This window comes from Hibiscus syriacus, unplaced genomic scaffold (genome assembly GCF_006381635.1).
Source record: "Hibiscus syriacus cultivar Baekdansim isolate YM2019G1 unplaced genomic scaffold, ASM638163v2 tig00111841_pilon, whole genome shotgun sequence".
NCBI lineage: Eukaryota > Viridiplantae > Streptophyta > Magnoliopsida > Malvales > Malvaceae > Hibiscus > Hibiscus syriacus.
Window position 1 is genome coordinate 2,643,408 of NW_024063196.1, and position 72,089 is coordinate 2,715,496.

Below are 72,089 nucleotides of genomic sequence, written 5' to 3' on the forward strand. Positions count from 1 at the left end.
AACAGAGGAAAAAGTGACATTTTGGTGGCTGAAACTTTATAAAATAGGAAGCCAACCTGAAGCCAACCCGTCAATTTTGACACTTGTCAAAGAGTTATAACTCTGAAAATATTAAAAAGCTATAAATTCTTTTGATATTCTGTGAACTCATGTTTATAATTTGATTTGATTGTGAGCCTGAATTAAGGGGCAATGTTTTATAATTTTTTTCATTCTTTGATCCCTAGAATAAGAGAAATGGGAAAAACATTTTCAAACAGGACATCTCAAATTTGAAAGGTCTTTGAAGCTAGCGAGGCTCATTTACCTCTATTGAAGAAAGAATAAACAATGTCAGAATAATGAAACACTCCATTCTTGAAAATAAATAGTCCGAGAGATCAGAAGGACAGAAGGATAAAACTTGTAACACTTTCTTGGGACATTTGTCAGTAACCCGTCAAAAAACATATGGTTGCCTTCATCCGAAAAGGGCACATGTCTCAGCTCATATCAAAATGCAAGATATTCTGTTAAAAGAATTGATCACTTCTTAAGTGTTTGGGGCATTTTGAAGGCTCGTACCAGTATAAGATAATGTTAGGGCACTATTGAAGATATGTTTCAACTAGAAGTATTAATGTAAGGCATTTTTGAAAGCCTATATCATCATGTGGAAAGATCAACTGAGCAAATAGTTCCAATGAGATAGAAAGGTATGAAGAATGAAAATGGTGAAACAATGACAGTGGATTTTACCATATATGATCATTTTGTCCATCAACAATTGCATTATTTTGGTGATTTCACATGCATGAATATTGGTGAGCCAAAACATCCCACTTTAATTTCCACTGAGTATTGGTATCCTTGTAATACCATACAAAAACTCTGAACACTATCAAAGAGTTTCTCTGGTTGAAATATGGGTAAAAGCCACAAGAAAAGATGAATGTGTTCTCAAATGTTTTACGAACCAGTAAATATGTTTTGAATCAATGTTGCGATCATGGGTTTCTTCCATTACCCAAGGATGAAGGTTGTCTTATACAATCCCAAGGTTAAAAATGAGAAATAGTGAAGATTTCTTTACACGGAAGGGGCGATAAAATTTTAATAGCAAGAAACTAGTGGAACCAACTAAGGTTGAATGATGGGATGTTGTTAAACCTCTCCACCATTTATGCATTCATGAAAACGTCATTTGCATAAAAATATGCATTACATTTAATTTCATTTGCATTTAAACACATGGTTTTGACAGATCTTCAAGTGAAAAGAGAAGATTCGTGATGTCAAAAGCCCGACGAGTTTAAAGGAATAATTCAAACCTTGAACACAGGGAATCGTGTTTAGAGAGGCCAAACCTGAAGAATAGAGAGGCTAAATTTATATAAGAAACATTACTTTGAAGTGAGGGCTATCAGATGTAGAAGAAAAAGCAAAGATTCTTGGGTACAAAGAAACATCTCAATTGATTAAAAGGACATGCACATGTGAGATTGGGGCAAATCAAACGAAGAGTCATTAACCAATTCAAAGTCCCAAGAAGGGAGAGGTTCAAATGACATTCGAGTCAAGGCAGATTCTCATATCTAGTGGCTGCGAGACAAGCTCCCACAAGAGAGATGGATTCTCAAACATTCTCTCAAATTCTAAATTTTTCGAGAATAACATTTTTAAATTTTCAAGCATACCCTAATGATTGATAACATTTGATTTTCAGGTTCGACCTTCAAAGCAAATCAATCTTAAGCCTTCACGAAAGAGTAGTGAAGTAAATCAATCTTAAGCCTTCATAGAAGAGTAGTGAAACAAATCATCTTAAGTCTTCACGGAAGAGTAGTGAAGATTATTCGAGTCCTATACTCCCTGAAAGAATAGGGAGTAGACACGTTTGTTGAGGATTGTTCGAGTCCTATACTCCCTAAAAGAATAGGGAGCAGACACATTTGCTAAAGATTGTTCGAGTCCTATACTCCCTGAAAAAATAGGGAGCATACATGTTTGCTGAATATTGTTCGAATCCTATACTCCCTGAAAGAATAGGGAGCGGATACGTTTGCTGAAGATTGTTCGAGTCATATACTCTCTGAAAGAATAGGGAGCGGAAATGTTTGCTGAAGATTGTTCGAGTCCTATACTCTCTGAAAGAATAGGGAGCGAATACGTTTGTTGAAGATTGTTCAAGTCCTAAACTCCCTGAAAGAATAGGGAGCGGACACGTTTGTTGAATATTGTTCGAGTCCTATACTCCCTAAAAGAATAGGAAGGGACCCGTTTTTCGAAGATTGTTCGAGTCCCATATTCCCTAAAAGAATAGGGAGCGAACACGTTTTCCGAAGATTTTTCAAGTCTCACAGAGTAGTAGTGGAACAGATTTCCCATGGAAAAACTGGTTGCCTTGGGATGAAAACTAGGGTCTTTAATCTTTTTCCTATTTTTGTTGTACAACAGTAGACAAAGAGGGGCAGCTGTAGACACCCATTTTATCTGGGATTTTTATTGTTTTCATTTTATTTTTATTATTATAATTATTAAATATTAATTTAATTTATTATTTTGTTATTTTGTAGGCTATTACAAATACCCAATTTGGGTTTAAATCCCAAGCTATGTTACAAGACGTATTATTCCCTGACCCAAACCAGTTGGAGGCCCATCTCAAGCCCAATGATCATCAGTATTTGTCCCGTTCGGGTAACCACCTTGGAGTGTACCTGGAATAAATGAAAAATATATTCTTTTAGCCACGTTAAGAGGCCAATATGCAAAAAAGAGAAAAATAGTAAAAGGGGTCAGTTTTATGAGCAATTAACAACCAGATAGATGGGGAAAGAGGTTCGGGGAATGGAGCAATATAACAAGGGATCTCCATTTTTTAAAAAATAACTACCATTGTAACTCCATCCCTTAAGGAAAGAAGAAATAGTTTTTTCGCTCTCCATCTGAATAGACAGGAGGAATGTAATCACTCTGAGGGGAATCCAAAGTAAAAAAAGAAATCGACAGAAACAAAATAAACAAATACTCATAAAGGGAATCTATAAACAGAAACTAGAGATAGCTATTTTCAGAGAAAAAATCTTTTCTCAAGCCAACTTCGAAACCGTCTTCCATTACCAAAAGAAAAATCAAAGAATCCAAAGAGAAAAAAGGGAAGCTTCGGGAAAACCTTATCTTGGGAAAAGCAAGTGGTGATTTCCTTCTCCAAAATTAAGTGAACCTTAGGCCTTCGAAGAACAAAGAAAAAAAAAAGACCATATATAGAGGAAAGGGGGAATTTCCTAATTACGAAAGAGAGAGCAATGTAACAACCATTTTCTTCGAAAGTAGTACAAATATATTGAGGTATTTTTCAATTTTTGATTTCCAGTGCCTTTGTGTGTGTTTAGAGGTTAAATACGAGTAAAGAAGAAATGGTTTTGGGGTTTAGTTACTTGGGTTATACGAAATTCAGTGGTGTTTAGTTGACTCATTCTCATTGTCGTTAGGGTTACATTGTCGTAAAAAAAGCTGGGTTTAGTCTTACTGAGTTGAATAATTTTGAAACAAAATAGAAAAGAGAGAGATCCATTTACCTTGTTGTGTTTGGGTCTTCACCGGAGTAGGGAGGTAGTTTAGGTGTCCCAGAAGTTTTGGGTGAACGGAGAGAAAGGGGCCACCGTTGAGCGGTGGCCAAAGAAGCTTTGAAAGTTTGTAGGTCTTGATCGAATATAAGAGTAAGGCTAGAGAGAAATTGGGGGGCTTGTAGGTCGACCTAGAAGTTTGTTTAGGCTTCTCATTCATGTTAGGTGGCCAAGGAAAGCAAGTGTGGCCACCATGGTGCTGTGGCCGGTCCGACAGCTCTGGTTTAGGTGACGTTGCAATCAGGAAGAGAAAAAGAGGCGGTTGTGTGTGTTTATTTGACTTTAGTTTAGGTTTATGTTAAAGTTATTTTTATATAAAAATTTTGGGTTAATTATCGTTTAGCCACTGAAACTTAGAGGTAAAATTAGGTTTTGATTCTTATACTTTTAGCGTTTATTTCACTTTAGTCACAAATAATGACTGTTTTGAATTTATCCCTTTAGATTTGTCCTGATTTTTTCATTTTCCAGATTTAGGTTTCAGTTATAGTTTTTGGGTTATTTAGCAAAGGGTCATTCGAGTTTCTGCTTTAATTAATTTTAGTCCATAATTTGAGATTTTCATGTTTTTAATTTCGTCTTCATATTTATGTGTTTTTTTATTTTAATCATTGTTTTAACTCTTGATTTATATGTTTAATTTTCATTTTATTTTAATTTAGTCCATTGTTAGGTTTGTTTTCTAAAATTAATTGTTTATATTTATTTCGCATGGTGCTATGTTTACATATGTATGGGTATGCGAATAATTCATAAATTTTTGCATGACATCCTTTTTGCACAATTTGTATGTATCCCATGTGCATAACTCGACATCGTTGCATAATTGGGATTAAGGGTAATACCCTTTTAATTTAATTTTTTTGAGTGGATTGTCTTAACTTATTAGAGATATGCTTTCGATGATTTTAAATTAAAAGTGTATCCAATCAGTGTCACTTTTAAAAATTTACATCACTTAAATTTTGGGAACGAAAGAAAAAGAAATGTTTGGTTATTTAAATTTTTCGAGAAAAGATTGTTAGAACTTATTTAAGATCTGATCTCGATGTTTTTTAATAATCGAATATTCTTTATCTTTCTAAAAAGGTTTGGTAATTTTAATTTAATTTGTTTTGGGTGCATTTGAATATTTTAATGAACTTTATTTAGATTGAAGTAAGAACCGATTGCCTCAAGGTGTGAGGTGTTTGTTTCTTCTCGATAGGAAATAATTAAATATTATTAGATTTCATTTTAAGTTTCATTTTTGTTGTTTTTTTGGATCAAAAGTCAAATTAAATTTGAACTTGTAAACTTCATTGCAAAGACATTAATTAATCGATTAGGTACCGATTTAGGGCGCTGTGAGGGTGTTAATCCTTCCCCACACGTAACCGATTCCCGAACTCATTTTCTGGTAACGTACCTTAATTTGTTGTTTTAATTTAAATTATTTTTATTTAAAATGACAAAATGTTTTGGGTGCCTAATCACACCCTAATCAAAGATTGGTGGCAACTCCTCGAATTGTATTTTTCTATCGTAAAGGAAATCCCAAATTTTTCGGAACGAGATGTTTTTTAAATCATATATTTTTTAATTAAAAATCAATCAAGAGAGATAATTAAAATATGTGTAGTTTTTAAAATCTCACTTTTTAAGAAAAAAATCGTTTCGATAGCTTTCTTGTCTCTGATCCGTCATCATCCACCGTTGGATCGAGCCCAAACGATCGTATCAAGGTTTCCTCGTCTCCGTGCTTTTTCCCACTGTCCAGATCAGTAATCTGACCCTCCAAACATCGGCGAGGAACCTCGATCGAAGATAAACCCCCTTTTTCCTCCATTTTTTCCTATCCCCCTTGCATGTTTCCCCACGTATTTATATGATGGATGAGGATTTAATTGTGTTTGGTGGCCACGGCAGTGGTAGTTTAATCATAGGAGTGAGGTGGCCATAAAGGTTCAATGGGTAGGGGTAAGGTGAGTTGGTAAGGATCTAGATTTTTCGGGGATCAGTTTAGATTTAGGTTATAAATAGTCTTTTTTATTTATTCAAATTTTTGGTTATTTACTGTGTTACTGAGGTGATGATAATGGAACGACATCAGAGTTAGCTGAACGACGACGGCTGGAGGCATCAACGTAAGTGGTGGCGGAGATACTATTAAGGAAGGTATCGGTACTATAATGGTACCGATGCCATTTTGACATTCTGGAAATTTATCTTGAAAATGGTATCGATACTATACCCTTGGTATTGATACTTCCAGTCGGTATCGATACCTTACTCAACTAGCACTGATACTACTCTTTAAATTCAATCTGATTTTTCCTTGAAGTATCGGTATTGTTCTTCCAATACCAATACCCCATGCCCATAATTGTCATTTCCATTTCAAATTTTAACCAAAACTTACTTAAATCTCCTACTTTGATCTCCTTTTATGCCTTTAAACTAACATTCCTTCCTTTAAAATAACTTTTCCCCATTTACTACTCCCTAACATACAAAATCTCACTAGAACGCTTACATCTAAAAATCATACCATGTTTTCAATCATACTCTTAATCCATTCTAAACTTTCTATATCCTTCAATAGCCCATTAATAAGTCAAATTTAGCCATATAACTCCAAAAACTACACCATATCAAAAATTGTTTCAAAACCCATTTTACAAATTCATTTCTAATTCACTCCTCTTATTGTTTTAATCCATTACAAGCTTTTCTTAAGCTTTTATAACACCCAAGCTATCAACACCAACCAAATAATTTAGAAACAATCATAGAAACTTGCCTTTACAATGGCTTCCACGGGCAAGGAGAAAGAATATAGAAAAGTTTCCAGACTTTTCCCCTTTTCCCACGTTTTATATAACCCATAAAGGTAAGATAAAAAGTATTTTTGTGAAAGGAGCATAGTGTCCTTCCACAATTTCAAATTTGATATCCACTTCTATACAAAAATTTCCACAATAAATCCAAGAACTTTAATCCATTAAACCACTAAATTTTACATTCTAACATTTTAGTCACTGACCCGATGATTTTGATGTTATAAAAATGACATTTTAAGGTTGGTAAGGAATTAATTCTGGGACATATTGATTCGTCTAATGGAATTTTCGTTGATAAAATCAAGACCGATATTATACACTCACTATCTTACCCCACAACTGTGAGGGAGGTTTATTCTTTTCTTGGTCATGCAGGTTTCTATCAAAGATTTTTTTAAGCTGGCGCAACCGTTGTGTGAGCTATTACAAAAAGATAGTATTTAACTTTAATCTTGAGTGCAAAGAATCATTCATGTACTTAAACAAAAGTTGATCACACACCAATCGTCAAAGAACAAAATTAGGAATATGATTTTGATCTTATGTGTGACGTATCAGATTCGAGCGTTGGAGTCATTCTTGGACAAAGAATTACATATTATCACCTACGCTTCATAAACTTTGGATTCGGTTAAGAGAAATTACTCCACAACATAAAAAGAATTACTTTCTATTGTATTTGCTTTAGATGAATTTAGATCTTATTTACTTGGAACTAAAGTGATTACTTTTTCTGACCACACAGCTTTAAAGTACTTGATGAGCAAAAAGTAGGTAAAGCCAAGGCTTATCCTATGGATCATTCTTTTCTAAGAGTTTAATTTGGAAATTAAAGACAATAAGGGATACAAGAACCTAGTTTTAGATCATTTGAGTCGTATTCCCCTTTTTATAATCGATCCGCCGCTTCAAGAAGAGTTCCTAGAGGAACATTAGATGTTGGCGCAGAATATGGTTCCATGGTTCACAGATATGGTAAATTATTTGGCCACATGTAAATTACCCTTAGACTTGCCTAGATATGAAATTAATGGACTAAAGTGGGAGTTCCGATATTATATTTGAGATGATTCTTATTTATGGAAGCATTGCTCGGATCAAGTAATTAGGCGATGTGTCTCTGAAGAAGAGGTAAAATATACTAAACTTTTGTCATTTTTATTCATGTGGTGGTCACTTTGGACTAAAGCAAATTGCCCATAAAATTTTGGAATGTGGTTTCTTTTGGCCTACTTTATTACGTGACATTTATTTATTTTGTAAATCATGTGAGAAGTTTCAATGTGCAGGGAATTTAAGCCGAAGGAATGAATTACCTCAAAATATGATTCACGCCTGTGAGATTTTGTGTGTGTGGGGAATCGATTACAAGTGTCCTTTTTACTTCTTCATTTGGAAATATTTTATATCATCCTTGCTATTGATTATGTTTCTAAATGGGTAAAAACTAAGGCTACCCGAAAAATGACGCTAGAACCATTGTTAATTTTTTTTGAAAAATTCTATCTTTTTCAGATTTAGCACACCATGAGCGATAATAAGCGATCCATGAACCCATTTTATCAACAAGGTAATTGACGTGCTCATGAAGAAGTTTAGAGTGACTCAAAGAATTGCCACTGCTTACCATCCACAGACCAACAGAGAAGCGAAAGTATCGAACAGTGAGATTAAAGATTAAAGCAATTCTTCAAAAAATTGTAAAGTCGGATCATAGAGATTGGAGTCTCAAGCTATCCAATGTATTATGGGCATATTGGACTGCTTATAAAGGTCCCATTAGAATGTCACTGTTTCAACTCATCTTCGATTGAATTGGATCATCGAGCCTATTGGGCAGTTAAACAATGCAATATGGACATGGCAGCGATCAGTGAGGTGAAAGTTAGACATTCAAGAATTGGAAGAAATCAGAAAAGGAATGCTTACGACAACATCGGTATATTTAAAGAAAAACTAAAAGAATATCATTACCGAAAGATTTCTTTTAAATCATTTGTTGTTGGGCAAAAGTTCTTTTATTTAATTCAAAAATTAAACTTTTTGCATGTTAGCTAAAGTTAAAGTGGCTCAGACCTTGTAAGGTGACTCAAATATTTCCACATGGTAGAGATTGAAGACAATATGATATATCGATTCAAAATAAACGATCAAAGATTGAAGCCTTATTACAATAATGCTCCGGTTGGATTAATTAAAGAAATTGAATTGGAGAGCCTGAAATCTAAGCGAATCAGGTCGTGAGCTAACAACATTAAACAATAGCGCTCATAGGAGGTAACCTATATTTTTAATTTAATCGTCTAGTTTAATTTGTTTTTTATTTTACTTTGTTTGGAAATTTTATTTCATTATTTTCAGCATTCTTAATTTTTAATTTTTAATTTTGTAGGTACCACATTATTCCTACTTGAATCAAGAATTGATCGAACCAAAAGCGAGAAAATGGAAAAAACTCATCCCAAGTGTGAGAAGAGTCATATGGTGGCAAACAATTTTCATGAGATGATATGCAAGGTGTACAAGGTCAGCTCGCTTCCATTGAGATCGATCTCGCTGAGATTCTACCCTACCTTCGCTTGGGCTCATCTCGACGTAGTCGCGGCCGTCACTAGATTAGGAATATTTTTTCCCTCTCTTTTGCTTTAAATTTGAATTACGTTTTGAGACAAAACAAATTAAGTGATGGGGAAGGATAGCATGCTGAATTTCACCTTGCTTGTTGGATGGTTGAATTTGAGTTATTTTGATTTTGATAAGTTGGAATTGTTTGTTGCCTATTCTTTAGTTTACTTGATTGTTTTAATTTTTTCGATGAATTTTTCATCTTGCTTTGAATTGAACATTGGATGCATGATGGTTAGTTGGCATAGCTAGTGATTTGTTCATGAAATTTTTGACATTTCATGGTTTATTGGTTGAATTGATGCTAGACTTGATACATTGAGCCTATTCTTGTGAGTTTTGAGCCTAATGAGTATACTCTTTTCATTCATTCTCTTTGTTTCTTTATGTGTGCCAAACTAGTTTTAGCATTCTAGAACTTGTGATGTAATACTTATCGAGACTACATGCATGAATTTAATGTTTTTAGTATGATAGAGGCATTAGGATTAAACTTTTTCTTTTTCAAAAAATAAATGGCTACCCTTGGTTTATTTTTCCCCTCAGATAGCCAAATTTGAGCCTTATAACCTTTCTTTGTTTTACCACAATATTAAACTGAAACCGTTTTTATTTTTACCCTCCCTCGTCACCCGTTTTCAAGTAAAGGGAAGGTTGTTCCTTCGAAAAAATATAGAAAAGAAAGGGAGAACCATTGTTCGAAAAAAGCAGAAATTATATTGTTTGAACAATACAGAAAAATATTGTGCAGATTCGAATAGTGAAACTTGGTTCAAACTGTGCAAAAAAAATATACGGTGCAATAGAAAAAAAAAAGCAGACTCGGTCAAACATAAAAAATGAAAAAAAGAAGAAAAGTTCAAAAAAAATAGAAAGAGTTTATCCTGAAACTTAAACCCATTTTTGGCATTTATCCTACCCATACCTTAGACACGTTACAACCATGTTTAAAGACCTCTTGACTTTTGCACCATATTCATTTTTAAGTAGTGGAGAATGGATTTAATTACAAGTTATGGTAATGCTTTAACTTGTTTTGGTTTGGTCGTTTCTTTGTCCTTAAACACTTTGAGCAGAATGAGTGAATCTTTTGTGAGAGTTTTGAACTTTGCATCATGAGATTAGTGAGTTATTGGAATGTCTTGTTTTGTTTTAACTTATTTCATAGCATTTTCACTTGCTTGATTGCTTTATAGTTTCAATTAATTGCATTGATTTTGGTTCATTGGGATGATTAAAGTATGATGTAAACTGGAGAATGGCAACTTATGATTTTGGCATGTTGATTGAGAAATGCTTGAGGACAAGCATTGGATAAATGAGGGGGAATTTGGCGAGTGTTTATTTTGTGCTATATTTTGTGTTTAAATACTCCTTGATTGTCCATTATTATTGGTGATTTGGGCATTTTTACATGATTTATGCGTAGAACATGACTTTTGGAAAATATGCTTAAAAGACAAGTTCTACACTTTTTTATTATTTTTTTCTAGAATCATGGGCGACCTAGTGGGCATGAAAGCACTGACGTAGAATCCAGTCAGCATCTTTTAGAAGGTCAAATTAGCATTTTTGTGGAAGTAGAAGACTCACCCACAAATTCGAATTTAAATTCGGGATTTATCTTTAGTTTTAGGACTTAATTTCAAGAATTATCTTTTAGGATTTTTAATATATTTTTAGGGTTTTTCAGAGACTATAAACCATCGGGGTAAGCTTGAAATGCATCATCTTTCATCTCTCGAATCCTTTTGTTTCTTCCTTAGTTTTATAAATTTATTTTTCTTTTACTTTAGCTCTTTTTCTTTATTTTTCTTTAAAGTTTTATTTTTAATGTTAAGTATGACTTCTGTCATGCTTAGCTAATTTTGTTTAAAGCCAAGGGCTAAAGCGATGACTCAATTCCAACATGATAATTGAAAAGAACTTAAACAACTTCGGATATCTCTCTCAGTTTCTTTGAGCTTATTTTCAAAATCAAAACAATTTCAAAACCAAAAATTAACGTTGGTCAAGATGTTGTTATGGTTAAATGTGTGGGAGGAATGATCGACTTATTGAAAGCACATTCGGCTTCTTGGGAACACACTTAGCAAAATTGTTTGCTAAGAGGAAATTGAGATCATAATCAATTATTATTGAAACGATAATCCGAGTCGGTCTTTTACGAACTTAAACGTTTTTTATCTACAACATTGTTGTTGATTAGGTCAATTTTCCAAAATCGATATCGAATGTTGCACTCGGGTATTTGGTATACAAAGCATAGTCACAAGGATTGGTCCTTGTAGACAAGTAATCGGCTTGAATCTCGAAGTAAAAAACCTTTTTCGATGATCGAGGAAGTTGGGTCAAAGCAAAATCCTAAGGGTGACTTTACCATATTAAATCTTTTTCTTTTTAACCTCCTTTATAATCTCTTATTTTCTTACTTTTTACTTTATTTTATATTACTCTTTTCATATACAAATCCCCACCTTAACTTAAATACTATTAAACTTACTTCTTGGCTCATAGATTAAACAAGAATAAATCAAGAAGTTTTCTTAGTTCTTGTGGGATCGACCTTACTTCTCTCTTACTACGTTTAATATCCTTTATTTATTATTTGAGAATAAGGAATTATTTTGACGCAAAAAAGTCTCGTGAAACCTTGATTAATGGATTTCGTTCATTTTTAGTAGTGGAGACTTGATTTGATTACAAGCTTATGGTAATGTCTTGATTAGTTCCGACTTGAGCGATTTTTCTTTTACCCAAAACACATTGAGTGATAATGAGTGCATCCTTGTGAGGTATTGAGTCTCGAAGCATTGAAGTTTAAGGATAATTGGGATGTCATGATTTGCTTAAATTTGTTCCTAGTCGTGCCTTTACTTGATTGTTTCTCGATTTCGAAAATTGTTATGACCTTGATTCATTTGGTTGTCTTAGATATATTGCGAGATGACGGATGGTAACTTGTGATTTTGATGTTTTGATTAAGGAATGCTTGAGGAAAAGCATTGAATAAGTGAGAGAGAATTTGATGAGTGATTTATTTAGCTATTATTTTGTTGTTATTTACTCCTTGATTAGTTTATACTACTGAGTTGGGTACTGTGATTCATTTTCTATGCAATACTTTATGTTCTAGAAACAACACTAAAAAGGCGAAGTTTTGCATATTTTATTATCTAGAGTTAAGGCTGGAGTAGTGGGCATGATTTAGAGCATGACAACGTCTGACATGGCGTCCAATCAGCAGCTTTCAAATTGTGGTCCAGTCATTCTAAAAGGACGAGCAAATGACTCATTTTAGTTTAAATTTGAATTAGGAATTATCACTTGTTTTTAGGATTTTATTTGACTATTTTCAAGAATTATCTTTAGTCATTTCTACTTCATTTTTAGGGTTTTAGAAATCTATAAATACCCTCTCAGAGTAAGCTTGAAACATATCTTGAATTTAGCTTTGTTCTTGTTTTCTTATTTTATAAAGTATTTCTTTTCTTTCATTTCGTTTTTACTTTTAAATTCTTATTTTCTTTCTTTAAAACATACTGGGTATGATTTCTATCATGCTTAGCTAATTTTTCAATAAGCCAAAGGCTGAAGCGATGACTCAATTCCGATCGTGAGAATTGAAAAGAACCTAATACCTTCGGGTTAAATTCTCAATTTTCTGCAAACTTGGATTGGCAATCAGAATTTCCTTTAAAATCAAAACACTTTCGTTTCAATAAGTGCACGTTGGCTTGGATGTTGTTCTGATAAAGTTGGGTGGAAGAATCAGCTAGTAGCAAGTTCGGCTTCCTGGGAACACATTTAGCGACGGCCCACTAAAGGAAATTGAGATTGGATTCGATTCTCATTAAGACAACATAGTCCGAGTCGGGTTTTTCCAACACTTAAAACTAAATTGGCACTAGCGTCGATAGTCGTGGTTAGCCTAAATAAGGAATGAAATTCAAAGATTGATTTTGGATTGTCAGTCTACTGGAGAGAAAAACAAGTTAAAAGGGTTGAACATTGTATATTGTAATCAACATTAATCCGAAGTAAAACCTTATTCGATGATCAATTGGAATTGAGGCAAAACGAAGCCTGAGATTGTTTACTCAAATTGAATTTTCTTCTTAATTTTACCTTCTTTAAATTTCTTAGATTTAATTCTTTTTTTACATTTATTTTCATTAAACTCTTTCAATCAAACCCCCATTTACTTATCATTTTTGCCCCAATCAAAATCAAAAGGCTTCTACATAAGAATTTCTAAGATCGATCATTCTTCTCTTTACTATGCTATTAAATTATTTCTTTTTGAGATTAAAGATAATTTTTTAATAGTACACGAAGCCTCAATACACGTAAATTTATATTTTATTAGCCTCTCAATGTTAAAACCAAGAACGAAATTAGCTGTTTCTAGTCTATTTTTGGGTCTCCTTTTGACGTGGTTGTTCAACCGATCTTTTTTTATTCTGCTCTCGTTACATAAGTTTTGAGTGGGGAAAAAAAGGAAAACTACTCGTGATTTTGTTTAATGATCTAAATTGATAATTAGGTAAATTTATTTGGAAACCTTTTAGAATATGATAACACATAATTTATAGACATGCGTAGTTACTTAAATTCGGGACTTGTACGAAATATTTTTTTACCATTAAAACCATTCAATGATATTATTTATTCAGAATCTTTATTAACCATCGACAACACACATATACAATGCAAACGCAATTGTTTAACACAAAAACTTTAGAAAAAAGAATACTTTCCTTAACCGCTAAAATCACTTATAGATTCAATGGATTTTATTTATATTTATGATATACGTCAAATTATTAGATTGTATTAATAGTTGGAGAAGAATAATCGGGAATATATTTTATTAATAGTTGTCATTGTTATGGAACTGAAATCATAAATTCTTACATGAACATTGAAAAGATTCAACAATGAAAAATTTATGGAGCAATATTCCATTGAACTTTTAGCCACTCGGATGATCGCCGCTGTTCTACACAGTTCCCTGAGGGTCAGAAACTGAGGCCACCTCGGTTTGAAGGGTGGGTTTGTTATTCTTGGATTCCTGAATCTCACCGTAGAAGTAAGAGAAGAAGCCCCAAAGTGAGAGAGCAAGTGCCACTCCCTTCTTCGAGAGGAAACTTTCCTTGTAGAAAATGACTGCCAAAATCTCAGTTACGGGTAGTAGAACAGCAATTATAATTCCCGATAACAAAGACGACGCGCAAAAGATTACTCCTATGGCTCCCAAGAAGAAACACTGCCATATTATTGCACTACAAATCACTATCACGTAAAAAATTGTTTCCCCTAGCTCGTATTCTCTTGCTTCCCTTGGAATTACCTGCAAAATATCTAGTCAATTTTACTTTCTAAATAGGTACTTCTCTGCACCTTAGAATTCAATTAATAGCTTTTAGTCTTGATATATTCACACAAAAAATGCCTTTAACATTCGGAGGCATTTTGGTTCATGTTCTTTCTCTCTTCTGTGTATGAAACTTTTAGTAGACAAACGATTTGTTTAATTAGTTTACGGTGAATACGAGGTATAAACTTTTTTTAAAGACTCTCTCACTTGACAATGAAACACTTGTACATCTTTGCAGACGTCGTACTCAAACTTGAGATTTCAAAGGATAATAATAATTCCTTACCCATTGAGGTCGTTTGGTTTATGCTAGTCAATAAACAATGAACGCTCTAAAATATGGATGTTGTTTAACTTAAAATAAAACTTTGGGATCGATATACTAAAAAAAAAAGAAGAGAACTAAAGTAATTATTTAATCAAACATTATGAATCATTTTATCTCAAAAATCAAACATTTGAACCATAATATTAAAAAAATAAAAATAACTATTTAATCAACTTCAATATATATTGAACTATATAATTTTGTTTTATGGAAATGGGATGTGCTTAAACTGGCAAGAGTTAATGATAGAAAGAGAAGAAAAAGTAACCTTGAAATCATCGTTAAGCAGCATGCCAATGGTGCAAACAACAGCAGCAAACAAACACATCACCATTTGAATCTCCATCACAAGCGCGTAGCTGATTTCTTGTTTTGCTTTCTTTTACGTTAACTCCACCAGAGGCAGAATAAAGCCATACAAGGCGAAGCTCCGATGATTATTATGAACCCGAAACGTATTCCCTGTTCGATTCATTCGCGGGACGGTCTCCGCTCGTATGCATAGCTAGAACACCGGCTCCGATCGTTAACATAAACACGGCGTTTATGGAATAAGGAGTGAACTTTTGCTTCACCAAAACAAAACAAAGCCCGCTGTGAAAGCCAACTGCGACGCAATTATTAAAGATGAAGTCGAAAACGAAAGACGAGCGACCCCATAGGCATAGAGGTAGTCGTCAAGGCCGGTGAGGATTCCAATGACGGCGGAAGCAAGGAACAAGTGCGGTTTCATAGAGAAAAACTTGTTTTGGGAACTGGGTTGGGTCCTAGAACGGTAAAAGTAAGCACAAGAGATTGGGAGGAGGATGACGGGCCAAGCACCGGTCTCGATTCAGCTCGAGAACCAGACTCGTTTGCCACCATGGATGAAGTAGAGGCGAATCATAAGTGGACCTGCACAGTTACCTATAGAAAGCATGATACAGTTTATTATTAGCGGAGCTTTTTTCATCGTCCTAGTGTTTGATTGAGGTTCCTTCCCGACGTCCATAGATTAATTACATAGAAAAAAATGGGACTTCTCTTTTGTGTGTGTCTAGACTTCATTCTATTGTTATAGTACTATGAAAGCTGGTTTGTCTACAAGTGTGTGACAAAAGCAAAGCTAAATTATTTAATTTTCCATGGGATTCAATTATGATAGTTATTAAATATACTAGTCTTATATTTTTTTTCTTCACCAGCAAACAACGATAATTCTATCATTAACTATTTTTAATTATTTGTTCAAATATTATTTAAAATATATTCAAGAACGGAGTTATGATACAAAGAGAAAAAATATAATAAAAAATAAAATCAAAATAAATTAAAATTAAGAAGTTTAAGTATATATTTGTTCATATATATATTTCAATAATAAAAAAATTAAGATAGTGACCCATGACAAAGCATAATTTTGTCCATAGATACATTGTGTTTTATTAAATATATTCATAGAAAAAAGTTTACTTATTTAATTTAATAGTTATTAAATATATTCATAGAAAAAAAGTTTTGGAATGTTTAATTTAATAGTTATTAATTGATATTTTTAAGATTTTTCTTCATTGTGAATGACTTTTTTTTAACAATTCAAGAGGGGAGTGAAATTTTGTTCCAACCGGATATAAATGAATATGAAAAACTTTTAACCACATACTTGATCGTTGATTAGAGGTGAACGAGTAAATGAAAGACTATATAAGAATATCGAAAACAGCAGTTCATATTTCACCAACAAATAGTAAAGGATACTATAATGGCTATCAATATTTCATGATAAGTAGTCTTCCGTTTTTCAATAGCATTACAATATTTCAAAGGGCATGGATTCATCATCCACAGCAGCATATATAGGATACAGTAATACACAACTAACCAAGGGCATATTCAAATGATTCTAGTGTACAGTGCTGCAATGAATTGGTGCCTTCATCATTTAGTTATGCAACTTTTGTAGATTATCAAACACCATGCTACTCACTTGCATTTGCAATCCCCACCATGTTGAGCATGTGTCTGTCCTCCTTGAACCTTTCTAACACTGTGCCCTTAACGACATCCGCTTTTTCTTGTTCCACTCCTTTTCTAACAATTCCCCAGCATTCTATAACTTCTGGGTATATTTTGTTGGTCTTAGAAAGGCAAGGGCTATTGAAAGTGGTACAGGAAAAAGTATGCCCTTCATCAAAGCTTGCCGAGATGAACAAGCCAAAGTGATTTATGCGTCCTCCAAAACCAATGCCGTTCGGGATTGTCTCTGAACTGAAGTTTGCAGCACACTGCAAATGCTTATTGTTAGAAACATAAACAGCTTAACTCATATATGCATAAGAAGTGTGCAGATTTCCACTCAAAATTTGGAGAAGTAGATAAAAAGGGAGATATGAAACAACTACATCAAAAAGTAGGAATGGAGTTGGATAAACCACCCCAAGGCCCAGCATTAAGAATTATTTGCATCTTAGTCGTCATTAAAACCCACTTTAATCCCAGCTTTTAGAAGAATCAATATTGGACAACCCCAAGCTATGATTACAGATAATTCCAATCCGTTCTCAAGTTATGAAAACTATTAAAATAAATTCTGCAAAATTCAAAGTGTGCTGCACGATGTCATAACTGTTCAGGAAACAGTCTAGATTTAGATTCTCTAGATATTTTTTACTAGATTCACTAGAGTTTATTCCAACAATGACAGGCCTACTAGCAAGAGCCAAAATATAAGTACCGGAATCGGAGGCAAAGGATTCAAACATACTTGGTTTCAGCTTGAAATGAAAGAGAAAACAAACCTAGAAGAAAATGATATAAGAGCCAAGTAAAACATACCCATCGCAAATTATTGTTTGCTCCAGTTGGCCTAAAAATAGATGCCACTGGGTAGAGCTGAAATAGAAAAGACTTCATGTCCCCACAGAAATCGCTATGCCTCTCCCAAGGCTGAGAAGCAAAACCTCCAAATATGTAACCTTCTCTATCCTTGGTGATCAGGACAGTTCGCCCATCATCATTTCTGCAGTTCAATTGAGTAATTAGGCAACCTATTAAAAAGATGATCCCAACAACCAAGAAAATGAAATAAAATTAGAACGTACTAGGAATCTATATTTTCTTCAGGGAGACAAAGGAAAAGAAAAGAAAATAAAACAGAGAAAGACCAAAACAATTGTTAAACAATTCATCATCTGATGCAGAGAAATTTTCCATTTTCTCTATTTCACATGATGGACCACTAAAAAAGAAGCCTCAGAAACAAACCTTGCGGTCAGAAAGATGAGATCAATTGGCAGATTCTAGTAAAAAGCCCATAATTCATCATAGACAAGAAAGGTATTAGATGCGTCACAAGAGATGAGAGGGATTTAAGTGCTTGTTAGTTTCTTTTAGGTCTCCCTAATAGATGTACCACCAAATTTCTCAGCATCCACAATGAGCTCTTACTGTTCCATGTATAATATGCTAAAGACCAGAGTGCATCAACTACATGGTTTACAGAGTTCTTGATCAAAGCAGCTTCAAATTAAACTAGATAAAGAAGCAAGGATAAATACCCGAAGTTATTAAAGCTAGGCCTGTAAACGAACCAAGCGAACATGAACGAGGGTATGTTCATGTTTGTTCGTTTAACTTTAACCGAACAAATGAACGAACACGAACAAAAAATTTATTGTTCGTGTTCGTTCGTTAAGGAATGTAGCTTGTTCGTGTTCGTTCATTTAAATGATAAACGAACACAAATGAACAAACATAAACGAACGGATGTAAACGAACACAAATGAACAAACATAAACGAACGGATGTAAACGAACATAAACGAACACAAATGAACAAACGTAAACGAACACAAATGAACAAACATAAACGAACGGATGTAAACGAACATAAACGAACGTAAACGAACACAATAAATGAACATAAATGAACGTAAACGAACATAAACGAAAATAGATTTTTTTTCTTTCCTAACAATTTTAGGATTATATTTTATTTAATTGTTTTGAGCTTTTTTTATTTGTATTTAAAATTAATTGAATTTTAAAATATTTATAGGTATCGGATTAAAATTTATTGGGCTCTAATATTTTAAATGGGTCTAGAGTGATTGGGCTAAACATAAATGAACGCACATAAACGAACGAACATAAATGAACGCACATAAACGAACGAACATAAATGAACAAACATATTACCGAACGTTCACGAACGTAAATGAAAGAACGAGCCCTCTGTTCATGTTCGTTCATTTAATTAAACAATCACAAAATATTGTTCATGTTTGTTAGTTTAATAAATAAATGAACATAAACGAATTTCCCGCCGAACGGTTCGCTGAACGTTCAGTTCATTTACAGGCCTAATAAAAGCAATAGAGGCCATACAGCCCGTACCATAATTTTTAGCATGTTACACAAGATTGAGTATTTGAGTTTAATGATTGGAAGTATTCCAGAGAAATGAGGAAAATACAGTCATAATTGATTCAAAAAGAATCAGATATGACCAATTTCATATTTTCAAAACAGAATACTAAAATTATCCATAGGTCTTCCAAAACGGTCTAAAATATCAATCGATCATTATTTAGAAAAGCAACAAATACAAATAATCAGATAATTAATTTCTTACGACTTGAACTCCAATGGGAACAACAATTTATGGGGTCTGAATAGAGATAAGATGGAAGCAAAAAGGGAGCAGGGTACTTACAATATGTTCCCCAAGAATGTGTTAAAACTTAAGCCATTTAATGAACTATGATACAAGAGTTTCCATTCCTCCATCTCTTCATGAGATAGAGCCCCTCCTATATGCCAAGCATATTCATCTCTCAATAATAGTATATTGGGATCAATATTCTCCAAATGCAACAATTTAGGAATCTGAGATCCTGGTCTCCCTACACAGAAAAGTAACATTAAAACTGGACCTAAGATACTAATTTCAATCAAAATCATAGGATACAGAATATGATTTGGCATAATTTCCATCTGGAAATGTATCCAGTTAATCTATAATCTAGCTTAATCGAAGTTAAGCCTTCACAAATTAGTATAACACAAACAAAAATAAGTTTTTTCCAAAATGAATAAGGCTTTAATCAGAGTTAAGCTGGAGGGGGCATAAAATCAAATCACATTGAGATAACTACATAATTTTGTTAAGCTAATCACAAGCATGTTTGAACAATGTCGCACAGATACAGATTCTAAATTATATAATATATACATATCTATTCATACTTTTAAGAAATTATGTCTCCAATGATGCTACTAGAATGATAAAGATTACAAAAGAAAAGGGCACATATCAGAGAAGAAGCATGGAGAACCTGGATCTGGTGGCACTAGTAAGTTTGAAAGGAATTTCTTCACAGATGGTACAAGAGTACACCAGCATCTGAAATCCTCAAAGGACATACTTTTATCATTACGTTCCCCATTATCCTTTGAGAATGTCGCAGCATTCAGAAATGTCTCCACCATGTAGCAGCTTGAACTTGATTCTGGTTGAGAACCTTTCAGGTGGAATATATGATCAAACATCGTGACTAGGCCAGATTCTAAGTCAGACCTGTCATTGAGAAGGAGCCACATAAGTTAGAAGGTCTTGATATGACAGAGATAGCTAGAAATTCAAGAAGCTTCCAATAATTAGATGATAAGAGTAATTTCTAACTTGAAAATTTGTTCCTTCATTAGGTTTCATGTATTGGGATATAAATGTCGACAGAAACAATTTTGATAGTCAGCAACAAGTGAGTCAGTGAAGAAAAGGAAACATTACCAAAGACAATCATCAATTCATCATTTTACCTTGTCAAAATTTCATCATCTGTGACATCCAACAATCGATAAATAAACTCCTCAATCTCATCATTTGTCCCTTTCACATAAGTCCCCTACAAAAATTGAAACATAAAACCAATAGGCCTGCAAGCTCAATTCAAAACACCAACTAACATAGGTTCCCTTAGCTGTTGCACTTGTTAATTACCTTCTGACACTAGTTTTCTACTTCAAAAGTTACTAAAACTCTTGTAGCATTTGATTGAGAATAAACAAATAGTAAAAAGGTAACAAACACTAACATACGGTGACCATTCCACATTGAAGCAAAACCATGAATTTTTTCATGCACAAAATCTTGATTTTTAACTTCAATCATTCAAGAATACTAGGATGTTTTTCCTTTTTACTTGCTCCCCATAAGTAAAAACATATAATAATAAAGTAACAACCAAGTGAAGCTATATATAACCAACCACATTTGTTTCTTAATCATTTGCTCAGCAGTGATAAATAACCAACAATAAAATTTTCAATCTATGCGACTTCGAGTTTAGGTGGGTGTGGAATACGGTATACTAGAAGGTAATTACTTTAGTGATCACGAGATCTTCATAGGTAAGTCTATCGTCTTTGCGCCCCTGGGTGGCTAAATCGAACATTCTGTCTCCAAGAGGACCTTTTAACCCGAAGTAAGCCTACATCCAAACTAGTACTTTCGTTAAGGGGAAAAATTCCCAAGAAAATCGAAGCAAGCATTCATAACTAAAAATGGGTAAAACCCGAAGAAGAGCACCTGAAAAACAGAAGAAGAAACATATTGACCATTGGTCTGAGACTGGGCAGCTAGGGAAGTGAAGAGTGATTTGAGATCCTCTAATTCCTTCGGTGCAAAAGCTCTAAAACATAAATCTTTTGGTTAGTTCAATCATACCGACAAATCAAAAGTAATTCTTTGAATTAAAAAAAAAAAGACCAAACATTACAGAAGAGATTGTTAGGAGAAAGAACAACCTTGAAGCTGAATTGAAACGAGGATTTGGTGGAGGTGACTGGCTGTTCCCCATTCTTCTTTTTCCGGTTTTGTTCGTTTGTTTCCGTTTTCCTATACTTTTTTTTCTTGCTCCTCGATGGGACGAGCTTAGTCTCCACGGTTCCCCCCCCCCCCCCTCATAGGCCACCCTCTATTTTTATTTAGGTCAGCAGGGCATCCGTTTTTTTATTTTAAAAAATACAACAAAAGTTGTAGTGATTCACGAATTCGTCAGAGTTTTTGGATGAGTAGATTTTATTTGGGTCATTTATTTATTTTAATTAAAGTGATTCATCATTTTAACGTGATGAGATTATTAAAAACTTAACTAAAAATTATAAAAATAGTTTTAATACTAAAAATGGAAAAAATAAAAAATTCCATGAAAAAAAAAAAAATAGTAGTTGGTTAACGGACAATAACAACAGTCACTATGAAACTCGTCACATCGAATTGATAAATTCTTTCGGATTAATTTTTTTAAAAAATAATTAATTAAAAAGTAAAGTAATTATTTTATTTAGAAACTACTTTTATAATCTAATATGTACATAATATAATTTATTATATTTCGAAGTTCTTGACGATATTAAGGAGCGGTCGAATGATAATGGGATGGGACTCGTCGAGTATGTCAAAGTCGTTAGCCTTAATCGTCTTTGTCTTCATTTTCATCTTGGTTTGGTTTTCAAAAGGAGCGTAGTTAACGCACTCTGATATCTACCCTCGAAATACGATGATGGACTTATGGTATTTAAAGTAAAGTAATTATTTTATTTAGAAACTACTTTTATAATCTAATATGTACATAATATAATTTATTTATATTTTCGAAGTTCTTGACGATATTAAGGAGCGGTCGAATGATAATGGGTGGGACTCGTCGAGTATGTCAAAGTCGTTAGCCTTAATCGTCTTTGTCTTCATTTTCATCTTGGTTTGGTTGTTCAAAAGGAGGCGTAGTTAACGCACTCTGATATCTACCCTCGAAATACGATGATGGACTTATGGTATTTGACGTTATCATTGTCATTATTAAATCGAATTGGCTACCTTGTTGATTATATTTAATATGATCACATTCACTCTCACCCGCATGTTTTGCCGAAGATGCTTGAGTGTGTTGCATTGCATCCCAAAAAATTCAACCCAAGTGGTTAAGCCTCGATTGCAGTATGATATGCATTACAGAAACAAAACTAGCCTGATATGCATAATTGTAATCTTCAAACAGATGTTATAACAAAAGAAGAAGAATATGTCACCCTCTTGTTAAATTAAAACAAAACAAAATAAATTGGGGCTACAAAGATTTTAACCTAAGCCTCTTAAAAGACTAGGTATGTACCCAATCAGTGAGCTAAAATCAATACTTGACCCAAAATAAATAATATAATATATATATTTTATATCTCAGTGTATAAACTCTTAACTTAAATTCATAATAATTTTATATATTAACTTTAAGAAATATATTTCTTATTCACTTATTAAATATATATTTTATTATTAACTTATTTTAAAAATATTTTTTATTTTAATTTAAAAATATAAATTTTATTCTTATATGAAATTTTAAAAATATAGTTTATTAGTATTTTAACTTTTAAAATAAATATTTTATCTTAATTTACTAAATATAATTATACTATTATTTTAAATTATTAAATATATTTTATTCTTATTTTAACTTTAAAATATCTTAACATAAAATATATATTTTTAAAATAAAATAAAAATATTTTATTTTAAATTAAATTAAGCTAATAATAAAATATATTTAATAAGTTAATATAAAAAATATTTTTAAAGTTAATATATATAAAATATTATGAATTTAAGTGAAGTATTTATAAGATACAAAATATATACATCATGTTGTTTATTTTAAATCCAGCATTGGCCTTGGCTCAATGGTTAATACTCCAATCGAATAGTAACACGTGGCATGATACATGATACTAGTGACACATAATATCATTCATTTGGAGGATTAAATTTATTTAATTTATTAAAAATAAGATTAAATTGAGAGAATATGTAAATATTATGGACCAAATGTGTGATTATACCAACATATTTAACGATAGCTAACTCGTTGACCACATCTTAATTAAATAAAAATAAAAGTGTCCATATATTATGTTTTTGAAATCGAAAAGTGGACAAAACAAAAACATAAATGATCAATCATGTAGTTAACCCTTTATATTAACAAGTGATTGCAATGATAAAAGAAAATGTTATTCAGTCTCGATTTTGAACAATTGTGTTTGTAAGATGTATGTGTTTTTAATGATAAAATTATATTTTAATGATGCCTATTAACACTGTCATTGCTTTCAAGAACATGCTCAACAACATAATATTTCAAATATTAACTCCACTACATAATGTAAATTAAGAGTCAATCCATAAAATATAACTTAAATAATTTTGGGATCAGATTTTATCATATCCTAGTCAATAGGTTAAGGTCAAGCTCAGACGTCCACCAATTATTTAACGAAAAAGACGAATTTGTAACATATGAATATTAATGTGGCAATTTTATAACTTTTAATAGTCGATGACTCAACAAAACAACACCATATAGTCGATGGATCATTTTATAACTTCTAATAGTTAGAAACTCAACAAAATAATATCCTATAATAGAGGATCATTTGTGTATTTTACCCAAGAAAATAATAGTTAAGTGACCAAAATAGAAACAAAGTAATAAATGGATGGCTAAGTAAACAATTACCCTATAATTAATGGGATTTGGTAATTAATTTGATATATAATTTTTTATGGTAATTAAAAAATCTAGGGAAAATAAAGTATGGCCAGCCTGAAAGTATTCAACTAAGAAGCAGAGAGCCCGTTTTCTGCCTAGACAAAGAATTCAACGGCGATGGCCACGCACTTTTACAGTTTTTCTCCGATTGCAGCAAAACGCATCACTAAATCAATCCATAACAAGTCCATTTTTTCGCCTAATCCCCGTATCTCATCCCCAGACATCGTAATAACTTCGCATAATCATCATCTTCTCCTCGAGCTTCAATCTCACCAGCCGCTATTTCAGTTGCAGTAGATGGAGACACTACCTCCACCAAACCTTCCAAGTCTTTACCTTTTAGAGTGGGTCATGGGTTCGACCTTCATCGGTTGGAGCCTGGCTACCCTTTGATCATTGGTGGGATTAATATTCCTCATGATAGAGGCTGTGAGGCTCATTCTGATGGTATTTTCTCATCTATTCTTTCCCCTTTTACTTGATTTCTACACTTTGATTTTGATGCTAACTATATGGGGGATTGATATGTTGCAGGCGATGTGTTGCTTCATTGTGTTGTGGATGCAATCTTGGGAGCTTTAGGCCTTCCTGATATAGGGCAGATATTTCCAGACAATGACCCTAAGTGGAAAGGGGCTGCGTCCTCTGTATTCATCAAAGAAGCTGTGAATATTTCTTTGATTTTTGATTCTAGGTAATTTTGAGTTATTCCTCTTATTTATCTATTTTTGTGGGTCTTAATTTTCAGTGGATTCTCCTTTAGCTGGTTGTGTGGTTCACTGCTGGTTACCTTTAAATCACAGGGAATAAATAGCTGATTCATTGGTCATTGTCATATTATAAAATTTGTGTATTTCGTCTGGATTCTGGACTTTAGCTTAGATGGATGTGTAAAATTGGGATTCTGATCCTAGATTAGAACTTCAGTATGGGGAAAAAATAACGAATTTTTGAATAGAAAGTAATAGAAAAGGCAGTGCTAAGCTGAATATGGAATTATTTAGTTTTGGTGCATGGTTAAGCAAGAACATAATGCCTCTTAAAGTTGTAGGTTCTACTAATGTACTTTGATGCAACACTCAAGTATTAAGATTTTATGAAGCATATCCTTTTAACCCTTGTTAATGTGATAGAAAGAATCGAAGAAACTCCTTGTGTCGGTTGGACTGCATACTCGGTATTTGTACTCAGAACCATTTATGGCACTGCTTGTTAATCTCTTAAGGGTCACTAGTTAATTCAATCTGCTTAGAAACAAAAAATTGAGTCTCTGACAAGCGTGGTTTTACTCGTCAAAATAAAATAAACTTCTTCAAAAGTAAAATAAATAAGTGAAAAGTATAACAGTGGAAGGGGGTCGATACACAGGGAAATACTAGAATCTCTGATGCGATTTATGTTGATTTCGTCAAGGAAGTTGTAACAAATCAAAATAAAGAAAAGGGGGTGTGAAGCAAACTAAGTAAAATCAAATAATTAATTGAATAAAGTAATGAATCAGAAGAAAGTAATAAATAATTTGGGGAAAATTACGATGAGAGAAACTGCCTCGAGCTAGCTTTGTTTCGATTCCTTCGATCATAGAAATGTATTTTTGCTCTGAGATTCATGTCGGTTACAGTCTGTAAGGCCCAACCCATTGTAACTTGCCCTTCTCTTGTGTAACCGATTTTTCCCAAGTCTATCTTTAAAAGACGATTTTTGAGTGGATTAACCATATCAATTACCGTTAAAACATTCAAATTAAAAACTGGAAAGTCTCGACTCGGATGTTGTCTCGTTGAGAAATGATTTCGATCTTGTTTTCCCTTAGCGGACCTGCAGCTAAGCGTGTTCACAGGAAGTCGAAGTGCCACAGACCGATCCTTCCTCACAACGGTATTTTCAAACAATGTTCGGACCAACGTTGACTTTTTGATTCGAAAATGTTTAAAAATTATGAACAAGGCCAATTGCCAAACTCTTTTATCCAGAAAACGAGAATGTATCCCGAAGGGATTTAAGTGCTTTGTTCGATTCTCATGAATAAAATCGATTCATTACTAGCTCTTGGCACGAGGAAATTAGCTAAGCATGATATTGATCATCATACTTAACATGGATTTGTAAAATAAAATAACTTGGAAATGAAAGAAAGTGAAAAGAAAATGGAACTTTAATTAAAATAAAAATGCCAAAAAAATAAACAAAGTAAAAACAAGAGATGTTCAACCTCTTACCCATGAAGGGTATTTATAGGCTTCTTAAATATAAAAATAACAAGATAATAAAAAGAAGATAAATCAAAATAATTCAAATGTTTTTAAGTTATAAAATTGAAAACTAAAATACTAGAAAATCTCCTTGGATAATGCTGACTGGGCGGCTTTCAAAATCTTCGTGCTGGCTGGACCTTCTAGAAACTCTCACGTCAGACTCGCATCGTGCACATGCCTCCAGTCGCGACCAGAAAACAACAAAAATTTGCAGAACGCACCCTTTTACTTTCAATTACAGTAAACAGGGTCATCTGCATAGAAAATAAGTCAAATGCAACCAAATCAGTAGTGAAAAGTTTATAAAGCAAGAGAATTGGCAAGCAAAAAGTGTCAATTGCAAGCACTCATTAAATTCCCCCTCACTTGTCTCATACTTGCCCTCAAGTATGCTCAGATTAAACTAGTTAAAAACTTTAATTTTCTCCCAATCCGTTTCTTACCTAAGCAAATCATGGAAATCAAGCCCACGATAATCACACAAATAAAACACCAATCAAGTGAATAAACATAAGTAAGAATAAATCAAACAACCATTCAACTTTCTATCATTCATCAATCAAATATTCAGTCTAACTTAATTCCTCACCAAGAATTACTCAAATCACTCAATTGTGTTTCAAGTGCAGAGATTACGCTCAAAGTCGGAATTAAATAAGGATTTTCATAGGCTTGTGACACAATCAATTCTCCACTACTTAGAAAAAAATAGGATGCAAGATCATTATGTCTTTAGAAGAGATGTAATGGGGCTTAGGTAAAGGTGGGGAAAAGGCCAAAAAATGAAGGTTTAAAAAGAAAGACAAAGAATTTCCTACAATATCTCTAAGTCCACAAGTGAAACAAAATGAATGAAGCAAAAGAAATGTATACACCAAAACAAAAAATCAAATGAACAAACAGTTTTTTCATTTTTTTCCCTTCTTTTTTCGTTTTTTTATTTTTTTTCGTGGAACAAAGGTGCAAACAAAGTTCAATTCTTTGTCCTGTCAAGGGTGAAGAAATAAAAAGGGTTTGTAGTTTTTTAATGAAGGTGAAAACAAGGAAATGAGCATAGACTTCAACTTGGTTCACTAGTGGAAAGAAAAAGGGGTAGGTTTTTTTTTCTTGGGTAAAAATAGGGGCAAATCTTAATGCCTAAGTCATATCAAGCAACCTATTTCAATTGTAATATCAAAATGCATCATGCTACAAGTTCTAGATTTCCAAAATTTAATTCGACACACTCAAGAAAGAAAGAGAGCACAAAAGTGAGATAAACATGCTAAAGGCTCAAAATCTCACAAAGTATGTTAATGAATCAAGCTAGGTGAAAATTTTAACCAACAAAATCAAGGATGTTGCAAAAGCCATTAAATTAACATCCTACTCATACCATTCAACTATCAAGGGTGTCAAGATTCAAGGCAATTTCATGAGCTCAAATAACTACAATCATGCTTGAAATAGTCGACGGAAAAAGAAGATTTGCAATCAAGTAATCAACTAATTCAATCAAAGATTCAATCAAACAAATAAAAGACAAGTAGGCGGAATCCGATGCAACCATTACCCCCCTCACTTAATCATATTGTCCCAATACGAAATAAATCAAAATTAAAATATAAAGAGAAAGGGTAAAGGAAACTCCCCATGATTAATTGCTGCTCGGAATGGTATTGATAGGAAAGTGCAGCGTCAGGATGTCTTGAAAAATGGTCTGTCTAAAAGTCCTCTCGAGATTATGGTCGTCTGCGGTAGAAAGCATTGAGAAAGAAGAAACAACCTAGTTCCTCGGGTGAGAAGAAAATTGTCGTCATTGAGAGGAAGATGATGATGCCACTGTTGGCATTGAATGAAAGGACAGTGAAGGTGTCCGAGGTGGAGACAGACGACGGTCGTGACTTGGTTCGGCGATGTATGGGTGGTGCCACCTATTTGCAGAGGCGGGTAGCGGCAATGCATGTTTTGTTTCTGAGCGGTAAATATCAACGACTATGGAGCTGTGAAGGGAAGAAGAAGATGAATAAATAAAATTTTAAGAGATGGGGGTTTAGGTCACGTGTGAAAGAATGAAATAAAGTTGGTTGGGATTTGATGAGGTTTTAAAAAAATTTAAAAGAAAAGAATAAAAGTGGGGTCATGGGATTTGAAAAAGAAAACACTACAGTAAAACATTTTTGTAGATTTTTTTTTGCATAACGGTGTTTTTAAGCGCCGCTAAAAATGTTTACGGCGATATGAAAAATGTCGTTATAAGCACCGTGGAAAGTAGCGCCGCTAAAGTCGCGGCTTTTGATAACAAAAATGTCGCAATAGTGATTAGATTTAGCGACGTTTGTCCCAAAAACGCCGCAAAATATCTATGTATATAGCGGCGCTTTCTATAAACGCCGCAAAAGGTTAAGATATTAGCCGTAATAGGTATGGTATATAGCGACATTTTTTTGATACAAACGCCGCCAAAAGTGTGTTATATAGCGGCGTTTGTATCTAAAAAGCGCCGAAAATATTTGATATATAGTGGCGTTTTTTGGATACAAATGTCGCAAAATATCTAAACATTTTTTGGCGTTTTATTAAAAAAAACGCCGGTATTGTTTGGTTATTTAGCGGGGGTTTTAACAAACCACTATTGAACACATAATTGTTAATAATTTATTTATTTTCTTCGATTACCCCAAATCTATTTTTCCAACCTGTTCCATTATCCAACAAACATGACATGAACAACACTAAACTCTATTTCCATAACAATCAACATCAAATCCATTATAATAAATAAAAGTTTACATTAATGTAATAGTAGTGCAGTTAAACATTGTATGATAACAGTAACGATCAGCATCAAACATATTCTTTTGACATCTAAATCTATAATTATCAGGTAACCACCGACGATGTTCCATATAAGAGAACTTGTTTCCATTAAACAACCACTTCGAACATGTTTGTGCAACACAACAAGGACAAGCATAACGACCTTTGGTACTCCAACCAGATAAATTAGCATACGCAGGAAAATCATTAATTGTCCATGATAAAGCCGCGCGTAAATTAAAGTTCTCATTCTTCAACACATCATATGTTTTGACCCCTTCTCACAACTTTTTCAACTCTGCAATTAGCGGCTGCATATAAATATCAATATCATTTTCGGGGCCTTTCTCGCCAGGGATTATCATGGATAAGATGAAAGATGATTGTTTCATGCAAATCCACGGAGGTAAATTGTATATAACAAGTATAACAGGCTAAGTACTATACGAAGTACTCATGATTTTGAATGGATTAAACCCATCAGTTGCAAGACTGAACCTCACATTTTGAGGATCTCTCGCAAAACTTGGATACTTTTTGTCAAATGACTTCCAAACGAAAGAACCCGCAGGATGCCGTAATAATCCATCATCGGTTCTGCTATCATGATGCCACCTCATAGACTCAACAGTCTTGGAGGACATAAACAATCTTTGCAGCCTACGTATGAGAGGAAAATATAGCAGAATATTGATCGGTTTCTTTCTTGATCGTGCTTGACCTTCATCCTCAGTAACATTTTATGCATCCCTAGTCATCCATCGAGATTTTCCGCATACATAACAAGACTCTGATTTTTTCGATCACCCCAATACAACATACAATCATTCGGACAACTATGAATTTTGTTATATCCAAGACCCAAATCTTTTATTATTTTCTTCATATCTTTGCATGATTGAGGGATTTTTGCAAAAGAAAACACTTCTCCTAGTAACTCCAACAATTGCGTAAAAGAGTTATCAGTCCACCCTCCCAAACATTTTAAGTGGAAAAGACGAATGCAGAAAGAACGCTTTGAAAAATTTGATCCCTCATAAAGTTGTTCATTCATTTCACTAAGCAAATTGTAAAACTTTGCCGCTTTTCCATTTGGCTCTTCATCACATCCAATTCTTCCCATATCAATGAAATCATTAACATCATTGTCACAATTATTTTCTGCAACAGACTGCTGATGTTGTGCATATTAAATTCATCTCGTAACATCCCTCACATGTCATATTCTCTAACAATTGGATGGTGAGAAGGAGCGAGATAAGTCGAATAACTCGTGGAAGCAGATCTATCTAATATGAACTCTCCATGAAATATTCCATTTTCTATACCCCGAACAAATCCAAAAACAACTAGATGCTCGTACACAACTTCATGAATGTGCCATTTCGATATTCGACGCTTACCCTTGAGAAATTCATCCAACTCTTATCCATTTCGTATTTCTGAAATGTCAATTTAAAATGTTAAATGCTAATATTTTGATAAAGTTAGAACCTAAACATAAGCATTAAACTATCAGATTTAGTGCATAATAATATTTGCATATATACAACTGCATACTATGGAACTAAATACTTTTACATATGTTTCATCGAAAGCTAGCATTTAGATCTAAACAAACTCATGTTTCATTCTTAAAGAGAGACACAAGAAGAACTTAGAACGAAATAAGTTATAAGAGTCGAAACCCCAAACTTAACAACAAAGACTCTAAAATTTAGTAGAACTAAACACTCAAGTTAGGAAACATATGAAAATCGATTACTTGATCCAAGTTCCAAATCCTGAATAAAGAAGGAAAAACAATATGTTTCTTCTAACATTATGTCAAGCATGATTAGCCAACAAAATGAATCAACCTAACTTGTACTAATAACAACCTAACTTGGAAACTATGCAATCCGAACAACCTAACTTTGATATGCAACCTAGCAAAATATACCCCTTCCCACAACTTTAGGTCGCCAGTTTTGAAACTACACCCCTGGGCTTCCAAACCGAGCAACCTAACATGTACTAATAACAACCTAACTTGGAAACTATGCAACCCGAGCAACCTAACTTTGATATTCGACCTAGCAAAAAATATTCATTTTTCCCAACAAAAAGGTCAATGCTAAACAAACTCATTCTATAGGATTTGTTTCTTAGACATAAAAGCCATTTATCATAGGCATATATATGAGATGAAACGAGCTTTTTTCCTCTGTTATGTTATTGGGGTTATTTTGACGCATTTAATGCTTTTAAGGGTAGATATCAAGTCAACCTTTTACAGTCATAAGCTTATGTCAACGACCATTACTCAAATAGTATCTTAACAATATGATTAAAAGTATAATGACCAAAAAATTTTAAAATTGGAGAAAAATAATTAAGGGTATATTTGGACATGATAGGTTGTAAGAATATGTACTTACTAGAGCAGTAATTACTGAGTGCAAAACCTAAATCCTCATTTTCTTAGTTTGTATAGTTTCTCAAATTCTATTATTAGTCCTTCTATAATGTGAATATTTCATATTTAGTCCTTATATATTAATTTCATTAATTTTTATCCCTATACTTTTTTAACTTTAAATTTCAATCATTACCCAAATGATATATTACCAATATGAATAAAATTATGAGGACTAAAAAATTTAGTAGAAAAATAATTAAGGGTGTATTTGGACACGATAGGTTGTGAGGATGTGTACTTACTAGAACATTAATTATCGTGTCTTGTAGGAATTCTAATTCCATAAACTTGTTCGTTTAGCAAACCGTAATTACGTATAATTCAATAGACCAACAAGGCCACAAATTAAAAATGAATTTAAAAAGTTTGAATGTAATTATAATTAATTATCACATAGTTTCATTTATTCTCAATCAACCCCTATAAGAAATGATGAGTTAAATCGAGTTACTAAAATTACACTCAATTCAGCTGAACCCACTAGTTCCAATGATTACCGAGGCATGCCACACAAATATAATTGTACATGCAATTACGTCTAAACCCAATTAACTGATGGCTTCGCAAACACATCCTAAATCAACAACTTACATGTAGCATAGTAACTAATAATAGAATTTGACTTATGTTAAGTAAAACTATAATGAAATGACTAAATATGCAACTTACGCATAGTGCAGGGGAAGCTTAATCTGAGTCGAAACAAATCAAAGAGGAAGCTTCTAGCATAAGTTGTCAGTCTCTATATTGTTTATTATGATTTGAAGTGTTTATAATGCGAAATTTCTCAATCAAACTTAATCTCTATATTTTAGTTGTCTCAGTATAAATCTAAACAATTCTTCTTGTTTTTGATTAATTTGAGCCTAAACAAATCAAAAGGGAAGCTTTTTCTGCAATTATCTTTGGAAAAAATAAGCATGATTTTCTCTAATTTTAAGACAATTAACAAAAGTAGCAAAAATTCATTGTTCTCACTAGTGTATGCAGTGTTATTACTGTGCTAAATTGCCACCAAATTCCATCAATAATGTTATTAAAAAAAATAAAAATATCGACAATAACAGACAAAGGGCGGAAAACCAATAAAGAACAAAAATGGATAAAATGTTAAATCGGCGAAGAGATTACAAGGGAAGCTTATGCATATTTTGAGATGTAAAATGAAATAGATGACATAGCTTCTCACGAAAATCACGAGAACAATCACATTTTCAGAAACTACAGAAAACCCAAAACAACCGGGAAGGGGGTATTACAGTAGAAGATATTGTGTAAGTTTCATTGATACGATCGACACATATCTCTGTAGGACTCGCCGGTGATGGCGCGACGTTGGGATCGACGGCGTGAATACTGGACGCTGGGACCGATTTGCGTGAGGGAGAGCGGATGAACTGATGGAGGGTTTAGGAAGAGAATAAGGCTTGGGATCAATCTGGAAATTTAGGGATTTTATAGAAATTTGCGGCGTTTGTCATACAAACGCCTCTATAGTTGTACTCTATAGGCGTTTGCTAAAAAACGCCACTACTGTCAAATTCGCGGCGTTTGTTTTTAAAAATGCCACTAACGTATGCCTATTTAGCAGCGTTTTCAAAAAAATGCCGCTAAAGTTCTATTATATTGCGGCGTTTGTTTAAAAAACACCACTATAGATTAAATATATTGCGGCGTTTGTATAAAAAAACGCTGCTAAAGTACTATTCTATATCAGGTTTGTTGTAAAGCCACTATAGATTAACCATATTGCGTCGTTTACATAAAAACGCCGCTAAAGCATTATCCTTGTAACGTCATTTGTTGGAAAAACGCCACTATGGATGAACCTATTGCGGTGGTTTTTGATACAAATGCCGCAAAAAGTCAGGCCTATGGCGGCGTTTTTGGATACAAACACCGCTAATTACCTTTATTATATAAGATTAATTGATTTTAAATATTTCATTTCTGCTCTACATAAACTTAATTTACTATCATAGAGCTTTATGTAATTAACAACAACCATACATTTTAATTAAGACACGTTATGCATACAAATACTTAACAACAAAATACATTAAAATTTAGGAACATTAAAGTTATGCATAAACAGTCTTCACCATATTGTTCACTAGAATTTAGTCTTCAATACTCCTTCGTGGGGAAATGACGTAAGAAAACTGTTTTCCTTGTTTGACGACGCATCATTAAGTTTTTCCTCCGTGTAAACTCTATATGGACAAACTCTTCATCCATTTCACCAAATAAATCCCCTACATCCGGTTCACCAAGAAGACTCCTTTGCGCTTCAGTGCTTCACTTGAAACACTATGTATAGCTATTGTTTTCCTATTCGAAAGCATTTATTTTTTTCAAATTTGTTACCTTTCTGGGTTTTCCCCATTTTCAGAATACCAACAAAAAGAAAAATGAAAATGTTCAGTAGTGAGAGAAGGGATCAAACCGTGCAATTGTGTTATAGTTCGTCGGTGAGAGGGTCGATTTGGTCGTTGGGACAAACAAAAGACCATGTCGCTTGGAATCGTCTGAGGGCAATGTTTTACCAGAGAAGAAGATATTAGGGAATAAGAGTTTCAATGATTTTACGGAGGCAGGAGAAAAGGGTGGAACATATATTTAATCCTTTGGCGGTGTTTTTTAAAAAAGCCACTATAGCAAATGCTTTTGCGGCGTTTGTATAACAAGCGCCACTATTGATGAACGCTATTGTGGCGTTTTTCTAAAAACAACGCTAAGATATTCTTTATTGCGGCGTTTGTTGGAAAAACGGCACAATAAACAACACTATTGCGGCGTTTGTGCTAAAAATGGCGCTAATTACTACTCTATACCGGCGTTTTTAAAAACACGCCACTATAGCACATGTTCTTGCGGCTTTTGTATAACAAACGCCACTATTTATGAACGCTATTGTGGCGTTTGTCTAAAATAACGCTAAAGTATTCTTTATTGCGGCGTTTGTTGGCAAAATGCCACAATAAACAACCCTATTACGACATTTGTGCTAAAAAACTCTAACTTACTCCTCTATAACGGCGTTTGTGAAAGAAACGCCGCTATATGTTTAAATTTTGTAGCGTTTGCTCTCCAAACGCTGCTAAAAACGCCGCTAGACACAGTTTTGCTGTGGTCGGTCAAGTTTACGAGAGTTAGAGAAATGTTTGAGTTTAGGCGGCAGTGGGATAAAACAAAATGGGTAACAGTAAGGTGCGCCACACCTCCAAAATGCCTGCTAACATGCATCATTCTTAATGAAACGGTGCACCTTGATTTGGAGAAAAATTTCACGCCTGCTACTCGAGAATTTGGCCGAAAATTCGTTTCTGGAATTTTTCGCTTTCGACTCCATTTTAATTCCGAAAAAATGCCCCGAGTACTTGAAAATTAAAACAAAACAAAAACAATAAATAAAATTAAGAACAAAATTTAAATTGCAAAGAAATTAACGAAATAAAATAACTTGCCTCTCATAAGCACCTCGACGACCTAATTCAGACTACAGGGTTCCTACGCCTTTGCCAGTGAAGCAATTTTCTACAAGTCCTTCTACGATCGATAAGCTCCTTCAATATTTCCTTGTAGTTTCGAACAATCTTATAAGCATTTCTTCAAGTTTTTTTTTTTGGAAACTTTCCCGAAACAGTAGTCGACAATGCATTTTCGCCTAAATTTGAGTTCTTGAAATGTTTCGTCAATTGTTTCGACTCAACTTTTGGTACCTGCAAAATCGAAGGGAGAAGTTTAGTTCTAGAAAGTGTTGGGCAAAAATTAGAGATAGATGAAACATCTAATAGATCAATTATGTCGATGAAATTTGAGCTTGCCACCATATCCGGATACTTCATGGCCTTGTATACATCAAACTTAACAACTTATCATTCGAACTCCATGGTCAAGATGTCGCTGCTGATATCAATTTTGGTGTGCACCGTGGACAAAAAAGGTCGCCCAAGTACGATCTCGGATCCAACATTATTGCGATCATTTTCCATATCGATTATGCAAAAATTAGCAGGGAAAATAAGATCATTTACCTTCACTAGAACGTTTTTCAAAACTTCTTCAGGGTATATTATTGACCGATCGGCTAGCTGGATGTGACCCTCGTTTCCCGCTTGAAATCTTGTTGTAGACGGTCAACGGCATGACATTGATGGATGCGCCTAAGTCACACATAGCCCTCTTGATTCCAACGTTTCCAGGCGATTCTGAAAGATAGCTGAGACGTTCTTGCCAAGATTCACTTTTTCGTTTTTGGTTAATCGCCTTCGATTTGTGCACAAATCTTTCAAGAATTTCGCATATTTAGGCTCTTTCCAAATCACATCAAGAAGCGAAATATTGATTTCCACTCTCCTGAAATATTAAGAATCTCTTTCTCCTCTTCTTTCTTATCACGCCGTGTAAGCCTACCAGGAAAGGAGGCGGAGTTTCGTAAGTAGATGAAAAAGAAGAACAAGGAACGTTTTTACCTGAGATAGGTGGAGTCAAAGATTTTTCTTCTTGATTATTTGATGATGCGTTATCTTCCTTCTTGTCGGATTGCAAGCACTCATCAGTCTCTAGCTTCAAGCACTCATCAGTCTCTAACTTCAAGCATTTAGTACTTTGTCTTAGATACATCCGCAAAGTAAATTGATAGAGTTCTTCTGTGTTGAGTGGTCGAGAAGTGAATATGAATCTGCTGCATTAGAGCTATCCTCTGATGTTTTGATTATGGTCTGGATGGTGACTTCCCAACCACAATGCAATGAACTTTGGTACTTTATTTGATACAATGACCTAATAGGAATGAATCTTTCTTCAGAACAGCTTCGTTTGTTTTTTTGTTGAAAATGAGATTTAGGTTTTCATATTGGACTTTAATCAATAATATTGTAAGTGCATGTACATGTGATGAAGGAAACTTCATCGATCCTTATATTCAACTAGCATGTGAAAGTGATTCTACACGTGGATACATCTTGCAAACATGGACTTTTTATTTAAAAAAAAGGATGCTTTTAAGTCTACCAGGTATGATATTCTTTTACTGCAGATGTATGTATAAACTCTGCTGCTTTATTTCATAGCAACTCACCAACCACAATTCAATGTCTGTTTCTTCGAACAGCCTAATTTTTTTGTGGTTGGAAACCGCGTCAACCTTTATTCTCAACTGAACTATAGATATTCATATTTTTAATACTGGAGAATCCTTTCTGAACCTGAATTTTCATGTATACTGCATCATTCAAAGAAAAGACTGAATGAATGAAATGCTCCCCTATTGCCTCCCACACAACCCAACTATTTTAGAACAAATTTGAAGGACTTGGCTGTTAGGTGTTCTAAAAGTTTTACTTTGGTAGGACAAGCGTAAGGAATAATATTAACAATTTCACAATTCAAAACAAACTATAAAGTAGGGGAATATGACATCTATGATTGCGAACAACCCGTTTACTTGTGGTCTGTGTAAGAGATATTTATTCCCTTTCTTCTGAATTCAGCTTGTAGAAATTTGTACTAAATAACTGAATCTCTCTATCATTTAAAGAACTCTGTGATGAAGTTTGTGCATATCAAGTTTTGTTTTTCCGTCATATGGATTATGTAACATGGTCAGGTTTGCCATTTGATCCCATCATTGTTTTTATCTTGTACTCTAGGAATATATACTTGACTTATCTGTTACAGACTACTTAGATTAATCATGTTCATGCTGTGCAACATGGTTTCATTTCAGGTGAGACTCATGCATGAGGTTGTTTATGAGATTGGGAACTTAGATGCCACTTTAATCCTTCAAAGACCAAAACGGAGCCCACACAAGGAGGCTATCAAAGCACTTATCTGAGCTGCTAGGAGCTGACACTTCTGTTGTCAATCTCAAGGCCAAGACTCATGAAAGAGTTGACAGCCTTGGAGAAAATCGGAGTATTGCGGCACATACTGTGGTCCTACCGATGAGGAAGTAAAATATAAGTCAGACATTGCTCTCAAGGCTGAAACTGTATACACAACGAGTATTATTAATTTGATGTATTTACTAAATATTAACCAAGTGTTCAAATAATAGTTAAAATTATAAATATAAATATCAAACTTATTTAGACATAGAACTAAATCGTGCATGGTATGAAAATATGAACTAATTTTTATAAGCATACAGTCATTCTATGTTATCCAATCGTCGGATATGTTCATTTGTACTTTTCAATCAAGGCGTAACAGAGCACGAATCACATCCACTAGTGTAATGCCCTTTGATGACCCTTAATACGATCAAAATAGTTGAACCACTTCCAAGTAATATGTCTACGCCATAACTTTTATACATTCTGAACTCCATGCATATAGTAAAACATCATATACAACCTGCAACTCTGCCATGAACATCGAGTATGAACCTTAGACAACTGTGACAAATATATTGCGTAGGTCGTCTTTCAATCACTGTAAAACTTCAATTTCCCTACTCTATAAATTTCTTTATAGACAAACCTAAAAGATTTATGACCTACTTTAAGGTACATTGAGATTAAAGTGGGGAAGAAGATGGCATCGATCCCCATCTTAAAAACAGATAGTCAGTGGGTCATCATTGCATTTCCATAGTCGTAAGACAAGATTTAGTCTCCAAAGAATTTATAAAATTATCTTAATAATGTAAAGAAAGTATTGTTATCCCTAGAGATTTTAGATTCAATTAACTATTACATATGCGAGTGTGTATGTGATGTCAATTGTTGAGAAATTTTTTAAATAATATTATAATCATATTATAAAAAAATAGCCCTCAAAAGTTTTTTCCTTCTGTGTGACCCATCATTGCATTTTATCCTTTTACTTCCCAAGTAAAAGTTTTAATTTGTCAGGATTCTACTTACCGCTTTAGTTTAGGCATGTCTCCTCAGCACCTGACCATTGCTAGTCTTCTTTTGAGAGCTAAGGGTTCAACGTATGCCATCCACACTTCTTTTTATATATTAAACTTTTAGATGTGATGCTTTCCCAAGTCTTGCCTTAACTATGGCTTGTTTATTGTGAATTTTATGATGTTTTTTTTTCCGACAAAGACAGCCCATAAAACCTATCAACATAGTTAGAGGAGAGAATTATTCGATTATAAATTATTTAAATAATTTGATCAGAATCCATTGAGAGATCTCAATGATAAAATAAAGCATTATCCTTAGAGGTACTAGATTCAAGCAATTGTGTTTGTAGGATGTATGTTTAATTTTTTTTATAAAAAACCGTTAGTTTTATTAAAAATAGAAAATATCCAGAATTACAATAAAGATTTACAAGCTAAACGTAAATTAAACTATAATTAGGACATTTTCCTATAATTATTGATACAAAAACTAGTCAACTAGATCACACAAGGACCAAAGAAAGAAAAAGTAAAAAAAAAACTAACCAAAATGCTTGAACAAAATAAAGATATGAACAAATCTGACTGTATCGGCAAACGAACCACAGAAGGGGATAAAACTATTGAAAGACCACCGACAAATAACAAATCAGAGTCGAGTGACATGAGAAAATATCCACGAATGCAAAACACGTATCAAAATCAATCGTGGCGATGTCAAATCCAACCCTGAGAAAAATAAAATAAACAAAAATAACGATCAAACAACCGAAAATTATCAAAAGACAGATAAAAGGGTGCCACAAAGACATAGATAAACATGTCACAATGACATAATTATTCTTATTAAAAAACTAAAAGAGAAAAGACAACCAACTGTTGACAACCAATGTCAAAACCGGTTCCGTCGCCGCCTAAATAAAATTAAAGAAAAAAGTTGATTTAATCTATAGAAAATAACACAAATTATAAAGAAAAAAAAGGGAGAAAAAGGAGAGAGAGCGACTAGGTTTTCAGAATATGTGTTCATTCTTAGTTAGTTAAAAAAAATTGAACATATATTATTTTATAATAATTAATCACCGCATACTAACAAAATAATAATAATAATTTAATCAATCTAATTGATTAAATCGATCAAACCAATTAAAAAGTGAGATGCACTACCAAATAAATAAATAACTCAAGACGTTTTAAACATACATTGGGGACATGCAGTTCATCAATTCAACATCTCAGCTTCTCCTTGATATAGGGAAATTTTGTAATGTCTCATTTCACTCGTTCATATGGTTATGTCACATGCAACTTTTTATTAAAAACTCAACTATCTTTTTTTTCATTATTCATTAAGGATTTTTTAATCATTTAACCTAATTATATATTATATCTCAAATTTAAAATATCAATTCTAGGGGGGTGACCATACAAGTGTCATAACATTTTCCTCGGGTTCCGTTAGACTTAAAAATAATTTGGGGGAGGCGATGAAATGTAATTTTGAAAACAATTTGATTTTGGATTCATCACCAGCCTTTAAGTTAGGTAGGTCGGAAACCTTAGAAGAAGAAAAATGATATGCGCTTTACCAAAAAATTCATTTTTAAGAGTTCGAGAGTCGATTACGTGTGGGGAAGAGTGAACACCCTCACAACGCCCAAATTTTGATATCTAAACGATTATACGGTGTTTAAATATTGGGAATTACAAACTCGAAAATATATTTAAATTACGATCATTCTATTCATTTGACTTTATTAAAATATGTTCATTTAAAAAAACTAAAACAATGATGCCAGTGGGTCAAAAAGATTAAAGAGCCCAAAATATACTTTTATAGAATAAGGCTATTTAAAAATTTAAAATTTTTTCTTATAAGAGAAAATACATCATTTTGTACGAACAATCTTGAAAATGCAATTCCTTTATAGTTAAGAGATTTTTTCATGGATTCCCCTCACAAAATAATGCTTCTTTAATTTTATAGTTTAAAAAATAATATTATATTAAATTATAAAAATGTTCGGATAAAGAATACCCTTTTGTATGAAAAATTCTCGAGAATGCACTTCTTTTGTAGTTAGGAGACTTTCCTATAGATTCCCCTCACAAAAAATATTATTTCACATTTTTTCACAAAAATAAAATAAAATAAAATGAACGAAGGTGAAAAATAATAAAAATAAATAAACGTAAAATAAAGAAAATTATCAAATACAAAAAAAAAAACATTTGTACAAAAAATCCTCAAAAAGATACCTACCCTTGTAGTTGGGAGATGTCTTCGTAGATTTCTCTCACAATGAAATTCCTCATTTTCCTATATTAGAAAACAAATGATGATTTATAAAAAAACAAGGTGAAAGTAATAATACCAATGTGCATATAAATAAGGGACTAACATGCAAGTTTTCTAAATCAACCATCCAGATTAAAAATACCATACAAGTAAGAGGGTAAATAAAAATTATACCTAAAAGCAACAATGTACAAAGAAATTACTGAATTACAAGATTTACAAATATTATAACCAGAGTCCAATATCAACGCAAATTGCATAACATGTAGAATAATGACTTAAATGAAAACATTGAAAGATAAGTGCTTAAAGTAGAATATCACAAAAGTTGCATTAATGGCTAAAACAAATTGATACAAACTACCAGGGGCCTAAAGTGCGATTAGCCCATGCTAAAAAAACACGCTGAACACCCCCAAAAAATGATGTCGTTTCGTGTGTGGGTTATAAGACCCAATTCAACTCGAAAATCCCCAATAGCTCTCATATTTTCTTAACCCTAAAAAATAACTCTCTCTCACTCTCCCTCTCCCTCTTTGCTTTCTCTCTTCGTATCCCCGCCGCCAAGGAATGGAGTACCAAGGCTCTACTGCCACTATATTGGTGGCCACAGGGAGCCAACACACCTTAAGGACCCCGGCTCTCCCTCCTCCTCTAAAAAAATCGAACCTTCAAAAGCTCCCAACACCTAAAGACCTAGTAAACTTTACCTCCGATCATGGTTCTCTTGGTCTCCGATGAAGTCGAACGCCTTGCTAACAGGTAAACCTGCCTCACTTTCCCCTTTTGTTTTCTTTTTTTTAGTTGTCTCTGCCCTCTGTGTTTTTTTTTTCCGTTCTTCTCACCGAATGCCCCTTTTATCTCTTCTCTGTCTTCCTTTTAATAGTCATTGCCCCCGAATTTTATGACTGCCCTTTAGGCAGATGTGATGAGATAAGAATAGATCATGGTCTTTTGATTTGGGGTTGGTAAAATCTTGATTTTTTAGGGATTTAGGTATGGGTTCTGACTTTGGTTGATTTTGTTGATTGTTGGAGTTAATTTGGTGCACTATTCGGCAGGTTGATGACGATGGCGGCTCGAGATGCTGTCGGTAAAGCCCATGCACCGGTTGGAGGAGTGTGTGCATCTCACGCGCTGGTGGACGATCCATATTCTACTTATCAGCGGTGGCTGGATGATAATGTTTAGGGTTTAAAACCCTAATTGGTTTGGGTTGCATCCTAGGCCGGTTTGGTTCAGACCTTGGGTCAAATCTTAGGCCTCCTGTTGGGCTTGGACCGGGTTCCAGTTGGGTTGCTAAGTGGGCTTTGATGTAATTTGGGTTTGGGGCTTGCTTGTAATCTGGTTTGGGCTTCATTTGGCCTGCAAAAATGTATAATAATAATAATAATAATAATAATAATAATAATAATAATAATAGTAATTAATAATATTTGTAAGACTAGGACAAAAACGAGTGTCTACATCAAGGATTGAGAAATAAGACTAAGAACATGCACCAAAGAAGAAGAAAATACATGAGTTGATGAGAGGATTGAAGGTATTTTTTTCTTAATATAAAAATAAGTGCTTAAACTATCTTAAAAATTGATTTTTGATGTTTAAGTAATTGTTTTATTAAAAATAAGTGTCTAATGTTTTTTCCCTTATACTTTTAGGTGTCTACTGTTAAAAATATATTTATAGACACATGTCACGTTCATATTTTAAAAAAATATTTTATTTTTAAAAAAATAAAAAAAAATATAAATATAACATGTGTTAGTTAACGGGTTTTTAATAGTAGGTGCCTAAAAGTGTAATATAAAAAACATTAGACACCCATTTATAACAAAAAAAAATCTTTAAGATCGATTTTTGATATAATTTAGAACTTATTTTTGTATTAAGCCTTTCTTTTATGAATTGCCACAATTCTAATATGTTTAATTTACAGATTAATTATGTCGAATAGTATAAAATTATGAGAAGAATAAATTTATTATATTTAAAACAATTTCGTGTTAGTTGATCTAAGTACAACTAAAAAGACCCATTATATATAGAATATTTTGGAATAATTATAAAGTAGTAACATATAATCTTTCTTAACTATTAACAATACATAAACACACATACAGACATAAATGTTTGTACTTACGACTTTAAGAGGAAAAAAACACTTCATTGATCGTCGAGATCATTCAGTGAGTTGATTATATATTATTCAAACAAAATAACTTATGGTAGAGACATTACACCATGAGTTAATTACTTAACCAACCATGCTTTAAAAGGCATATTTTCTCTATGTTAATCGGTTCTTAAAATCCCCCATTGGTAGGCCCATTTATGGCCACACCCATTGCTCCTCCTTAAAGCTAAGTTAAATCATTTCCCACTTTTCCCTCCTTCTAAAGGTCTTTTTTTTATATAAATGATTCGTATATTATTTTCAAAGCTTGGCTTGCAAATGCAATTTCCTTTCATTAATATTTTCACATCAAATGTGGGTGAGATGATTTGCATCAATCAACAGCCCCTTTCCCTTATATCGTTTAATTCATGTCAATATTTATTATATTAGTAATGTTTATCCCTCTACGTATACATAAAATAAGATTAAAAAAACGTTTTCCAGACCATAACCAACCATATATATATTGATAGTGTACATTGCACTCTGTCCCTTGATTGAGTATAATACACATTTACATAATTAATTAACCCTATTGTACGAATTTATCTAGCGACTTCAGTGGTTGAAAGAAATGTTGTTCTTTTAAATATCTCGAATTTGAGTAATTACATCTACATGTGTGTATTGTCAATAACTAATAGATATTAAGAGCAAGACATGTAATTATTCCACGATTAAAAAAGTTAACCCTATTGTACGCTAGTTATATTTTTTTGACACTAGCTATATTTGTTATTTGATGTGTTTTTGGATGATCAAATAAACTAAGAACAAGGTCATTTTAACGTATTAGAAGCTTTCTCTGTGCCCTAGTTTAACACACTGAAAGTAGAAAAGAGTTAGCTTATAATACTCAAATTAGACATGATTCGTTTGTAACCTACTGATAAAATTAGCTAGTTGTTTTGTTACAATGGCAAACATGAAACCAAGAGGTAACTCATAAATCAACACTAAAAAATCTAAATATGTTAACAAGATTAACTTAAATTGTTACATTTGTATGAATTCGAATCAGAATAAAACAATTGACCTACAAAAATTAATATTTTCAAAATTTTTAGGATCTTATAGGAAAATGAAAACGAAAATGTCACCTATTTTGTGAAACCAAGTGATTAATATATTAAGTTGTGACTTTTGGTCTGGACTGATATTATATGTATATTTACATATATATCATGAGTTGGAATTCATGAATTACGTGATGCAACCGTCATCGAGATTAGTAAAACTAACAATAAAAAAATTAGAATATTAATACAAATAATAAAGAATTAGAAAAGAGGTCATGTCTTGAACAGTTGATATATGTAATAAGTAAGTATGAAGAAAAATAAAAATGAAGGGATTTCATTTTCATCGCTTCTCCAAATTGTCTCCTAACTGAAGAAATTGAGTCTTTTAATACAATCATTCCCTTCTGTTATAAACTTTGTATTTCCACGTCGCTTTGCTTTGTTCTTCATAAACGGTCTTTATTTGGACGTTTCTCTTAATCCTTTGTATTTGTTCTTAATTACTTTGTTTAGCCGTAATTAAGTTTAATTATAAATATACACACAAGTTAATCAATCATCCCCTAAAGAAAGGGAGAATGAATCTCAGTGAATCGTAAACTCTAAATTAAATTATCAAAAGAAAATACAATTAAAAAAATTTAGGATGCGAAATTACACAACTCTGGTGGAATTATATTATCCAAATAAAATAAAATAAAATATTTAAATTATATAAGAATTTAAATTTTTTAAATGGTACGAGGTTCACTAAATCTCTTGAGCCATTAGTGCGTCAAGTTGGAAAAAAGAAGCAATTTAGAACATTTCTCAAGATTTGGAAAACGTGTTTGTTTATTTATTTGTTGTTGAACCGTATGTATTTCTCTTATATTTTCTTCACCTTGAAACATAGACGATCATATTATTATGTTATGATAGATGAATTTATAAAACTTTAAGTTTTATGAATTTATAAAATTTTAAATACAAAAAAAAATTATTAATAAAAAGATACATAAAACATATAAAATTTGACATTTTCAGAAAAGACACTATGTTAGTTAATTCCTCTCTATCCATCCCTTCCCTAAGTGGTGACCATCATCAAATCCTATGTATGTTATAATAATATTCTGCTAACATGCCATGCATCCATTGGTCGTCAAATCACATTGATTCTTCAGTGGTAAGAAGGGTTTGGTCCTGAAAGGTTGTAAAAACAACCGGCAAAAGATTTTGAAAGAACTGAATGGATGAAGGGTACGTGAAACATGGGTTACGTAATACTACAACTCTACGTAGAAAATGGCTACTCATTCGTCTCTCTCCCTCTCTTTGTGTGAAAATAAGCCGATGAAATGTCTTTATAGGGTTAGATGAAAAATAAAAGGGGGTCCCCTCTCCTTTGAAAATGGCTTCTCTCTTACTTTTATTTCGGGGGTGAGAAACAGCCTCAGCCTCCACCTCTTGCAATCCCCAAGAAAATTATAGTTTCTTTGGATCAAAAAAATGGATCATTAGTTTGTAAATAACATCATTTTGATATCTCTATAGAGTGTACAGATCAACAAAAGAAGAAAGGATATTTATCATCCGAATCAAACATGGGTCACCATTCTTGCTGCAATCAACAGAAGGTTAAGAGAGGGCTTTGGTCTCCTGAGGAAGATGAAAAGCTCATTCAATACATCACCACTCATGGATATGGGTGTTGGAGTGAAGTCCCTGGGAAAGCTGGTCTCCATCTTTTTTATCATCACTTCTTTTTACGCTTAATTAGTTTCCATAATGAAGACATATCTTTTACTTTTCAGGTCTTCAAAGATGTGGCAAAAGTTGCCGCTTGAGATGGATTAATTATTTGAGGCCTGACATTAGAAGAGGGAGATTTACTCCAGAGGAAGAGAAGTTGATTATTAGCCTTCATGGGGTTGTAGGCAACAGGTATACTTTTCTAAAGCTTAATTAATGGTGTAAGTAACAATTCTGGGTTCAGTTTTCTGATATGTCTGAGAGAATTATTGCAGATGGGCCCATATTGCTAGCCACTTGCCTGGAAGGACAGACAATGAGATAAAGAACTACTGGAACTCATGGATCAAGAAGAAGATGCGAAAGTCATCAGCACGTCCAACCAGCACTGCTCCTAGTATCACTGACCATTCCCACATTAATTATGTTTCACACCAACTAGAGTTAGTGAACCAGGACTTGATGACAAGGGCAATTCCTAATCATCAAAAAACCCTATTTTCTTCTTCTCATGCCCCATTATTTATGTTCGACACGTCAAATACACTTGATGGGGTTCAAGTTCTTCAACATCGTAATACTGTAAGAGGAGAGCTGTTTAACGAAGCGGCTAATTTAAACACTGAGGGCATTTGGAACTTGAACCAGCACCAACTTCAAGCCTTCCCACCTTCGACTTCTTTCACAGTGGGTATGGATTCCAACAATTATCTTCCGTCATTGGTGGATAATATGGAAAACTTGGGGGTACCTATTGAAGTCCAATCATATAGGATGGAGGAAGGAGAAATTACACTTGAGTGCTTGCAGAAGCAGCAGCTGGAGTTGAACGAATGGGTTGAAACCCAGCAATGTTCAAACTTTATGATCTGGGAACCAACTTCATCAAACATGGCAACTACACTATCTTCATTCCCCACATCTTTATAAATGATTAAAAACACCTTTGCTTTCTTTTTTCTGTTTTTTTCTGCTTTCTTTTTTGTAACTTTATTTGGTGATGAGATTGTGAAATGTAAGGGACTGCAACATATATACATAAGTATGCATGATATTTCTTCTTCTTCTTCTTCTTCTTCTCTTCTTCTTACTTCTTCTTCTTCTTCTCTTCTTCTTCTTAGATTGTGAAATGTAAGGGACTGCAACATATATACATAAGTATGCATGATCTTCTTCTTCTTCTTCTTCTTCTTCTTCTTCTTCTTCTTCTTCTTCTTCTTCTTCTTCTTCTCTTCTTCTCTTCTTCTTCTTCTTCTTCTTCTTCTTCTTCTTCTTCTTCTTCTTTCTTCTTCTTCTTCTCTTCTTTCTTCTTCTTTCTTCTTCTTTCTCTTCTTATTCTTCTTCTTCTTCTTTCTTCTTCTTCTTCTTCTCTTCTTCTTCTTCTTCTCTTCTTCTTCTTAAAAAAAAAAAAAGGATTTGATGCTAATGAGATAATTCTAATTACTTATTGATGGTAGAGTATGCCGAAATACCAATCAAATGATGATGATATTGACATATTTTCTATACCGTATTTATTGAATAAAGTCATTACCGTTATTTTCTTTTGTTATATATCTATGTATTAAAGAAACCAAAAGATAATAATGTCCATATAATAATATGATTATTATTAAAAGTCCTTAGTCAAGTATTATTGTGGGCATGAACAATAATAATACGCTTTAGATTAACATGTTGTTGATTGATGACAATGAGTTGTCATTGACATAGAGATGTCAGAATTGATGCATGAATTTGTTATTAGAGAACAATGTATTGGATTGACCCGCTATGAGCATGTGTCTTGGATTAATATGTGGCGGTCATGATACTGCTCATGGTGACAACTATATGTATGATCCTTAGACTAAATATTAGTACTATCTCAACATATATTGTTGTATGTTTTGATACAGTTAAACGTACTCCGTAACCGGTTGTACCATAAAGACTGACATTAAACATATCACGACATATGTAGTGGGTGTGAATAATCGAGATACGATTTATACTTTCTACATAATAGGAAATATATCACATACCACTTGATTGAGTGAGACTAGAAATGCATGGTCATGCTCGAATAAGTTGATATGAGATATCACAAATTATTCGTTTATCATAGTCTACTCTATATATCAAGAAATAATAGATGGCATATACAAGTGTGACTATTCCAAGATTTGTACCTATTCTAGATATAAAGGACAAAAGGATTTAATACATTAAAAGAGTTAGTCACGAACATGTTATGTCTAATCATGACTTCCTGTAACTTAGGTAATAATGATATTTTTCTAGATGTCACTCATTATTTATAATATTAGAATGATTCTAATTATTACTACTGACGTTACTGGAACCTACAGGGTCACACCCAATGGTTGAAAAGAGCAATTTATAAATGTATTACTTATGAACAATTTTATTGTACATGAATAAAATTGTCGTTAATATTAATATATATATATGCACGTTTAATTTTAATTACACATTAAAATACCAAATTTAATTAAAAGAATATAATTAGGGTAATTATATTCCATATTAAATTCATATTAAAACCCTAATAGCTAGAGTGACACATATAAAATAGAGATGTTGGTCTAGCAATTGTTTTTTATCCCTTTTTCAAAAAAAAAATTAAAATTGCTCTCAACGGTTTTTCAACTGGGTGGACTGAGTAGAGGCCAAGACGATATTCATGGATGCTAGGATTCGAATCGTTCGTGAGATTGTGAGTCGTTATTGTATTGTTGTTATTCAAGGAGACCAAGGTGAGAAATCATATATCTTCCTCTTGAATATGAGGTTTTCGTATTTGGATCGCTGATGAGATAGTCGTATTTGTTTTTACTGCGCCATGGGGTGCGTCGACGGTCCCAACAGTGGTATCAGAGCCACTTTTGCAATCCAGATTCGGGTTAAAATTCTTAGTTGATGCGATATGTATGTAATGCATATTTGTTTTACTATTTTTCGATGAGTATGTTTGTTATATGCATTCGATTCAATGCAGTCACGATTAATATGATGCATTCATGATTAATATGTTAATATGGTTAAACCGATAATTTCAATTGTTGATTAAACATTAATTGCATATTTGTTGCTCTACGATTTGGTGTCTGATTATTAATTGTTAATATCGTAAATTTGCTCATGTGACGAAAGATTGGTTTCGATAGAGAAACGATGGAAGTTCCAGCGTGAAAAACATTAAGGATCAAAAGATTCTTGAAAACACGATTATGTTGACAAAAGTTGTCAAATCGTGATGTTTTTCATAGAAACAATGAGCGTTATTTTTCTAAAATTCTCAGCCCCTAACCCCCGCTAGGGGCTCCGCCCCTAGTCTCCTTCGTAGGCAACAAAGAATAAAGGTCCATATCGGTAATTATTAACAAAATTTGTAATAACATATGTATGATATTTTGATATGCACGGTGTTTGACATGCATGGTTATAGCCGTATATTTGCAATGGTTATAATTTTAAATACGACATGTGTGTCGTGCCTTCCTATAGTTCTTTTGTATTTCTCTTCTCATCTTACTCCCTCGTATGTAAAACGAGTTTCTGAAATTGTAATCATATGAAGATTCAAAGGAGCCGAAGAATGGGTTGACCAAAAACATGAATATGCTTGAGAAGTAGCCTTTGTATTTTGGATTCAAGTTTCTCCCATTGGCTTGGGATGGGCCACCTTAGTTTGTTTTGGGGCTATAACCATTGCCTTTTACTAATGTTTTATATCTATCTTGTATGTGATGCAATGAATGGTATATTAGCATGCTAATATATTGATGAGATCATTAAGGGCCTAATATTAAAATAAACAATGATGAGATAATTATACAAATCCCTCGTTATATTATGAGTTATCTTAACCGTCTAATATTTACCCTCGTTAAGATTTCGATCGATATTATGTGGGTTTTGCCAAAGCAATGGCACATGAGTCTATCTTGGTTAAATGTGAAGAATAATCAAGTGATATTCACTGGTTGAAATATTGGTAATAACTTAGCTAGGTTATTCTAATAGGATTAGAAATCTAAAGATTAATTATTTGGATAAATCATGAGATGATTTGAACAAGAGTTGTTCACCAAATAGAGGAGTTACATTAGATGTAATTAGTAAGGTTTTACTTACCTAAATAATCATTCTCCTAAAAGAAAAGACAAAGTTGATTTAGTAAAAGGGTGAAATATGGATCCTTACTTACTAGAAAAACTTTCGAGATATTTTTCCAAAATTAAAACATGAGGATTTTTAATTTTGAATAAAATAGTTGGAGTAATTTGTAAAGAAATACCTATTTATAAGTTTTAAATTCGGTAAATTTAATTACTTCAATTATTTTCGTTGTTGTAGATTTAATGGTAAACAACACATTATTACTGTGATCATTCATTAAGAATGAGAAGTTGAATGACATAAACTTCCTTGTCTGGTTCCATAATTTGAGAATTGTTCTCAGACAGGAAGGGAATGAATGTCATTGAAGAACCCTTTCCTGACGAACCGGTAACTAATGCTCCTAGAGCTGACAAAGACAAGTTTAAGAAACATATGGATGACATGTTAGATGTCAGATGTCTTACGCTTGCCACCATGACCCCTGAGCTTCAGAAGAAATATGAGAACATGATTACATTTGAGATGATTCAAAATATCAAGGAAATATATGAGGAGCAAGCACATCAAGAGAGGTATGAGACGTTTAAAGCTTTATTTCAATGCAAAATGGCATAGGGATCTCATGTAGAAGCTCATATCATCAAGATGATAGGCTATATCCAAACATTGGAAAAGCTGGGATTTCCTTTCAAAGATGAATTGGCTACTAATGTTATTCTACAATTTTTGTATCAATTTGTCCTTAATTTCAAAATGAATGAAATTAACAAAATTTTGCCACAGTTACTAGGCATGTTACGAACTGCTGAATGTAACATGAAAAAGGTTGAACCTAATCCTATTCTGATGGTCCACAAGGGCAAAGAAAAGAGAAAGAACAAAACAATGGCAAAGATTAAGGGTAATGGAAAACCCATGCCCAAAGGAAATGATGCACTGAAACCCAAGGGGGGAGTTAGCAAGGAAGGAAAATGTTTCCATTGCGACAAGACCGACACTGTAAAATAAACTGCCTTATTTACCTTGAAGAGGTCAAGAAGGAAAAAGAAAATGAAACATTTATTGCAGGTATTTATGTGATTGATGCTAATTTATCAACATCTAGTTCTTGGGTAGTAGATACCGATTGTGGTTCTCATATTTGTACTTTTGTACAAGGACTGCAAAAGAGAAGTAATCTGGCTAAAGGAGACGTGGACTTACGAGTGGGAAATGGATCAAGAGTTGTTGCATTAGCTATAGGGACATATGTTCTATCTTTGCCTAGTGGACTTGATTTAAATTTAGATGATTGTTATTTTGTGCCTAGTTTGACTAAAAACATTATTTTTATTTCTTGTTTGGAAAAAATTGGTTTTGAGATAATTATACAAAATAATTGTTGTTCGTTTTATCTCGATAGTGTTTTCTATGGGTCGATACAATTAGTTAATGGTTTTATATTTTGGATCAATATAACACTATTTATAGCATAATTACGAAAAGATAAAAGACAAGTGACTTAAATGAGAAACACATATCAAGCTCCATAAAGATGGATTCTTATATTCATTTGTTTGAATAATATGATGTATGTGAATCATGCTTGTTGGGAAAAATGACTAAGGTTCCCTTTAATAGTAAATGTGAATGGGCAATGATTTATTGGGATTAATACTTTGTGATGTATGTGGGCCAATGAATACATAAGCCAGGGGTGGATTCTATTACTTCATTATATTCATGGATGACTTCAGTCGATATGGGTATATTTACTTATGCATCATAAATCTGAAGCACTTGAAAAGTTTAAGGAATTCAAAAATTAAGTACAAAATCAATTAGGCAAGAGTATTAGGCACTTAGATCGGATCGAAGGGAGAATACTTGAGCATAGAATTTGATTAACTCCTTAAAGAGTATGAGATTGTCTCAGCTTACACCACCCGGTACACCACAGAGAAGGGGTTTTTGAAAGGAGGAATCGAACATTATTAGACATGGTTTGATCGATAATGAGTCACAGTGATCTTCTGACTTCTTTCTAGGGACATGCACTCGAAACAACTACTTTTACACTAAATCGTGTTCCATCTAAATCAGTTCAAAAGACACCATATGATATATGGACTAGGAAGTGACCTGGTATGTCTTTTATGAAGATTTAAGGTTCTGAAGCTTATGTAAAACATCAAATGTCTACAAATCTCGAACCTAAATCTCATAAGTCTATATTTGTTGGATGTCCTAAAGAAATTAAAGGATATTATTTCTTCAACCCTAATGAGAACAAAGTGTTTATTGCTCGAACATGAGTTTTTCTCGAAAGAAATTTCTCTCAAAGAAAGGGAATAGAAGAAATATTGAACTTGGAGAAGTTCAAGAACAAAATATCAATGAACTAGGTTGAACAAGTTTCACAAGTAGTTGAGGAACAATCAACAGATTTAGAAACACAACTATTACGGAGATCCACAAGAGAACACCATATACCTGATAGATATGAATTTCTCGTTACCACGCATGGAGACATTCTTCTTTTAGATCAAAATGAGCCTAGAACTTATTAAGAGGAGGTATCGAGCCCATATTCTGAGAAATAGCTTGAAGCCATGAGATCTGAGATGGATTCTATGTCTGAAAACGAAGTATGAATTTTGGTTGATTCACCTGAAGAGGTCAAACCTATAAGGTGTAATTAGTTTTCAAGAACAAAACTGACATGAATGGTAATGTACAAACATACAAGGGGTGATTGGTCGCTAAAGGTTTTCGATAAGTTCATGGAATAACTATGATGAAAATTTCTCCCCTGCAACTATGTTTAAGTCTATCTGGATTTTGCTTGCAATAACTACATTCCATGATTATGAAATATGAAAAATGGACGTCAAAACAACTTTTCTTAATGGAAAACTTGAAGAGGATGTGTATATGACACAACCAGAAGGTTTTATCGCTCTTGAAAATGTTGGAAAGGTTTGTAAGCTACAACGGTCCATTTATGGATTAAAGTAGGCTTCTCGAAGTTGATATCTCCATTTTAATGATGCAATCAAAGAGTTTGGTTTTATCAGAAACGAAGATGAGCCTTGTGTTTACAAAAAGGCTAGTTGGAGCATTGTTTCTTTTCTAATCTTGTATGTAGATGACATACTTATCATAATAAATGATATACCTACTTTATAGTCTATTAAGACTTGGTTAGGTAGTTGTTTTTCTATGAAAGATTTGGGTGAGGTAGCTTATATCTTAGGAGTTAATGTTTATAGAGATAGGTCAAGACGACTTTTAGGTCTGAGTCAGAGTACATATATAGATAAAGTACTGAAAAGGTTCAATATGGAAGAATCCAAGAAAGGGTTTCTACCTATGGGACATGGTATTTCTCTTTCGAAGGAAATGTGTCCTTCAACTACATAAGAAAAAGACTGAATCAATAAGATTCCATATGCTTCAGCTATTGGTTCTATCATGTATACCATGATATATATATTCGACCAAATGTATTATATGCTTTAAGCATCACGAGTCGGTGCCAAGTTCATCCTGGTGAAGGTCACTTGGTTGCAGTTAAAAATATCCTCAAGTACTTAAGAAGAACTAATGATACATTTCTTGTCTATGGAGGTGAAGAAGAGCTCAGTGTAAAATGTTATATTGATGCAACTTCCAAACTGACAAAGATGACTCACGATCGCAATAAGGTTTTGTCTTAATAGAGGTGTTGTGAGCTGGAAGAGTTCAAAGCAAGACACAATAGTTGATTCTAAAATAGAGGTTGAATATATTACAGCCAGTGAAGTAGCAAAGGAATATGTTTGGATCAAGAAGTTCATATTTGAACAAAGGGTTGTTCCCAGTATATTGAATGTTGTAGAAATCTGTTATGACAATAATAGAGCCATTGCATAAGCAAAGGAACCTAGATCTCATCAACAGTCCAAACATATTATTGGTGATTCTATCTCATTCGAGAGATCATATATCAAGGAGATGTGGAGATACAAAGATTACACACAATGACAAAATTGTCGATTCCCTGACTAAGCCTCTGGCACAACAGAAGCATGATCGTCACACTGAGTCACTCGGTATAAGATATGTGAATTATTGGTCTTAGTGCTAGTGGGAGATTGTTAGAGTATGCCCAAAGACCAATCATATGATGATGATATTAACATATTTTCTTTACCGTATTTCTTGAATAAAAGCATTATCGTTATTTTCTTTTGTTATATTTCAATGTATTAAATAAACCAAAAGATCATAATGTCCATATAATAATATGATTATTATTAAAAGATCCTTAGTCAAGTATTATTATGGGCATGGACAATAATAATACGCTTTAGACTAACATGTTATTGATTGATGACAATGAGTTGTCATTGACATAGAGATGCCAGAATTGATGCATGAATATGTTGTTAGAGAACAATGTATTGGATTGACCCGCTATGAGCATGTGTCTTGGATTATTACGTGACGGTCACAATACTGCTATGGTGACAACCATGTGTATGATCCTTAGACTTGAGATCATTACTATTTCAACATATATTGTTGTATATTTTGATACAGTTAAACGTACTCCGTAACTGGTTGTACAATAAAGACTGACATTGAACATATCACGACACATGTAGTGGGTGTGAATAATCGAGATAGGATTTGTCATTCCTACATAATAGGAAATATATCGCAGGCCACTTTATTGAGTGAGACTAGTAATGCATGCCATGCTCGAATAAGTTGATATGAGATATCACAAATTATTCGTTTATTATAGTTTACTCTATATATCAAGAAATAATAGATGGGCTATACAAGTGTGACTATTCCAAGACTTGTGTCTATTCTAGATATAAAGGACAAAAGGATTTAATATATTAAAAGAGTTAGTCACAAACATGTTATGTCGAATCATGACTTCCTATAACTTTGGTAACAATGATATATTGCTAGATGTCACTCATTGTTTGTAATATTAGAATGGTTTTAATTATTACTACTAACGCTATACAAACCTATAGGGTCACACCAATGGTTGAAAAGAGAAATTTATAAATGTGTTACTTATGCACAATTTTATTGTACATGAATAAAATGTTTCGTTAATATTACTATATATATATGCTTGTAATTTTAATTACAATTAAAATATCAAATTTAATTAAAAGAATATAATTAGGGTAATTATATTCCCTATTAAATTCGGATTAAAACTCTAATAGCTAGGGCAACACATATAAAAGGGAGATTTTGATATAGCATCCGTTTTTATCCCTTTTTCAAAAATTTTGAAATTGCTCTCAATGATTTTTCAACTAGGTGAACTGAGTAGAGGCCGAGACGATATTCGTGGAGGCTAGGATTCGAACCGTTCGTGAGATCGTGAGTCGTTGTCGTATTGTTGTTTTTCAAGGAACCCAAGGTGAGAAATCGTATCTCTTCCTCCTGAATCTGAGTTTTTCGTTCTTGGATCGCTGGTGAGACCATCGTGTTTGTTTCCGTAGCGTCATGGGTGCGCCGACGGTTCCAACAATTGATTTTCTGCAACTACACCAAGTTTGCCATTCTTTTAAATATTGAATATATTTTGATTTTGAAACAAAAATACTAATCCCTGTATAGTTAAAGATATTTTGTATATCATTTTTACCCCTCATACCTTTTGGAGGATTTAGAAGCATCTTTGAATCTCTGGCACCTTGAGAATTCCAGAAGATATAGAAAGAACGTTTATGAAAGAAGGATCTTGAATACTTAATTTTACCTGAGAAGTTGTGACCTATTGACGTGATCTCTAACAGGTCCACATGACCTATCAAACTCAAATTTACATCATATCTACTTAGCATGCTATTGCATACTAATTTTGTTCGACCTATCAAATTGGATAAAAAAATATTCGAAAGTCAATTCGAAGATTGCTCGTGCATAAAGGTTGGATTAATGGAAGGCTTGAATGAATGTGTGAATGGAAGGCTTGAATGAATGTGTCAAAGGAAATAATTCAAGGACTCGATAAATGTCGATATTTGCATTCGAGTTTGGTTGGATTGTTGGAAAGTAGTTCAGGGACCTTTCTAAATTTCATACAATTGAATATTTGGGTTGAGTAGCCACACATGTCCATTTTCGACTTTGAATTTCATTTTTTTAATTTTCCAAATATAAGAATGTTACTCAAATCCAAATAAATATCCAAGTCCGATTACAAGTCCATTTATAAATTAAAGCCCAAATCCCATTATTACAAGTCCATGTGACAAACCCAAACCCATAAACCAAAAAAAACATTACACAACCCAAATTTCAGCCCTTGGATCATTCTCAATTAACGCTCTAGATTTTTCACAGCTAGGGTTTGTGAAACCTTAGCTCCCATCAGTTGCAGCCGTCGCCTCTGACTCTCCATTCCAGAAGCTTCCTCAACTGCCTCCACGTCAAGCCCCAAGCTCCACACGCTAGTTGTGTCTTCTAGATTCCAATCGGATCCCACCTGTAACAGATAGCTCTGATCAGCCTCCTTATTCTTATCCAGCAAGCTCTCAAAAATCACATGAGAACCACATGCATAAAAACAGAAAAAAAGGATGAGCTGTATTTTTTTCAAGATTCGTTTTTTAACATAAGGGTTATAAAAAACCAAGAATATCAATTGTAAAAGGTTCCTGCCCATCCATTTTGAAGCAATACAAACAAGGATTTTTTTCCTACAATTTACCCATTCAACCAATAAAACAGAGGTAATAATAAGATAGTGATTTTCAAAATTTCCAATTTTTAAATATAGGACAATCGATTAGGTATCAATTTTTGGGCGCTGTGGGGTGCTAATCTTTCCTACGTGTAATCGACTCCTAAACCTGTTTTTGTTTTTGTAGAACCAAATTTGATATTTTTGATAAAATAAAATATTTTATTAAAATTACTCGATTTTTTTTGTTCCAATCGCACCTTAAAATGATTAGTAACGACTCCTGATATTTCATTTAAAAATCATTTCAAAAGAAAAACCCTATCGTTGCAACTAGTCGGCCTTTCCCCCGATGAGCCGGTTGCGACAGCTTGACGACTCCGCTAGTAACATTTTGTTTTCTAAAACGAAGAGAGAGTCAAGCCACGAGTTGATTACCATATATTCAAGATTAATAAATTTTGATTTCGAATTTATTTAATTTACGATTCATTATGTTTTTTTTTCAAAAAAATCAAAAGATTTTATATGTGATTAATGATTTCAATTGTGTGAACATATTTAGAATTATTGCATAACATAGTTATATGCCCGAATTTCGTTTCGTTTCACCTAAGTAGCAGAAAACGTCACACCACTGAGGAGCATTGGGATTTCTTGTGTAGGTTTGACGTAGTACCTCTAGAAAGCATTCTAAGTGCTTGTCTTGGTATCAGTTTCATGACACACATTTAGTGATGTGATCCCCTAAACTGAATTCAATTCTCAAAGTCTGTAATGGGCCAGAATCGAAGTCTTTGTTAACCCTAGCAGGTTGTAAGGACAATTTGGGAACCCATTTCAGAATTGAACCTCATATAGAAAATTTAGTAAGCCCACCTCACTAGAGCCATGTGGATAACCTAAGAGAACTAGAATGCATATAGTTAGGGCAAGCTCGACTCAAGAAGATTCAATATTGAAGAAAATAGTTAAAGATTGTGAAAGAACTGGACAAACCTTCGCTATAAGAGATGAAGTAGAAGCTTTGAAGAATTTTTAATTGCCAAAATCTGATGAAAGACGACAAAAATTTGATCGCGTTTAAATGTGTGTGTTGTAGCACGCAAATATGTGCAATTATACACAATCGATGTAAGTAATATAGTAGTCAGTGAGTTATCGTCTCCACAGAGATTTGTGGTAATTTTTTATGTTTTTGCTACAGCTAGAACTAAGTGTCAGTAGTTAGTCCTAATATTCTTATCTAAAAAGAAAAGAAAGCAGTAGCAAATGATGTAAACAGAATGAAAAGTATTGTTGAGGCGAGAAAAATTATAAAGTAAAGAGCAGAAAAGTTTGGTCGAGGCAATAAAGATATAAAAAGGTAACAAATAAAAGTTGTCAAAGCAAATAAAAATGTTGAGTTCTAGATAATCTGAAAAACTCACACATTCAGGCTTCTAATAGAGCACTTGGGTTGGATTTGCTATGGCGAGAAATTATTCTATGTCTAGGATGATTTAGTATGCTATGCATAAGCTGTCTGACAAGATTTACTAGAGTATTCCTAGAACTTTTGCTACGTCAATACTACTTAATGTGAACTACAACCCTTGGTTTTGTCAAACTGTTGTTGTGACAATACTCCTAAGCGTAAACTGTAACTTTTAGCCTATTATACTCAAGCATTCACCCTTTTAGTCGAATGAAACCCTCTCCTTATCTCTAAGGTGGATTAGAATCTCATCATCCCGGATTAGTTCCCTTGTCCACGTAGATCTAACCTATCTCTCTCGATATCAGGTATCAATTTCCTAGAAAAATGGCAATCTCTCAAAAGCTCTTACAAAAACTAGGTATGTTTTACCGAGGCACCAAGCAATCTCTCAAAAGCTCTTACAACGTCAAGGAAAAATATTAAAACAATTAACAAAACAACATTTAGCATAAACAAACGACATCAATCATTAACAATCAAATAAATTATCAATAAAACATCATGCATCACCAAGTAAAATAATTTATAGAGTGGCAAATATCATCCCAAAATCAATCTTTAAGTACAATCCCTTTAAGTGATATGGAAATAAAGAACAAATGAGGAAAACTCCCAAAACAGAGCTCTGCCGTGACATTTGGACCACCACCATGACTACTCCGAGGACCAGCCTCTCTCGAGGGCCTAGCCGTCGCTCCAATGAAGCCTGACTATTGAGGGCACCAAGGACGGTTGAGTGGGGAACGATGGAAAAGTGAAGTGTTGCAGCTACTTGCTCCAAGCCTAGGGTATATTCTCTCTTTTTAAAAATTATCTCCCTTTATGAAGAGATATAATGGGGTATTTATAATGGAAATTTTTAGGGTTTAGTGCCCTAAAAAATTCCCTAAATACCCTTAGTTTCAACTCATTTTCATGAATAAAACAACAGCCGACGGTGGTCTCAAATTCCTTGATGAGGGCATGATTGCACGTGAGATCGATTAGACAACTGCAAGTGACTTCAGTTACATCATCAGACTTGCAAGATAAAACTCGCATTGGCAAGAAAATTTATTCCTCACTGTCGTCTTCTTTTGTTCCTTAGGCCCTAGCAAATCAATTTGTCTCGAAAAATGAATTATTTCTTTGTTATTTCTTGCATTGTTACAGCCAACAAATATCCGTTTTCCTTCAGCAGCATCAAATTACTCAAATAAACTTTACCTTGGCAAAACTTATTCATCACATGCACATGTGTCCAAAATGCAACAAAATGCAGCTAAAATGCTAAACCAATGGCTTTTAGACATTCAATAACTTATGTAAAAATACACAAAACACAATCTTTTACAGAGTTATCACACCCCCAAACTCAAGTTATTGTTTGTCTTCAAGCAATGGATAATAAGCAGTAGAAAAAATAAATTGTCACGGTAAAGTATAAATTAGTACAACCAGGTGGTTTAAAATTTTAGCCCTTAGCAATAAGTTTGACCTCAACATGCTAGACTGAGTAAGAATTCAAGTACCCTACTTTAGGTCAAGACCCTTTGACAGTGTGTGTGCGTGATTGTATCTAGTATATGCTTAACGAAATTAGAAAAATCCTAAGTAAGTTCTTCTAGCTTGCCAAGGTATCAAATTATTCATTAAGCAAATTTTCACTCATATCTATTCAACATGTAACTTCAAATATTTTTTTTAAACTGCTTTGAGGGGAGTCAGTCCATCATACCTACCATCCCATACTCTACGTAAACGAGAGCATGCCTTCCACCCCCGAGCTAGTCAGGTAGGGTCATCCCATGACTGCTTTCATTCACTCATGTGCCGAGGTAACTATTTATTTAAGGAAGCTTCCAGGTCATGTCGTTGCACAGAGGAGTATCCCTCTGCAGATATGCCAAAGCATTTATTTGTAATTCAATACAATTCAATACACTAAGGAGTTCAACTTAATCTTTTCAATCATTTAAAGCCACGGTGCATAAAAAGTTCTTTCCTAAAAATTTTCTAAGTACCTTAAACGGAGAAAGCATACAATCATGTTAAGAGGATCACAAAGAGTCAAGTTCTAAGGTCGGTTCTATCCTTCTACAATCATGTAAAATAATTCTGGTCTAGGCAATAAAAATGTGCTTTCATCATTGGGCATCCTTAACTTATTCCAAATAATTATCCTAACTTCACTCATACAATGACAAAAATTTGTTTATATCAATTATTATCACTGTAAGCAACTATGTATGAAGCACTTGAGACGACATAAAAATACGACATGTGTGAGCACTTGAGACGACGTTAGGTCCTAGAAGGACTATATGGTGGGGGCATCTCCTTGGTTGAGGAGGTATTAGCATGTGTGTGTAAGGGTTGGGTCATTTCGGTTGCAATACTCAATTTATTGTTCAAATCTGGGGACTATGCTGGGGCTTGTTCAGTGGACGGATGGTCATTAACGGTTTCAGCAAAAATTATCGACGGGGCGAAGTCTTTGCCTTCGAAAAACTCTAGCAAAATTTCCTGAGTGTGCTTTGAAGAAGAAGAGGACGAGCTGATGTACTCATCCGTCTGGCCCTTGCTTTCTTCACGGATTGGAGAGGCATGTGTGGTAAGGGGGTGACATCAACTGGGGAATCATGTTGAACGTTTGGTGCCGAGGAAGAAAATGTGTTGTCTTCTGTGGGTGTTGATTTGCACAAGAGCTCCTCAAGAAAATATAGTTGGTCTTCAGTGGTAACTGATAGCAGTTCCTTAAAGAAAGCATTCAGTTGTGTATCTCTGACCTTGACATAATTGAAAAATATTTGCATTTGACATTCACAGTGTTCTAGTCGTTCCCTTATCTCTCGAGTATTGGTGACCACAGCCATCACTCTCGCTGCGGCTACAGATTTGGCATCTCGTTCTAATCCCTCACCCAGAGCATTATCATCAAAACTCATTAGCTCTGGCACATTCTTCTTGGTGATACTCTCTTTTGATTTGATAAACTCCTCTAAGGGCTCCTCAAAGACCTTTCTCTTCTTGCATAAATCAATTATTAAATTGGTAAAAACTAAGTTACCTTTGGCCCACTTCACATACTTGTGGACCTGCTCAAAGATGATTTCGCCTACATCGATCGAGCATCCGTAGATGATGGAATATAGAAACATCAATCACCATAGTAGCACTGTGGTGTTGTGCGAAGTAAGCATTAGCTTGCCCTTCAAGAAGTGGTTCCATAGTTTTGTAACTGGTTTAATGGCGTAGCGATCGACACGCTTCCAGTTTGGGGCGTTCCCTTCAAAATTTTCCCAACCAAAACACAAGTCCTCCAATACCATCGTAAATCTCAGAATCTGTCACATCAAGAAATTTCTTATGTTGATTATCAACTTTGCCTAGCTTAAAATATTGGTTGATGATAGAGGGAGTAAACCGGATGAACTTCCCTCGAACATAGATAGAGTGCTAGGACGGGTCTTCTAGATATGCATAAAACTCTTAGACCATTAATGGTGCCACCCATTTGGGTGTCAGGTTAACTTTTCCCAGTTGTGTTTCCAAAAAATGTCCATCACATCGGGCCCAAAAGGTTCCTCATCTACCTCCGGGAATACAAATTTGTCTTCTAGGTAGACTTGGCATTTCTGCAACGCCTTAAATTTATTCTCTATCTCAGCACTTTGGAAGCGCTGGAAAGTTTTTGCAGCGGTTGACGATGTAGAAGCACTAGGGTTTGACTTAGATCTAGCCATGTTAACTTGGTGAAAGATTGAATGGAAAGAAAAAAGATTTGGAATCGGCGTTTATGGAGGTTTTCAGTGAAATAGGGAAAAACTAAAGATGAAGATGAAAAGTGAATGAAAGAGGAACGGTGAGTGAGAGAGTAAAGTAAGCGATTTTGGAGTAAAACAAAAAAAGGGTAGTAGGAGGTTTATTGGGGGTAAAAAGGAACAAAGAAAAAAAGATATAATAATTAATGCTAAAGATCTATGATGTGAAAAAGAAAGAATAAAATAATTGAGAAAAAGATTTTTCCTTTCAAAAGTGTCGTCTAAATTTTTTTATTAGGGTTTACTTCCTTCTATGTATGAGCTTGAATCTTAAACTTCCAAGTGTCAAAGGATCACTAAAATACAATATTAGAGAATAAAATAAAAATAAAGAACTCATGTAGAATAAAGCAGAGAATAATTATTTATGTATAGAATGCAAATTATATTGCCTATGCAACAAAATTTGTTCAGGGAAGAGGAGCAAACTCTTGGGCGTCGTGGAGTAGTGACGCTGCTTTATTACACATGATTGGTGCTCTGTTGTATGCCTTCAACCTTTGAACATTCACCTTTAAGGTAGTCCCGTCATCCAAGTTTGTGATTTCATTTGCGTTGTGGCTATGCACTTGATGCACCAAGAAAGGCCCTTACGACCTAGACTTTAGCTTACCTGGGAACAAATTGAGCCTTGAATTATAGAGTAATACTTGTTGGCTCGGAAAATATTGTTGAGGCATTTTTTTTATCGTGCCACTTCTTCATCTTTTTTTTTGTAAAGATGAGCATTCTCATATGCCTGAGCTTTAAATTTGTCCATCTCATTTAGCTTCAACATTCGCCTTTCTCCAGCGAGTTGCATCCATATTAAGTTTATTTATGGCCCATTATGCCTTGTGTTCTAGTTCCACGGGAAAATGACATGTCTTTCCATAGACTAACTTGAATGGATACATCTTGAGCGGTGTTTTAAATGTTGTGCAATATGCCCACAATTCCTTATCGAGCTTTTGTGACTAATCTTTCCATTTTGGATTGACCACCTTTTCAAGGATCTACTTGATCTCACGGTTGGAGACCTTAGTCTGCCCATTTGTTTGGGGATTGTATGATGTGGCAATTTTATGGCACACCCATACCTTTGTAGTGCCTTGGCAATTAATTTATTGTCAAAGTGAGTACCTTCATCGCTGATAATTGCTCGGGGTACTCCAAAACGCGTGAATATATTTTTGTGCAATAACTTCAACACGGTCATATAGTCGTTTCGAGGTGTTGCAACTATCTCGACCCATTTGGATACATAGTTCATAGCCAAAAGTATATACTGATCACCAAAGGACGGCGGGAAGGGTCCCATAAAATCGATTCCCCATACATCAAAGAGTTCAACCTCTAAAATATTCTGCCATGGCATCTCATTTCTTTTCTATATATTTCCAGTGTGTTGGCAATGGTCACTTGACTTATAGAAGTCATGTGCATCCTTGAATAATGTGAGACAGTAGAAGTCATATTGGAAGACCTTTGCAATATTCATCATCCCACCAAAGTATCCTCCACAAGGGGAACTATGGCAATGAAATAGGATCTCCTTGTGTCCTTCCTCTGGGACACATTTCTGGATTATTTGATCACCACATTGTTTAAATAAGAATAGTTCATCCAAAAAATAGTGGCGTACATCATATCTGAAATTTTTTTCGGCCCTGTCTAGATAAATCTGGAGGCATAATACCTCGGAAAATAAAAATTTCATTTCAGGAAAATTCTCCTAAATATCCTTAATGTCATGGCAATTATTTTTGTTCACTAGCCTAGACAAGTGATTTGCTACTTGGTTTTTAGTACCCTTCCTATCTTTCACCTCTAAATCAAATTCTTACAGCAAGAGTATCCATATAATAAGTCTAGGCTTTGCATCATTTTTATTTACTAGGTACTTAATGGCAAAATGATCAGTATGTACAATGAATTTAGTTCCTATAAGGTCATTAGATTTTATTGCGTTAAAAACTTGATCGTGTGTAAATGTGTGTGTTGTGGCATGCAAATATGTGCAAGTATACACAATCGATGCAAGTAATATAATAGTAAGTGAGTTATCATCTCCACATGGATTGATGGGAAATTTTTATGATTGCTACAGCTAGAACTAAGTGTCACTAGTTAGTCCTAAGATTATTATCTAAAAAGAAAAACAAGCAGTAACAAATGATGTAAACAAAATGAAAACCATTGTTAATGCGAGAAAAATTATAAAGTAAAGTGAGCAGAAAAGTTTAGTCGATGCAATAACGATATGCAAATGTAACAGACTGTAACCTTTAGCCTATCATACTCAAGCATTCACTCTTTTAGTTGAATGAAACCCTCTCCTTATCTCTAAGGCAGATTAGAACCTCACCATCCCGGATTAGTTCCCTTGTCCATGTAGATTTAACCTAACTTCTCGATATCAGGTATCAACTCCTAGAAAGATGACAATCTCTTAAAAGCTCTTACAAAGACTAGGTATGTTTTTCCGAGGCACCAGGCAATCTCTCAAAAGCTCTTATAGTGTCAAGGCAAGATATTAAAGCAATGAACAAAACAACACTTAGCATAAACAAATAGCATCAATCATTAACAATCAAATAAAGTATCAATAAAGCATCATGTGTCACCAAGTAAAATAATTTATCGTGTGGTAAATATCATCCCAAAATCAATCTTTAAGTACAAGCCCTTTAAGTGATATGGAAATAAATAACGAAGGAAGAAAAAAATCCCAAAATAGAGCTATGTCGTGATATTTGGACCACCACCGTGATTGCTCTAGTGACCAGCCTCTCTCGAGGGCCTGGCCGTCACTCCAATAAAGCCCGGCTATGAAGGGCACCAAGGACGACTGAGTGGGAGACATTGGAAAAGTGAAGTGCTATAGTTGCTTGCTCCAAGCCTGGGTATATTCTCTTTTCTTAATAATTATATCCCTTTATGAAGAGATATAATGGGGTATTTATAGTGGAAATTTCCAGGGTTTAGTGCCCTTGGAAATTCCCTAAATATTCTTAGTTTTAGCCCATTTTCGTGAATAAAACAATAGCCGATAGTGGTCTTTAATTCCTTGATGAGGGTATGATTGCACGTGAGCTCGATCAGACAGCTGGCCAAGTGACGTCTGCTGCAGCGTCAGACTTGCAAGATTAAACTCACCTTGGGAAGAAAATTTGTTCCTCACTGTTGTCATCTTTAGTTCCTCATTGTCGTTGTCTTTTGTTCCTTAGGCCCTAGCAAATCAAGTTGTCTCGGCAAATGAATTCTTACTTAGTTATTTCCTGCTTCATTACAGCCAACAAACAACATTTCCCTTCACCAACATCAGATTACTCAAATAAACTTTGCCTTGGAAAAACTTATCCACCACATGTACATGCGTCTTAAATGAAACTAAATGCAGCTAAAATGATAAAGAAATGGCTTTTAGACATTTAATAACTTAAGTAAAAAGACACAAAACACAGTCTTTTACGGAGTTATCAATGACGTATTATCCAACTACTCGTAAGAGTTGAACAACTAGAAGATGGACCATATTTTATCTATAATATTTGATTTTCTCTTTCCCATAGTACCGAGACATTGTTAGTTTTTCAAGAATTTCTCTATGAACAATTATTTTTGGGATCAATACCTTTGATACATTTGCATATTTGCATTCTCATCTTTTCATTTGCATTTGCATTTGTGCATTCACATCTCTACATTATACATTGCATGCTAATTAAGCATATCCACATGCATTAATCCTATAGTATGACAGTAATTTGTGGAGCCACCCCATTCGTATCTAGAGAAGAAATGAGAGCCATAGATATGATGTTAATACCATATATAAAGCTTAGGGCATACCTCTGAGAATTGTGGGGCACCGAAGAGTAAGATCCAGACTTTAATTGACCCAGGGGCATGGACCTTTAATTAGTAATGAATTGTTTTGATATGAATAAAGAAGAAGATATTACATCCACATGAAGCCTTATTGCACTGCCATTGTCATGCTTAAACTTGTTTTTGTTCTTTTTTGTTTTCATAAATAGTTTGTAAAGAGTTTGATTCTTGAATTTATGCCATCTTTTAAGGTTATGAGCAATGAATCAAATTTTAATCTTGTAGTTCTTTGAATATCAAATTAATGAAAAGTTCTTTTAATTCTTTAAGAATTATAGATCTTTGACAAGTGACAAGATTAGACCTTCTGTATTTTATCCAAAGCCAAAAGTATCATCATCTGATTCTTTACCCAAAATCATTTATAATCATTACCAAAAGGTCAAACCATGACATTACCTCTATTTGAAACTTCAAAGCCATACCCTTATCCTTTCTGAGGCACAAAATCCATACTTTTACCTTCTCAGACATAGCCAATCTTTTCATAACAATACCTTTCTCCAAATATTTGACTTTAAAGTCACACCTTAGCCTTCTTAGATGCAAAACCAACATTTTTTTCATCCTCAATAAAACCAAAGGCATTGAGTACAAGATGTTTATTTGCACGTTAATCTTCCTGCAAGAAAAATGAGATGGAGCATTTTGGAGCAAGTTTTTGAGGATAAGCCCGAATAGTTAGGGCATACCAAGAGTGAAGAAAATAAGAAGAAATAAAGGGAATAAGTAAAATAATTCTATCATGCATTTATTACATTATTTTCATGTGAATAAAAATCAATCCTAAATATTCATCCCCATGTGGATACCTCTTTTGCAAGGACTTTCATTTATGAAATTATGAACGACCTTCTTTCATTTATCCCTTCACAAATGGATAAAATATTCCTTGTTGTACCCATTTGAGCCTAGGATATTTTTATTCTAATTCAACCCTAACCAATGATCACCCTCCACACTGAGGGGAAAGGTGAAGGAAATTTGCTTGCATGAATGAAGACCGTCAATCCCGATTTTATTACAAGGACAGTCTATGTGAAATAAAGTGACATTGCAAGGTGAACCAAATACAAAGTGCTTTAAGATTAAATCAAGTAGAGAACAAAAAAGGATGTTCCAAGTACAACAAATAAGTGTTGAATTCCCCAAATAAAGAGAGCAAATAATGCATTCAAATCAAAGTGAAGTTCAAAGTTAAACAATGAAGAGGACAAGAAGTACAAGCAATGAGTACCTCAAAATAAAATAACTCAATGATCCTCAAACCATAAGGTCAATCAAGTAAAACTGGTTCAAAGATCTAGATTCAATAAGAAGATCGATAAATACCAAAGGTAAAGAAAATAGAGATGAAGTCTACGATGAAAACCCAAAAATGGGCAGTCTAAAGGGATCCCAAAAAAATAAAAGACAGATTACAAGCAGATTTAAATTAGGCTAGGCAAGATTAAAGGCATCAAACGAATTGATTCATGGTTTAATTACCTTTAAACACTTGTTTGGGCCTATTTATCCATTTCTTTCATAACAGTGAGTCATGGCCTACGTTAAGTGCATATATCATGTTGACATAGCAAGATTCAAATAAAAAATATTAAAGATGAGTTTCACCACTTGGAATATTAGGGGAAAACAAGAAGCCAAGAAGAGCTTACCTTAGAAAATTAAAACATTCATGCTTCTGTTGGTAGAATGGTCCTAAGGAAATAACTTTGATAGAGCAATTGAGTCAGAGATAGAAAGAGTGTCAGGACTATATGCTTGATCGTAACAAGAATTTAATAAGGAAAACGTTTCTCCTGAAATGTTAAAACAAGATAAGAGACAGAAAAAACGTGATTGCGCAAGATGAACAAATTGTTCTCCAAAATATGCAAACTTGAATTGACAAGTTGCCATAATGATATTGAGGCAAGGTCTATTCTAGAATGGTCAAGTGAAGGAAGATTGAGTTCTTCACTTTAAATCCAAAAGAAGATTGATGATTAATATTTCTGCATACGAGAACCTCATACATTACATTTAGATGCACTTAATTACATTCATATTTTCATACATAGATGCATATTCTTACATATCTTCCAAAGAAAGAAGAGAAAGAAGAGCAAATTAGAATTTAAACATCAAATGGAGGTAATTAAATTCAGAGTGGTCGAACCTTAAGAATCAAGAAGCCCAATCCATAAAAGAATCATTACTTTGAAGTGGGCCATGTTACCTAACCGATATGATGTTTTCAAACTAATTTTAAAGAAACCAAAATTGATTTTCAAAGAGCGAGTAAGTCTTTCGGGTCATCAGTAAGTTTTCGAGCATGATGATTAAATCATTTGTGTCATTTGTAAGTTTTTCGATGAGGATGATAAGTCATTCGGGCCATCTGTAAGACCTTCAGACATCATGTTTTCATATGATATTCAAAAAGTCAAGCATAAATGAGAAGACAAGATTTAGAGAAGTGAGTTGAAGATTCAGCAATGATAAGAGACTCATCAAATAGAATGAAGCAAAGATTTTTGAGATAGTAAAATTTGCAATAATGACATCATGAATTCAAGAAGTCAACAAGAATTCCATAAGAAGAGGATCTCAGCAAATAATCATACCATAGTTTCTTGTTGAACAAGATGATTTCAACAAATAATTAATACACATCTTCATTTTTTAAAGAAAACGCAACAAAGAATTCAAGACCTTCAGGTCATTTACCTTCAGGTATTTTAAATTCAATTATCAACGACATATGATAATCTTTTGCAGGTTTCAAATTCTTCAAGGAGAAGATAAATCAAGCATTTCAGTGGAAGGGTTCATAATAAGAACTCATCCAATTAGGGGGGAAAGTTCCTAATGAGAAGAACTTGTTCAGCCTTGGCTCATCCATCACATAAGGAGTTGGATCAGTTTCACTTTCTTCGCTCGATTCCATCAAATAAAGAGTTGGATCAGCATCACCATTTCGCTCGTTTCCATCACATAAGGAGTTGGAGCAACATCGACCTTTTGCTAGATTCCATCACATAAGGAGTTGGATCAACATCACAATTTCGCTTGTTTCCATCACATAAGGAGTTGGAACAACATCAATATTATTTTTAGTTGATAGAAGAAAAATGAAAAAAATGAAAAAAAAGAATAATAAATAAAAATAAATCCTCATACGTGTTAATAAGTGTTCATTGTGTCTTTTACATGTCCATCGTTTATGAGATTGGGGCAAACCATGTGAGAAAGGTTCAAGTACAAAGAAGTGGATCAATTGATTGCAAAGACCAACATATAGAGAATTATGCCAAACCAAGTGAGAGGATTTTCATATACATGGAGCATATTAATCGACTGAAAGAACAAGCATATGTGAGACTAGGGCAAATTAAGTGAGGGAGTTTTCAGATGTAGAGGAGCAAGTCGTTCAACCAAAATTGGAGGAACAAATTGACTAAGACATGAAGGAGGGCAATAGACCTATATGGAATTAAAATCAGATCATATAAAATTATGCTATCTTTTTTCTTTACTTTGTTATTGTTTAAAAAAAAGCAAAAAAATGACAACGGTTGCACCTTAATTTTGTCTGACCTATCAAAACTGATAAAAAAATATTCGAAAGTCAATTCGAAGATTGCTTATGCATACATGTTGGATTAATTCAAGCGGCATGAATGGTGAGAAGGCTTGAATAAATCGTGTGAACGGAAATTCAAGGACTTTGATAATTGTCTATATTTGCATTCGAGTTTAGTTGGATGATTAGAAAATAGTTGAAGAACCTTTCTAAATTTCATATAATTCAATATTTGGGCCGAGTAGCCATGCATAGAGATGAACATTTGTCGGATTTCAATCCGATCCGGATCGGTTTTTATCCGATCCGGTTTTTTCTCATAGAAAAAAAAACCGGTTTATAAAATAACCGGTTCGGTTTTTAACCGGTTTGGAGGGCCGGATATCCTAACCGATGTAACCGGTTTCGGTTTTAAAAAAACCGGTTTTTTTAAAAAACCGGTTATAAAAAAACCGATTTTAATATTCCAGATTGCTCATAGGGAACCGATTCCCCCCCAAGGGGGTACCGATTCCTCACTGAATGGTTTGGCTCCGAGATTTCCAGAATGCTCGGAGGGAACCGATTCTTCCATAGGGGGTACCGATTCCCCCTATTCAACGGTCGAAATATTTGAATTTTACACTTAGGGAACCGATTCCCTATGAGAGGGTACCGATTCCCTATGAGAGGGTACCGATTCCCCCACGCTCCAAGCATTTTTATTAAATGTTTTCACACTTAAACGGCTATATTATCTTCATTAATTATCACTAACGTTCAGAAGTGATTCAAGGTGTATTTAAGCAAGCTTAGAAGCCATTGATCAAAGACAAGAAACATCAAGCAACTAGAATCAAGAGAGAATCAAAGAGAAAGCATCAAACCTCAAGTTCGATAAATTCAAATACTTAATTGAAATACTTAATTAACTCAACATAATTGAAATACTTAAATACTTCCAAGTTTGATAAATTCAAATACTTAAAAACTTCCAAGTTCGATAAATTCAAATACTTAAAAACTTCAAGTTCGATAATTGAAACAAAGTTTACGATAATTGAAATAAAGTTATAAAATAAACTACATTGCCATCTCTTCTTCATCATCTTCGCCTTCTTCGTTTGGAGGGGATATTCCAAGTTCGACTTCTTCAATGTGTAAGTTTGCTTCCAAATCCGCATCAATTGCATCTTCTAGGGTGGTGATATGTTGCTTACGAGCCGCTCCATCCAAATAATCCTTTAAACAAATGCATACTTCCACCGACTCGGGACTTAGTCTTGATCACCGTTGCGATATAACCCTGCCACTAACAGAAAAAGCGGATTCCGAAGCTACCGTAGAAGCTTGGACGGTTAGTAAATCACGGGCCATGGCGGCTAGAATCGGAAATTGTGCTTCCTTTTCTTTCCACCAAGCCAAAATATCCAAACTTTCAAACTCTTCAAATGTCATTTTGATAGAAAATCGCATGACATATAATTTCCCAACTCGCTACTTGGGGTGGTAGTACGTGATCGTTTGGATTGGGAATTTACAAGAGTGTTAAAAAGATTCAAATTTATGTTACTTGGACGTCTACTAGATGATTCCGCATTCATTCTCATTTGATCGTGTATTACACTACTTGATCCGTATTTAGTTAAATAAATTGCAAACATGTCTCGAAAACATTTGTTAAAATAATTTATTTGGTTTTGGACAAAGTTGGGTTCATCATCGGTTAGATTAAAAGCAAACGCAATTTGTTCAATTAGTGTTTCAACCCCACCAACATTTAACGTTGGGTTTAAAGCGGCGGCACAAGTAAAAATGGGGGGAATCTCCTTAAAATATTTTAAAAGTTTTTCCTTCATTGCAAAGCCAATTTCTTGAAAAACTTCGGTTTCAAATTCAAAGTCATTTAGTCGGGTAGCCAACAAAAATATTTGATTAAGAACCAACGGGCTAGTAGGGTAATAAACACCGGATAAAAAAGTTGTTGCATTTTTAAAAACCTCAAGCAAATCGGTTATTTTGGCTATAGTTTCCCAACTCGAATCCGGATAAATGTTTGGGACATGACCCCTCTCGAAAAGCCGATCGTGAAATGTTTGCAATGTTTCCCTTTGCCTTAAGGCAGTATGCATCATCATTTAGGACCCAAAACTTTTTTATTAATAGACTTACAAAATCGTTTATAATCATTTAGTCTTTTGTTGTTGTTACAAAGAACCGATTTTATCATTGTTTTGAATTCTAATCTAATCGGCTCAATAACCTCCAAACCGGCTTGCACAGATAAATTAATTATGTGTGCAACGCAACGGGTATGAAAAAACACACACCGTCTAAAATCGGTGAAAGTAATATTTTCAATCTTGGAACCGCATTTGTATTATTCGATGCATTATCAAAGGATATAGAAAAAACTTTATTTTCTAATTTATAAAGACAAATTACCCTTTTTAAAAGTGTAAATAAATTAGCACCGGTATGCGGCTCACCGAATAATTCAAACGCGATTGTTCTTTTCATCATTTGCCAATTATCTTGATCTAACCAATGTGATGTAACGGCTAAAAAAGAATTTCCGGTATTATGAGGGGAACTCCAAACGTCACA

The 72,089-nt window shown here is 33.8% G+C and overlaps 2 protein-coding genes and 2 pseudogenes across 2 annotated transcripts; 2 read left to right on the forward strand and 2 right to left on the reverse strand.

Annotated features, from left to right (window-relative positions):
• Nucleotides 1–14,057: 14,057 nt before the first annotated feature.
• On the reverse strand, nt 14,058–15,754 carry LOC120172078 (annotated as a pseudogene).
• Nucleotides 15,755–16,539: 785 nt separating this feature from the next.
• On the reverse strand, nt 16,540–21,685 carry LOC120171982 (MTOR-associated protein MEAK7-like). Its single transcript, XM_039179570.1, has 8 exons — nt 21,549–21,685; nt 21,331–21,433; nt 21,128–21,232; nt 20,562–20,647; nt 20,078–20,319; nt 19,456–19,645; nt 17,578–17,761; nt 16,540–17,027 (listed from the first exon to the last, which is right to left on the reverse strand). Exons 1-8 carry the CDS (start codon nt 21,599–21,601, stop codon nt 16,722–16,724), a joined length of 1,269 nt encoding a protein of 422 aa, XP_039035501.1. The 5' UTR covers nt 21,602–21,685; the 3' UTR covers nt 16,540–16,721.
• Nucleotides 21,686–24,451: 2,766 nt separating this feature from the next.
• LOC120171972 lies at nt 24,452–37,830 on the forward strand (annotated as a pseudogene).
• A 7,831-nt stretch (nt 37,831–45,661) lies between these two features.
• LOC120172079 (transcription factor MYB86-like) lies at nt 45,662–46,896 on the forward strand. The gene is made up of 3 exons (XM_039179643.1): nt 45,662–45,951; nt 46,029–46,158; nt 46,242–46,896. The coding sequence occupies exons 1-3, from the start codon at nt 45,819–45,821 to the stop codon at nt 46,894–46,896; spliced, it is 918 nt and encodes a 305-aa protein (XP_039035574.1). The 5' UTR covers nt 45,662–45,818.
• The last annotated feature ends 25,193 nt before the right edge of the window (nt 46,897–72,089 follow it).

Excerpts from the sequence above, each read along its gene's own strand:
- LOC120172079 (XM_039179643.1), top strand. The coding sequence starts at position 45,819 with ATGGGTCACCATTCTTGCTGCAATCAACAGAAGGTTAAGAGAGGGCTT. Across the intron at positions 45,952-46,028 it reads TGAAGTCCCTGGGAAAGCTG|GTCTTCAAAGATGTGGCAAA; the intron begins GTCTCCATCTTT and ends TTTACTTTTCAG. Across the intron at positions 46,159-46,241 it reads CATGGGGTTGTAGGCAACAG|ATGGGCCCATATTGCTAGCC; the intron begins GTATACTTTTCT and ends GAATTATTGCAG.
- LOC120171982 (XM_039179570.1), bottom strand. The coding sequence starts at position 21,601 with ATGGGGAACAGCCAGTCACCTCCACCAAATCCTCGTTTCAATTCAGCT. Across the intron at positions 20,648-21,127 it reads AAGATCTCGTGATCACTAAA|GGGACTTATGTGAAAGGGAC; the intron begins GTAATTACCTTC and ends CAATTTTTGTAG. Across the intron at positions 20,320-20,561 it reads GATGATGAAATTTTGACAAG|GTCTGACTTAGAATCTGGCC; the intron begins GTAAAATGATGA and ends TCTCAATGACAG.